The following is a 70,103-nucleotide window of genomic DNA, read 5'->3' on the forward strand; positions in this document are numbered from 1 at the left end:
CAAAAGGATTACGATGAGGAATAATTTTATTTATTGTCTCAGAAATTTTTTTTTTTGTTTCATTTTTCTGAGCTTTTTTTCATTCTAGATTAGCACCTAATATTGAATTAGGTACTATATGACCTCCTATAAGAATTACCCCATTTAATCCATTCCAGATTCCATTATTAAATACAATTATTTTAATTACATCTGGATTAACTATTACATGAGCACATCATGCTTTAATAAATAATAATTTTACACAAACTTCCCAAAGTATAATTATTACTATTATTTTAGGGTTTTATTTTTCTATTCTTCAAATATATGAATACTATGAAGCTCCATTTACTATCTCTGATAGAGTATATGGATCAACATTCTTTATAGCAACAGGTTTCCACGGATTACATGTAATTATTGGAACAATTTTTATTTTAACATGTTTTATACGATTTAATAATAACCATTTCTCTAGATCTCACCATTTTGGATTTGAAGCAGCAGCATGATATTGACACTTCGTAGATGTCGTATGATTATTTTTATATATTTCTATTTACTGATGAGGTAATTAATTTATATAATATATTTAGTATATTTGACTTCCAATCAAAAAGTTTAAAAATTTTAATATAAATAATTAAAATTATATTTTTTATATCAACTATTTTTTTTTTAATTTCAAATGCATTCATTTTAATTTCTTCAGTAATATCAAAAAAAACAAATCTAGATCGAGAAAAATGTTCCCCATTTGAATGTGGATTTGACCCTAAATCTTTACCTCGAATTCCTTTCTCTTTACATTTTTTTTTAATTACTGTAATTTTTTTAATCTTTGATGTTGAAATTGCTTTAATTTTCCCAATCATTCCATCATTTACTATAACAAATATTTATATTTGATTTAAAACAAGAATTTTTTTTATAATTATACTTTTATTAGGTCTTTATCATGAATGAAATCAAAAAATATTAAATTGAACATATTAGGAAAATAGTTTAAAAAAAACATTTGATTTGCATTCAAAAAATATTAAAAATTAATTTTTCTTAAATAAGAAGCAATTCCCATGCATTTAATTTCGACTTAAAAGATAGAGTAAAATAATACTCCTTATTTACTTAATTGAAACCAAATAGAGGTATATCACTGTTAATGATATTATTGAATACAAGATTCCAATTAAAGAAATATTTTATATTAAGCTGCTAACTTAATTTTAGTGGTTAATTACCATTAATATTTCTAATTTAATTATTTAAATTTATATAGTTTAATAAAAACTTTACATTTTCAATGTAAAAATAAAATTTCAATTTTTATAAATTATACCTAAAGATAAATTATCACCTTGATATCTTCAATATCATACTCTACAATTGAGCTATTTAAGTAATTAAAATCATTTTAATATAAATATAGATATAAATAACATTCATAAAACAAATCTATATAAATAAATTTTAAAATTATTTATTAAAAATATATTAAAAATAATAGAATAATTTTTTAAAATATTATAAAAACCTTGTCCTCTATATAATTCTCTTCAACCAAAATCAATATTTTTAGATAAACTATTCCCTAACTTTAAAACAGAATAATTAACCCCATAAGTAAATAAATTAGGTATAAATCATATTCCCCCTAAAAAACTTCTTAGATTAAAAAATTTTAAAAATTTATTTAAAGAATATAAATTTATAGAACTAATTAATCATCCTATAATAATCCCAGAAACTCTTACATAAATCACTATAATCTTTAAATTAATTGGTAAAAAAATCATATAAGGATAACTAAAAATAAATCAACTTAAAAAACTCCCTGAAACTACTCTTATAAATAATAATAAAATCATTCTTTTTAACATTGTATAATCTTCATCGTATAAATTATAAACTCTAAATAAATTAAACTCATTTACTATTAAATATAAAGATAAACGAATAGAATAAAAAACAGTTAATCCAGTAGAAAAATAATAAAATTTAAATTACTTATTCTCACTATTTCTAAAATTAAATCTTTAGAATAAAATCCAGATAAAAATGGAATTCCACATAAAGATAAATTAGAAATATTAAAACAAAGGGAAGTTATAGGAATATAAATTCTTAAACCCCCTATATAACGAATATCTTGATTATCATTTAATATATGAATAATTATCCCAGCACATATAAATAATAAAGCTTTAAATATAGCATGAGTTAAAAGATGAAAAAACGCTAAATCTCTAAATCCTATTCTTAAAATTCTTATTATTAACCCCAATTGGCTTAAAGTTGATAAAGCAATAATTTTTTTTAAATCAAATTCATAAACAGCTGAAATCCCAGCTATAAATATTGTTAAACCAGAAACTAATAATAACATTTTTAAAAATTCTGTCCCAATTAACAAAGAATTAAAACGAATTAATAAATAAACCCCAGCTGTAACTAAAGTTGACGAATGAACTAAAGCTGAAACAGGGGTAGGAGCAGCTATAGCAGCTGGAAGTCAAGCTCTAAAAGGAATTTGAGCACTTTTAGTTATAGCCCCTAAAATAATTAAAAATCTAATTACTCATGAACAAAAATCTATCTTTATTAACTCTAAATAAAAAATAAAATTTCAACTCCCAAAATTAACTATTCATGCAATAACCATTAATAATATTACATCTCCAACTCGATTAGATAAAACAGTCAATATACCGGCATTATAAGATTTAATATTTTGATAAAAAATTACTAAACCATAAGAAACTAAGCCTAAACCATCTCACCCTAAAAAAATTCTAATAATATTTGGTCTTAAAATTAATAATATTATAGAAAGAACAAATATTAAAACTAAAATAATAAAACGATTTAAATTTAATTCAGAACTTATATAACTTTTTCTATAAAAAATTACAGAAGAAGAAATTAAAGAAACAAATATTATGAATAATAAAGATATTCAATCCAATAAGATAGAAAAAACAATATTTATAGAATTAAAAGATAAAATTTCCCATTCTAAAAAAACAACAGTATTTCTTATTAAAAAATATAATATAAATACTATATTTATTAATATAAATATAAATAAAAAAAAAAATCTAATAAAACAAATAGAATTATTATTTTTAATAACTTAAAATGGAAACCCATATATTTGACTCCACAAATCAATATTTTATTTAAATTATTTAAGTTAAATCCAAATTCTAAAATCAAATTTAAAAATAAAAATATTTAAAGGAAATCAATGTAAAAATAATAATAAATATTCTCGAGAAACCCCAGAATAAAATCTGTATAAACCTAAATTATAAACTCCATGTTGTGAATAAGAAAATAAATATAAACTATATCCTGCTCTAAAAAAAGAAATTAATATTAATATAATTATTGTTACTCATGATCATCTAACTAAACTATTGATTAATTTTAATTCCCCAAAAAAATTTATTGTGGGAGGTGCCGCCATATTCCCAATTATAAATAAAAATCATCATAATCTTATTGAAGGTATAAAATCAATAAGATTATGATGATTTACAATAATACAATAAGATATCGATAGAGAAGAGATCGATAAGATCAATAACAGAACTGTCGCAGTCATCAAATATGCGTTTTATGCAATTCCGAGCTCATGATAAATATGCATTGCATCTTTCCAAGATGGAAAAGGTAATATCAATGACCTCTTTTAACATATAATATTTTTATGTAACAGTAAGGTACTTATAAACTAGTCAATCTTACAAGACGCCGTTACCAACGCCACAGAGAATATTATATACTATTTAATTGAGTAATGAGTTTTTACTGAGTATTAACTCCTTAAAAATATTATACTGCAATTATAATTATTTAAGATTAAAATGCTTGGAAATATGCTGGTGTTATAGGACAATCAAACTAGACAAAATCAACTGGTTGCTAATCATATAGGTTTATACTTGCTTTCATTTTAAAAGAAATCACATTTGACGTAACTTGTGTGAGTTGTTTGACTGTATGTTAATGTTTTTATAAAGAATAATGTAAAATCTATAGTTGCTATATTGTGAATATGTGATTACCACGTACATGTCTACATAATAAAAATCAGATCAATGTATTCAAAATATTGTAAAAACTATATTAAAAGAGTATGTATGGAGTTTCTTTCCCATTCGTCTCCATATAAAAGTACATTTTGGAAGTGCCTTTTAAATACACATTCAGTTAATCTTTAAGTTTAAGTGAATGTGTATGTGCATGGCTCTCCACGGTCAAACCTCTTTTTGGTGTCTGTAGCTACAGTTTATATATATTATAAGCAGAAATTGCAGTAGGTAGTTTCGATACCCAGCCGCCTTTTATAAAAGAAAGGCCTCAATGTGCGGGGGGCTCATTTGTTGCTCGGACGTAAACGAGTAAGGTGGTTGATATCGAGGCCGCATACTGTGAGTTCGTTCTATGTTATTTTTATTCGGTGGTTTCTGTGTAATAGTTTTAAGGTTAACGGTTGTTTTTAAAATACCCAAAGTCGTGTTGTTTTGATTGTATAAGATAAATTTTAAGATAGATTTAGTGTGATTTCGAATATACCGTGTTTTGTTCTTTGATAAAGTTATTTTTGGTTAAATCACTTCTTACGTTATTTCGAATTGTTTTCCTTTATTTGATTATTACTCCTGATTGCTAAAATCAGAAGTGGGATAGGATTTCGCTCACAAATAAGCCTTGTAAACAACCGTTAATTTTAGAATAAGTTGCCACGTGCTTCCCGTGAACGGTCAATTAGGACGAAGCCGCCTCGCTCTGATATTAAGCGTAGCCGTCGAAAGCGGTCTGTGCGAGACAATAGGCAGTGTTCAAGTCATGATGGAGTGTGTTCATATTCGCGTCACAATAGTGTCGTGACGGGACGCATTCACGTCGCGTTATGTTACGTTCGCGTCGCGTTAGGTCGCATTCGCATTCGCGCCATGGTAGGGTAACCATTGGGACGACTATGATTGCTTCTCTCGTGTGGCTAATTGCCTAAGAAGTGACGCAAAAGCCTGGTTAAACGAGTGGAAACTAACGAGCGTTCATGGCCAAATTTCGTTAAAGAGTTTAGGTTCTTGTGTCCGCAAAAGGTGAACTATGCGCAAATTCTCCACGAAGTTATTAACTCGACGTCAGAAAAGTTTCTGTCATACGCAGAATACGCGCGTTGTTCGTTGTTGCGTTTACGCCTTGTAAAATGATTAAGTGAAGAGCTTATGGTCCAAATCGTGATTTTTGGTATTAGCGAGCAACTAAGGCCGACTTAACGACAGAAAATCTGGTCTCATTTTTAGCCACGTATGTTAAGTCTATCCGCAAATTCGATAATCGTTACCCTGATAGCCTGAAATTGTTCAATTCTAGCTAAGCACTTAATGTTTTTATTTTTTTAATATCATCTGCGGTAGTAAACTACTTTCCTGGTCCACGCAGACCGATTAACTGTTCTTTGAAGGGAATAGGTGACAAAGAGTTTGTCGCTCGACAAATATATGACTTTGACTATCCAACTACGTAATATCTCGCTTGAAGTTGATTTTCTCATTGTACCCGAGTTGTATATGAATACGCCGTTCATAATAGGGACAGACGTTCTCAATCGTGATGGCGTCACGTTTATTCGCACGAAACGTGAACAGTACCTAACTCACACACCAGATAGGGTACTAGTAGTGAATGCTGTGAATGCTAACCAATTTGACAGCATAAATACGCCTCTCGAAGGTGCAGACTTTGCTAAGTTGATGGCTGTCATTAAGGAATTGTCTCCGTTTTTAATATCCGGTACAGCAACTACAGCGGTGACTACGGAGGCTGGTAGTGTACTTATGTACATTGACGACGTTCTTATTGTAAGTATGTCTAATGACGACGGTATTTCTCTATTACGGATGTTTTGAAGACTGACAGAAGCTGGATTCTCTGTCAATTTGCGAAAGTGTTCTTTCCTCACAACTAAAATAGAGAACTTAGGTCGTGTTATCAGTTATGGTCAGGTTAGGCCGAGTCTGCATAAAATTGAAGCGTTGGTTAGTTCACCTACTCTAACTAACTTTAAGCAGGTACATCAATTTTAAGGTTTAGCTGGATACTTCCGGCGTTAAATTGAAGGGTACGGGACAAAAACCGCATGTATATCGCGTCTCACTAAGAAAGACGTCAAATTTGAATGGGAACCCGAACAAGATCAAGTCAAACAAGAGCTCTTAAAGCAATTAACCAGCGAGCCTTTACTTGCGATTTTTGACCCGAGCCTTCCCACTGAACTAAACACCTAGCGCCTAGCAGTGCAGGATATGGTGCCGTGCTTATGCAGGCCCACACGGATAATAATAAAGGAGTGGTAGCCTATTTTAGTAGGGTTACCCAGGGTTTGGAGCCCAAGTGTCATTCATATGAATTAGAAACGTTGGCGGTCGTCGAGGCTCTGCAACATTTTCGGCATTACCTGGTTGGTATAAGTTTTAAGATAATCACCGATTGCAATGCCTTGAAGGCCACCGAACGTAAGAAGGATCTTCTTCCACGAGTTGCCCGCTGGTGGGTATATTTACCAGATTGTAATTTTACTTTTGATCATAGAAAAGGGGCTTTAATGCAACAAGCTACGTGTTGAAGTAGGCAACAAAGGTTCCCAGTGGTCCGACGTGCTGTGGAGGATACCTACAGCTCACTTTGGAGGAACATCTCCAAGCAAAGTACCATGCAGACTTCACCACTGCAGTTACTGGTCGGTATCGATATGTGATCTGTGGAGTTACTGGTCATCAGATCGTTAGTGTGAGATGTGGCAATTACTAACTCTAATCCCAATCGGGAGGCTCTCTTAACTCTTCGCAGGTGGCGAGCTTCCGAACTGCTTGCAACCGGGCGATGGTGCCGGGATGCCTGCGTTAGCGGGAGTCGACGGTGGCCGCACGCCTTTGCTGTCGGAGACTTTGTGTTTGTGAGCAAGCCTGCACAAATCACCGGTGAACTGGACCCCGGCATGCGTGGGCCTTACAAGGTTATTCGCGCGCTACCGTGCCACCGCTACGAGTTAGAGCTACTAGCTGGTTCCTGATATTGTGGCAAGGCGAGTTGACGCCGGATGCGTGCACAGTTTCCGTCGCGACTTGACTTTGTGGTGCTAATGTGTTTAGACCACTTTGAGAACATACAAGCGTATGGGTCTCTGTTTTAAACTTTTGTGGTCCTAATGTGTTTAGACCACTTGGAGAACATGCAAAGGTATGGGTCTCTGTTTAATATTTTTGTGGTGCTAATGTGTTTAGGCCACATAGAGAACATGCAAAATGTATGGGTCTCTGTTTTAACAAATTGTCACTTAGGAGAGCACTAGGAGCCACTGTAGTTGTGACAGTGTATTGCAAATATACTGAGTTTTATCTTTATTCGTGTTAAGTCTGAAGCTATCTAATTCTGTAATATTTGCTTTTTGATATACCTTATCTATGTGCGCTTGAGTGCACGCTTGCGCACATGGTTCTGGTAATGGAGAAATAGAGATAAATGTCATTTTTCGTCCCTACAATTCAAAATACGCTTCAGGCTATGACACGAAGCTAGGTAGATTACTACAAGTTCCCTTACAGAGACTGCGCTAGACAATTATGAGCAGGTTGCAAGTGATGCTGCGGTCGAGGACGCTGCACTGTCAGAAACGGCCATCTTAGAAAAAAATCCCAACCAGCAAACCGGACGGAGTATCAGGTTATAAAAGAGGAGTGGAACAGCGGATTGGGGGTATTCTACGTTTGGCTCAGATGTGACGGCCGTTTCGGTTGTGTTTAGCGGTTATTCTCTGTATTAGTTTCGGTCTTTAGTTGTGTTAATTATTATTTTTGGTCAATTATTATTTTAGTGTTGTAGTTAGTTAAATCATTTTGTAAGGAATGGAACTTCAATCAAATCAATAACATAGAATGGCCCTTGAACTGGGCGCAGATGGCTAAATCAGCTGACTCCGAGACCGCCGATCTCATACGTAAGCTCGGAGAAGGTAATTTAGACCCTAGACGATACGTATGTCAAAACGATGTGCTCTATTATCGTTGTTCACCCGTTGGTGAGGAGCCGCGTTTGCCTTGTTATATATGTAATAGTCACAGGCTTAGCTTACTGAGGGTATTCCATGACGAGCATGAACATATCGGGGTTGACAACACATATGACCTAATTTTAAAACACTTCTGGTTTCCCGATTTAATGCAATTTGTTCGTAAATATACGACCCACTGGGTCTGGGTGTATTTCTAAGAAACGTATCCCAAGAGCCCCACGTCAACCCATTACATCATGGTAAAAGTATGGTGCCCTGAGAGTTGTGCCGCATTTTTCGAAAGTAAGTTTCAACCCTGTTACTAATATGTTATTTCCTTATGTTAAAGATGCGCGCGTGATATGTTGCCTTGCGTGCGAGTGTGAGGCAACTGTGTGGCTTGCTGGTTGAAACGGACTGCCAATGTGGTGCGGTTATGGTTTGTTCCTGAGGCCAGCAACCTTGAGAAGCGGGCCTCGGCAGATGTGCATCCTGTGCGCGTGGCGGGCGCTGTCCCGGAAGATGTGTTCTTTGAAAACATATCAGGCGCAGTCCTGGCAGCCTTAGTGCTGGTGCTCTTTTGAGAGTGTTACGGGCGCTGTCCCGGTTGGTGTGTTCTTTGAACGCACTTCAGGCGCAGTCCTGGCAGCCTTAGTGCTGGTGCTCTTTTGAGAGTGTTACGGGTGCTGTCCCGGGTGGTGTGTTCTTTGAACTCACTTCAGGCGCAGTCCTGGTTTACGTTGCTAACGGGGGAACTTGTACAAGTTCAAGTATGAGAATGTGTGAGATGTTTTGTGAGATGATGTATGCATACTTTTGAAAGCGAAGTGTTTTAGCTAAAGTTGTGGAAGTGTGCTTTTGTATCAGGGCCTTGGATGAGTGATGAATGACAGACTAGGCACTAACGTAATGTCGTCGTGATTAACTAACAGAATAATTGTTGCACAGATTGCGATGACGAATACCCCGATGACGTTAGTGAGCCTTCAGCTGCGTGTGCTAGTCCTGCTGCTTCCTCAAGAACACTCGAACCATATATGGGTGAACATGGTGACCAAGATACCGTCATGCCTTCCACCAGTTCTTCCAAAGAAGAGATCAACAGTGCATCCGAGGACGGTGCACAGTCAGGAGAGGCCGTATAAGCAGAAATTGCAGTAGGTAGTTTCGATACCCAGCCGCCTTTTATAAAAGAAAGGCCTCAATGTGCGGGGGGCTCATTTGTTGCTCGGACGTAAACGAGTAAGGTGGTTGATATCGAGGCCGCATACTGTGAGTTCGTTCTATGTTATTTTTATTCGGTGGTTTCTGTGTAATAGTTTTAAGGTTAACGGTTGTTTTTAAAATACCCAAAGTCGTGTTGTTTTGATTGTATAAGATAAATTTTAAGATAGATTTAGTGTGATTTCGAATATACCGTGTTTTGTTCTTTGATAAAGTTATTTTTGGTTAAATCACTTCTTACGTTATTTCGAATTGTTTTCCTTTATTTGATTATTACTCCTGATTGCTAAAAATATCGTTAAATTTATAAAACAAATTAAGAACGCTGTATTTGGGGTAGACAATTGTATACACGATTGAGCAACTCATTTGACGGAAATATAGGGCATTAATATATCATTTTTATCTACCTATTATATGAGGAGTGTCTACCCAAAAGGTTATATCTACATGTTAAGTAAAATTTCAGGAAACAATAGAATAGTGAAAGAAAGAACCAAGCTATAAATGTAATCGTTTTTTTTTTCTCTATGTTTGAAGGTTACCCGTAGTACAATTTTTTACCCTCTACACACAGAATTTTAAGAGATAAAAAAAAAAGTATCTTGTATTTATTGTATTTTGGTCAGACACCTAATAAAATATAACCTTATGGTTGGACTCAATTGTAAATATAACCTTATGATTGGACTCATTTGTAAATATAACTTTATGATTGGACTCATTTGTAAATATAGCTTAATAAGTATTTATTTCTCTTATCAAACGAAATTTACTTAAACATATTATAAACTAAGCCTAATTACTACTAAGTTGGTTACTTAATAAAGCCTTCTAAATTATTTGAATAGGTACAATGTATTCTTCTACAAATGAAAAAAAGCGAATCTGTGCAGGCAGCATACTTAAATCTATACCCTCAATTGACCTATATCTTGTTCCAAACACTGACAAGATTCATTATCGTCATCCCTATGTTCACTATTTTCATTAACTTCTCTGACATTGCTTCTACTATCATTGATTAAACGATTATACCATTCTAATTCTGGTACAGTCATCCAATCATCACCAAACTGTTTAGTTAAAATATTATAGACATCTTTTTTTTTATTAGAATTAAGTATAGAATCACTGACATTTAGTTTTTCTAGTGCGGTAGAATGTCTTTTAGCTTTCTTACACAATGACAAAAAGTTTTCATTACTCTCAAACCTATAGTGTTCATAAGGTTTTATTTTACAATCAAGAGTTCTACCCTGGGATCTCTTAATTTTTTTTAATTGTATGCGTTTAAGAGACTGTATACCAGTTAGTTTTATTATAATAACTCTCTAAACCTTTGACATCATAGAGGAACCAGTTTTCTCCCCAGATCATGTGCTTTCCATGTTTTGCTAATATTTTATAGTATTCTTCTTTGTTTATGATGATGGGTATTTCTCTGATTTCTTTTTCTAACCTTCCAAAGACCCTATAAGCTGGAAGAAAACTGTGTCCCCTAACTGGAAAAACAATGACAATATCCTTTATGTTGTTATTACTATTCATGAGCCAGTACATTAAAAGATGAATTAAATGACTATTTTTGTTCTGGCCCCCACAGCCATCACAAAATAATCTGAGTGTTCTTACATGGTCAGGTATGTCTAGCTCAATCAGAAATGAGTACAAAAAACTCAAAAAAACGACCAAGAATCGTTATATAAATATTGTGTGAATGTGTTTTAGCAATACGTTTTTTAGACAAATGTAACCTTTTGTACGGTTTTATTTGCGAGTTTATGAATTTGTATGTAAATTAAAAGCTTTTTGGTCAAAATTTAAATCTTCTGCAAAAAAGTTAAAAAGTTACAGCGTTTTGGTCAGTCATGCTGTCTTTAAGTCACATTTTATATAAAAAAGAAAGCGTTTTAGATAATTTTATTTAGTCGGGATTGTACTTTTTAATGTACTGACCCAGAATCAAGAAAAAAAAAACATATTTCTATTTTTGTAGATATAACCTTTTGCGTGGACACTCCTCATATGTAATTTAAACTTACTATATTAGGAGCAGTGTTGGCCTAGTAGTAGTAAACTTCAGCGGTTGAGGTCGTAGGTTCGATCCCAGGCTGTACACCAATTAACATTTTTTCTCTGTGCGCATTTAACATTCGCTCGAATGGTGAAGGAAAATATCTTGTGGAATTCGGCTTGCCTTAGACCCAAAAAGTCGACGGCGTATGTAAAGCACAGGTGGCTGACCTACTCGCCTATTAGATTGACAAATGATCATGAAACAGATACAGAAATATGAGGCCCGGATAAGAAAGGTTGTAGCGCCACAGATTTTTTTAAACTCACCAAATTGCTTCTAAAAACTCCTAACGTTATGATAATTAGCCCTAGATCCTTAGTTAGATTATGATTATGATTAATGTTCCAAAGCCAGGCGAGTATGTATGCATAGGCATACATAAGTGACTTCTTTCACGCGATTCTCTCCAGTTTTTAAATAAAAAACTACTTTAGTCACGTAAGGTAAACGAAGTAAGTGGTGAACTATACCTTTGACATACAAATGTTTAGTACTCCATCACACTAGAAAAAAACATACATATATGGAATTAGCGTCTATTTTGACTCAGTTGTGAAACACATGAACATAGCAGCTGGAACTCGTACAACAATAATTGTTCATTAAGATCATTTGGCGAACAAAAATTATTATCGGAATGATTTTTGTCCCATGTCCCATTGAAACTTACAGAGTTCTTTCTAAGTCTTTACTCCAAATGTTAGGATTAGCGACTTGGCCTTATCCTTAGGCAAGGAATTAGATTAGAAAATAATAATAATAAAGCCCGTTTAATTTCCAAATCATGACAAAAAATAATATATACAGCTTAGATTTTTTACATTTTATAGATTATTCTAATCTTGTTATCCTACATATATCCTATTTCCTAGCTACCTTCACTGCCATCGAACGGAACCCCTTCACGGGTAAAGGCCTCCTACAGCTTTTTCCAACTGACTCTGTCCATGGCTTTCCTTCTCCATTCGCTTCCTGCTACCGCTTCTATTTCGGGTTGGGTTTTAAATGTCGTCGCACGAATTTGATGATACTGATTATGCAGGAGTCTCGGGGGACCTTCGTCTTCGATAATCTCTTATACCCAATAGAAAAGTAGACGATGGCGGATTGTTTACAAATTTCAATACATCGCACAAAACTTTGATTTTTTTTTAAATACTTAGACGCGTTTCCGGCAGCAAAAATCACTTGGAGGTGTTCCAATGACGGTCCGTGCGTAAATATAAAATTCGTGCGACGAAATTCGAAACTATTACCTCTATTTCTTCTATCCACCTTTTTTTATGCTTTGTATACGATTTCAAATTTCGAGTCTGAGACAGTCATTTTTCGTACCTTACGAGCAAGTCCTAATCATGCGAACGCTTTTATAAAAAACCCTTAATTATATGGATACGAAGATATTTTAACCTTACCGACGATTTGCAGAATGGACCAAAACACTGAAAATAGAACAGAGTTTCATATCTTTATATATGTAAACTGTGATACTATTTTTACGTGCGTACCGGCAGATCTATTATGAATGTACATTAGAATTTTTATTATTTAAATATCTATTTGTTTTTATTGAACATAAACCGTCACATAATTTTTAATATGTAAATTAATAAATAAGTACCAATAATAATGTTATTTACCTCGACTGATGAAAGGTCGCCTTTCACCTACAAAATATAAAATATTAAGTGAGGGTTCCTACAAAAATTACACTAAGTTTAACTTTGTAATTTATTCGTTTGTATATTTTGATTAAGTATCTACAATAATTTTAACTGAGAAGGATTTTTAAAAAAATCAACTTAAAATAAGTATATTTAGTTTATATAAAGATACAATGGCATAGGTAGGATAAGTTTCAACATATTTTTTTAGTATTATTACACTTTATATAAAGCAAATTATACACACTACAACGGCGTATAAAATAGGCAGCGGCCCTCCATACCACTGCTAGTTTGGAATAAAACGTACGACGAAATTATTGATTTAAATTTAACACCAGGTTTGAAGTAGTTAGTTGTAAAAAAAAATGTTCAAAGGTTGATGGAACGTGAAAATATTTCTTGGTTTTATAACGCGTTAAAAAAATATATTCTACCTTCGCCGTGGAATTGAATCCAACTGCCTGCAAATATTATTCATATTATATGTAAAGTATTGACATAATTGAATGGATCATTTTAGCTGTTTGCAGGTTTGACAACCCAACTACAATACTTCAGTAGCGGATATATTTCTGTGTCCGTTTTCAATAAACACTTAGTCCATTGCTGAATCATTTATTTTAAAGGCAAGGGGGAAACGGACAGGATGCTCAGCTGACGTTAAGTGATACCGCCCGCCGCCCATGGACTAATGGCAGAGGGCTTGCGAATGCGTTGCCGGCCTTTTGAAATGGGTACACTCTTTACTTGAAGGACTCTAAGTTGAATTGGTTCGGAAATACTTCAGAAATAGTTATTTAGTTATCTTTTAAAAATATCAATCAAGTTAAGACTTAAAACAAAAATCTTGGTGATTAAAAAGAGTGGCGGAGAGTTTTTTGCCAGTTCTTCTCTTCCGTTCCACGCCCTTGATTTGAGAACGCTAGTAAATGTAAAATTAGAAGCATTTAATGTATATTTCTTTCTTTTGACGTTCATAAGTGTACATTGTGTTACCTACATGAATAAATAATTTTTGACTTTTGACCACATAAAAATACGTTACTTTAATCCATGGCATTAAACGTGGGATTTCTGCACTAGTGGGCATATTTCTACACGTTTATGAAGCTAATACAGAAATCGCAATACTTCTTCGAAACATGCGTTTCAGAGTAAAATACCTTAATATTTGAAAAATACTTACTGCTTTCAATTTCATATTTTTGCATATCTATTTAAATGAGATAAAATTTTCAATTAAAATAATTATCATTTTAAAAGTAATTATACTGCTCTCGCGCTCATACTCATAGTTGAGTAATTTTTGTGTTTAGGGGATGTTTGGTCATTACAATTTGTCTGACTGATCAAATATAACTTTTTATATTTATTTGAATAACATATATAAAAATCAGACATTTAAAAATAAATTAAGTTCATTTATTTTTTGTAGAGCTTTAAAGAGTCTGACAAAAGTTCTGGCCCATGGAAAGCGTCTGACTTTTTTGATATTACTTCAGAGTAATATTCTACAAATCTATATATATAAAAATGAAACCCGTTTTCCGTTGTCACGACATAACATGAAAACGGCTTGACCGATTTGTCCGATTCTTTTTTTATAATATTCATTGAAGTACGAGGATGGTTCTTACGGAGAGAAAAAATTAAAAAAATGAGTGAAAAAGTCTAAAAACAATACTTTTCTATATTCCCATACAAAATATTCGTAATAATACTTAAAAGTCAATTTGAACTTTAATACCATATTATATAGTTCAAACGTTAGTGGAGGGGTTCCGGGAAGGTAAGTTTTAATTTTTTGACATAATGTATTTGTTGTCTTATCAACTTTCTTTTTTTTATCTTACTAGCTAGACCGGTGTCCCGAATAGCAGAATGAGTATTAAAAAAAATAAAGAATCGACTGTTAGGCGGTACGATGTTCGCCAGGCCAGCTAGTTATATATAAAAATCAGTCATTAAAATTTAACTTAAGTACCTAACTCTGATTTTTAGTTACCTTTCTCACCTGGTACCTGATTAGGTGTCACCGAGCTAACTCCACAAGCGTACAGGTATTAAAAAGTACACGAGAGACTACTTAGAATCGAAGGTTCTATGCTTTAGAAAATAAGTTGTGTCTTATCGCTCTGGGATCTTACTCTAAATAGTAACATCATAATTTCTGATGCTATTTCGAACATGGAACGGTTATTTGACAATTCTACTTCTAGAGAATAGTCTATCGTGGCGTATATCTTGATGAAAACGTTTATAAATGATTAAACAGAATTGTAAGCCGAATCCGAATTACTTAAAGGTATTATTTATTATATTAATATTAAAAATACTTACATAAGAACGGCAGTCGTTTCCTTTACACTGCAATTTTTTGAATTAAATCGTAACAATAAAATTATCAAATTTTAAACTTTATATTAATACTACTATATAGCGTAGATCTAAAGACAATCGGTGGAGTGAGCACGAGAGAGCAAGGAAGGGAAGGGAACTTTGGAAAGAGTTGGTAGAGGCCTATGCCCTATCATTGCCATACTTAAAAACAAGAGTAAGGAATTTGTATTATAATTATTATATTTTACTGTAACATTTATGGAAATAAAAGGCTTAAAGGAAACAGTGGCACTGTATAAGAAAGTACGATGAAAATTATTAATGATATAAATAAAACAAACCTTTGATGCGCAGCTTTTCTTCATCTTCAACAAAAGTAAAATGCAACTATTAATATTTACTTTTACTTTGGTATGAGTGTCACAAGCTTAAGCCACTAATCCAACACTTCTAATGGTTACCAGCACACACTTTTTTTATGTAATAGGAGGCAAACGGGCTCACCTAATGTTGCGTGATACCGCCGCCCATGGACACTAACATTGTTAGAAGGCTCGCCAGTGCGTTGCCGGCCTTTTAAGAATGGATTGATACATATTTCATGGTCTATTTTCTAACTTTTATTCATACGTGGTGTTTGTAGAACCTATGGCCTGTTGTAGATGGGGGACTTCTGCCCCGAGTTAGAGCGCATATGATGCGACACGCTATTAGTTAGCATTCTGGTTCAACTAACGCCGGAACCTTTCCGAAATCAGTCAGGTTGAGACAAACAATAGATAGATCTTTTCACTATTCTACTAATTTAATGCATGGTTGTCAAAAAATCACCCATAATAATACATGAACGTATTATTATGGGTGATTTTTGTACACACAAAAGGAACTACTACTACTACTAGATATATGATGAAACTGAAATAATTTGCGTAATTAAACTTACGTGCCCAGAGTCTTCCGTTGAAATATTTTGAGAGAACAATGAAACCTAAGAAATAAACTTCCTTTAAAACTGGAATTGAATTAAAAAAATAAAGAAAATATTACCATAATTAAAAACGCAGCAGAAGTGACCGTATATAACGACATCTTATCTTTTATTGTGTATAATTGATTTCTTGGTTGGTCAAGTAATCAGTATTTACTACGACTAGAAATTAAATCATTGACGAAGGATTCTCTTGGATTCGTTAAAAATAATACATTTAACGTTTCGTTTATTTTTGTTAACAGCTTCGATGTTGTTAGTTTATTAGCTCTGTGGCAAAATATTAATAGCAGCTGACAGTAACGCTATTGTTCCGATATAACAAATTACTTTCAATAATAACAATTACCAATATCTTTGGAATCACCACACAGCGGTTTTCACAGCGGCGGTAGCGCTCATATCAGTCGTAAAGCTGTCATTTAACGATTTGTTTACGATTTGCGAAAACCCATGTGAGAGTTCGAAAAGTGAGTTACAGAATCGCAAGGCTGCCATTGAATTAATATTCGTTAATTTATAAATCAAGTATATTAGCTAATCGAATAAACCACAATAGTCTAGTCGACAAGTTGAAAATGGAACAAAATAGAGATACTGCTCTTAAAATTATGTGCGATAGCTCATTGGATCCGGAATGACGTCTAGAAAAATGTGCTAAAAGCGTGTATTAGCACATACAAAATTGCAAAAGTTATAGACAATTAAAGATGAAAAAAAAACGGCATTTAGTTTTTTGCCAATATTTAATAAACTATTAATATTTAAGAAATTTCAAATAAAGATTCTGAAAGAGGAGGAAATTTACAATAAAAAACTCCCGGAACTGTATCTCCATTATTTATAATTTTAATTTAACGCTGAAAATAGGTCTGCGGGTGACATTTTTAGGATTCGCGCGTGGCGTCAAAACCGACTACGGCACATTAATTAATTTATTTAAGGTATTGAATATTTTTTTTTAAATTTGAAAAAATTATGGTGTGTTCTGAACACTATAATTAATTTATTCCCGTTGAAAATTTTACTTAAAGTTAATAATAGTTTAATTTCAACAAGTTAAATAATTGTTAACTAACAATTATTTAACAAGTAAACAGTTAAATAATTGTTAACTAACAATTATTTAACTTGATTATTTGTTCGAACACGTGTTGGTGTTGGCACATTTTGTACCGAGCCTGTCGACTCAAATTTCGCGACCAAATTCTTAACAGCGGTCTCAGAAGGACGATTATGCTGGCCGAAAATATCACGAATTTTACGAAATGTAACTTTAACAGAACCACCATTTTTATAGAGGATTTGAATTATTTTAATGCAATTTTCGAGCGAAATTGAATTCATTGTAATAATTGCCAAAGCACCTGCTACGAATACCGCCAAAAACTAAATGTCAAAACTATCACGTTCTCGGTGTTGCCACAATTGAAAAACATACTTCTTGTTGAAATACCCTATATAACAAAGTATAGATTTTTTTTTTTTAATTTTAAATAAAAGTAATATTTATTTATTTATTTATTAACACTTCGTTGCAAAAAACAATAAATCAAACACAATACAAAAAAAAATATATAAGGGATGCAACGGGCGGCCTTATCGCTAATAAGCGATCTCTTCCAGGCAACCCTAGTTAAAGAAAAAACTAAAAAAAGAAACATGATTCGTGCGAGAAGTGCAGAAACAAATGTTATATAAAAAAAAAATATATATATATATACATAGTACCTTAATCTAAAGTACCTAATACAAAAAAAAAAAAATATTAACAACAGACTAAAACTTAAAAGCTAATCTTACAAATACATGGACAGCAAATAGTGATGTAAAAGGAAACATAAGATTTATACAAGTCACGATTGATCAGGATAGGATAAGGTTAAGAAATGTTTATGCAGAAGAGTTTTAAAAGATGATAGAGAGGTAGCCAATCGTACGGAGTCGGGCAGCGTATTCCACAACTTAATGGCGGAGATCGTGAATGAATTGCCTAAGAAGGATGAAGTGTGAGAAGGAATTTCCAATAAACATCTATTAGAAGAGCGTAACATATAGTTAGAAGGACCTAAGAATTTGAAGTGATTTTTGAGATAAGAAGGGGTTTTCGGATTGAAAAGAATTAAGTATAGAAGTTGAAGAAGATGAGCGTGACGTCTGAATCGAATAGGTAGCCACCCCAGCTGCCTGCGGAATTTAGACACATGGTCATATTTCCTAAGACCAAATATGAACCGTATGCAGAAATTCTGCTGGCGTTTGATCTTGTCAAGTAGCTCTTCGTTCAAATCAGAGGAGCATGAGTCCGCATAATCGAGAATAGGAAGCAGAAGAGACTGCGCTAACATAGTTTTACTGCGGATAGGAAGGAAATTAGAAAGACGTTTCAGAGTAAAAGAAGCGGCGTAAAGTTTACGGCTGATCTCATTTACGTGATGACCCCAGGAAAATGTTTGGTCGAAGAAGACTCCAAGGTTTTTAACAGTCTTATTGAGGGCCAAGGCCACACCGTCAAGGTAAACACCAGGGAGCTGAGCCCATTTGACTCTTGAAATAAAGAAAGGGCTTCCGATGATGATGACTTGACTCTTGGCAGGATTAATTTGAAGACCAAAGTCTTTACTCCAGTTGGCTATGTTTTCAAGATCATCATTCATCGCCTGTATTGCAAGAGGAAGCTCATCCAGTGTAGACTGAACGTAGATTTGGAGGTCATCAGCGTAAAGGTGATAACTAGCGGATAGATGTGCAGTCAGGGTATTGATAAAGATAGAAAAAAGAAGAGGTGAAAGAACGCCACCCTGCGGAACACCAGCACTTATACTATTCCACTGAGAGTAGGCATCATTCATTTTAATACGCTACCGACGACCGTTAAGATAACTATGAAACCAGTCAATAGCGGATGGACAGATATTCATAGAGCGAAACAACCCAAGCAGAATTTCAAAGTTCACAGTATTGAAAGCATTGCTAAAGTCAAGCAGAGTGAGAACAGTGAGCTGCCCACCATCCATCCCTCGGCGAATATCGTCACAAACTTTAACCAATGCAGTAGTCGTGCTATGCCCCGGGCGGAAACCCGATTGGAGAGGGTCTAGAATTGAGTTTTTATTCAGAAATCCGCTAAGCTGCGAGTGTATAAGGCGCTCTAGAGCTTTAGATAGGAATGGTAGAATAGAAATGGGCCGGAAGTCAGAAAAGTTAATGGGATTGGGCCGTTTGGGAATAGGAATAACTAGACTATCCTTCCAAGAAGTAGGGAATTTACCACTAGTAACTGAATAATTAAAAATATGAGTAATAACTTGAAGAATAGCTGGCAAGATAGGTAAGATCATAGCACGACTAACTTGATCACATCCGACAGCATCCGACGAGATAGACAGGATGCAACCCTCCACTTCGCGCTTGGTGAATTCAGTGAAATTAAAAGGCATGAAGTTTGGAGTTGGAAGAGAAGCTAGTTTATTGATTGTCTTCCTAAGAGAAGACTTATCGTGGGCAGGAGAACAGGTGAAGTGAGAGTTAAGGTTGTTTATATCTATTGCTGAAGAAATAACATTCTGTGCAGATCTGCCAATCCCCAAGGTTTTGAGGAACTTCCAGATTTTTGAGGTGTCACCATTGGATACTGAGTCGTGGATATGTTGCCTTTGAGCATCACGACAGCGAGTATTACAACGATTGCGAACTACTTTATATTTTTCGCGCTCCGCATCAGATTTGGCAGTTCTCATTTTAGCTATGGCTCTGTTTTTTTTGTGAATCAATCTTTTTATCTCATCAGAGAGCCAGGGAGCAGGTAAATGTTTAAGTTTAACACGTCTCAATGGGGCGTGCTTATCATAGAGGTTTGTGATGGAAGAAGTGAACAACTCAACTTCGTCGAAGTAAGCTAAGTCGTACAGACCACTCCAGTCAATTTTGGATGCATCACTGAGCAGGCTATCATGGTCGATTCCACCAAAGCTGCGACGCATAACTACCGTGGGCTTCTGTTTGGGTGGCTTCGCTTTAAAGGAGAGATAGAGAAGGTCATGGTGAGAGAAGGCGACAGCAGGAAGTTGCCCATGCTTAGTGACAAGGAGAGGAGAGGAAACAAAAATAAGATCCAAAAGTGACGGAGTAAAACCGGGGACTTTATGCGTAGCGTTAAGATATAAGTTTTGTAGGTTGTAAGAGTGAGTTAAAGAAAGGAGCCGTCTGGAGCGAGAATCATTTTTCAGCAGACATGTGTTAAAGTCACCCATGACTATTGTGTTTTTATATAAGGGAGCAAATTGGTCAATGGTGTCTTCAAAGGAATCAAAGTAGTCCACCGATGATGAAGGGGAATAGAAGACTCCCAGGAGAAGTTTAGAGTTGGATAGAAGAACTTCGATAAGGAGATGCTCGGCTGCATTGCTAGGTGGAGGCTGTGGCGATGAGTTAATGCTGGAGAAGGGGATGTGAGAACGTAAGTAAATTGCCACACCACCTCCACGCATGCCGAGTCGGTCATTTCTAATTAAATTGTAACCAGGAAGAGAGTAAGTTCCAGAGGAAAGGGAAGGATTGAACCAAGTTTCAGAAATAAGTATGGCATGGATGTCTTTAGAGGCCAACGTAAGCAGATCTGTGTGATGAGCTGGAACGCTCTGAGCGTTAATGTGTACAACATTGAAGTGCTTAGGCAAGTTTTGAAAAATAGAGGATAAGGTATCGTTTAGGGTAGGCGTGGAGGAGTCAATGCTATGGAAGGAGTCACAATCGGACGATTCCAGAGATAAAAAATCAGAGTTATCACCACTGCAATCCATGATTAACAAAAGTATGATAATAAAAAAAAAAAATAAAAAAATAAAACAAATCTAAAAGTTAAATAAAATCTACACGAAATATATAAACGCTTAAACTTTAAAAATAAAAAATAAAAAGAAATAAAAAAGATGTTCTTACGATCGCACTCAACCGCTGATATGTAAGGATTAGTACAACAATAGGTATTAGCAATGATATAGAATTAGTGAACGGATAATATAGATAAACACTGTAAGAATATCTTCTGTAAATCTTAAGGAGCTAAAGAGATTAATTATTATAACTATTTCTAAAAACTGTTTAACAAGGAAATATGTATATCTAGAGGGTTAAATCTACAATATTAAGAATAATAATATTCAACTCCAGTACAACCACTCAACTAAGAGATATCAGCTGAGGCCACACTCTGTGGCATTTTATAGGAAGGCTTCACAGACTACATTCATGAGTAAATATGTATATACAATAATTTTCTAGTTAGTGGAAGTGACAGTTGACATACAGTGTGACAGACGACAGTGTCAATGAATCAAACAGCGTCTAAATTAAATAAACATTAAACACAATTATTAAACATAGAAATATAAGATAAATCACTTACAAATATTACCCACACAAGTTATTAAAACTAAATTAAACATCAAAAGTTGGTAATTGCATAATATTACAGAAAATTCAAAGTTATGCTAAGTGTGCAGTTCAGCAAGTAACAAAACATAATATGAAGTTGAAGTAACCCACTCGAAATCAGTTCTTTACAATCTTCCTGGTTCGAGATTTTAACTTGGGTGATGTTACCTTAGAATCGTTAGTAGATGGGGGAATGCTTGCAGGAGCCGTACCAACATCATTCATTGAATTGACACGGCGACGCTCACCGTTAGCCCCAATAGCATATATGTGGCCATTCCTCGTCCAACACTTGCTGATTCCGAAATGCCTTCTTGCAGCCATAAACAAATTATGCCTGGTTTTGGTCAGGAACTCAGATATGGTGATGCCGGTCCCCTTTAAGCCAGACTTAGCCAACCAAATTTTGTCCTTGTCACAGTGTTCCCTTAGCTTAATTAGTACAGGGCGAGGCTTATCATCACGTTTTATGCCCACTCTGTGACACCGACTAAAACTAGCTTCACTTACATTAGGGCATTTGAGCAGAACGGATAACATGTTAGCAATTGTCCCTGGGTTCTCATCCTTAGACTCATTTATGCCATGCAACAACAAACACTTACGCCTGCTGCGCATTTCCTGCTCCTCTTGCACTTTAAAAAGAATTTCCATTTGAGCCTGGAGATTCTTGAGACAGAACAGTTCTGAGCTTTTGAATGCCTCAAACTCCCTAGTTAGTGGTGTTTGCTCGAGAGATGGAGACCTTTCCTGAGCTGCCGAGAGCCGCTGCTGGAACTCATCCATTTTGGAGGACACCATTACAGACACATCCATCAATGACTTTTTTAGTTCTTCCATAATAATTGAATAGGTTGTTGAGAAATAAAAGTTGAAGGTAGTTTACAACAAGAAAATTCTACTTTGGGATAATTATTGTTATCAGAAGGATATAATTAAGGAAAAATTAGCGATTCATATGCAATATAACACTAGTACATCACTAACAGTGTAAGAAATATAATTTGAGTTAAAAAACTATTTTTAATTAGCACAAAACACAGAGATACACCAATACGTGTTTACACTACCCACACAATTTTTCGTATCTCTACTTCTACATAATATTCATGATAATCAATATGAAAAAAAATATTTTTTTCTAAATCATCATATAATCGTTTTTTTATTAATACAAGATATTTATTGATTTGCAAAAAAAAAATTCCCGCCATTTGTTGATAATTTTTTTTTAACATTACATGGATTTTTAAGTTTTTGTCTAAGTAAAAAAATTGTTATAAACAAAGTATAAATATTTTTTTTAACTTTTATGGCACGATCTTGTTAAGTATGTATGTAAGAAAGGCTCTACGAAGCGAAATATTTTTACGACCATTATTTAAACATTTTTTTTCACTTACAATTAAGACGGTTGTTCGAGAAAATTTCGTTAGTTAACAATTATTTAACTTGTTGAAAAATTAACTTTAAGTAAAATTTTCAACGGGAATAAATTAATTATAGTGTTCAGAACACACCATAATTTTTTCAAATTTAAAAAAAAATATTCAATACCTTAAATAAATTAATTAATGTGCCGTAGTCGCTTTTGACGCCACGCGCGAATCCTAAAAATGTCACCCGCAGACCTATTTTCAGCGTTAAATTAAAATTATAAATAATGGAAAAAGAGTTCCGGGGCTATGAGTTTTTTATTGAAAATTTCCTCTTCTTTCAGAATCTTTATTTGAAATTTCTTAAATATTAATAGTTTATTAAATATTGGCAAAAAACTAAATGCCATTTTTTTTTCATCTTTAATTGTCTATAACTTTTGCAATTTTTTATGTGCTAATACACGCTTTTAGCACATTTTTCTAGGCGTCATTCCGGTTCCAATGAGCTATCGCACATAATTTTAAGAGCAGTATCTCTATTTTGTTCCATTTTCAACTTGTCGACTAGACTACAAGCATACTTATCGTAAGTAAAACATCAAATCATTTTTTGAAGCGGCCAAGACTCAATGGCAATTTTAAAGTAAGTGCAGACACTACACACACGAATATATTGTTAAAACATTAACGATTTCGCGTTAACCGTCGCAGTAAACTGACGACATAATTGCTCTAAACTTGAATAACTTAGTGAATGTTAATACTCGTACTTTTTATTTCGTCGAAACAAATATTGTGTTAGACATAGAAGAAAATAACCTTCCTAACATTGCAGCTGCGTAATACATTAGATATTTACAGACAAGGCCATAAGGTTATGGAGGGAGTAGTGAAGGGTTAACTGGTTTGTGAGGGGGAGTGGGGATGAAGCGAATATGTACAGCCTTACGCCGACGTGTTCCCCTTATCACTAACTACCTAGTTGATCCCGCTAACATACACTGCCGCTCGCGCTACTTCAGGCTACTAACGCGACGCTAAGCCGTTTACTCTAACCAGTTACACAATACATCAGCCCCAACTCTAAAACATGTCATTTACTTTGCAATCATTACTTAACCAATTGGGACTTTGAAGAATTTCAAAAGACAGCCAGATTGAAGACTTCGTGCAAACCTCACAAAATAACTTTTAAGTGAATTAAGTTTATAAAGGGGACAGACACTAAACTCTTTGGAGCTGTAGTACTGTATAAATATTCATTAACAATTGTTTAGAGGACCCAAAGTGGGACCGAATTAGACGATGGTTCCCTGCAGGTGTTGGGGCTCAGGCGAAGACGGACGCAACTCTGTCTTCCAGTGGTGTCACCTCTAGTCTAGCACTTCCTTGCAAAGCCATTTTAATCGCTTCAGTGTCCTGCTCTTGTTGTTGCTGCTGATGTTGTAACAGAGAATTGAAATGCGTAATTCCAATTTCCTCGAGACTGCTTTTTCTCCTCCGTGGGCTTGTGCCAAGCCCCTGACGGAGCGATGCTGATCGGCACAACATTGCATCATCCACAACTCGCAGAGAGTTTGAGCGACCACGAAAATCTGTGAGGACAGTTGGACTATCTGGTAATGATAGTGAATTAGCTTTTGTGGTACAGAGTGGCGGTGCCCGCACAGCTGAAAGTGTAGAGCCATGTCGTCCGCTCCCAGCACTTGCTGCTGCGCATATACTTGAACAAAAACTAATGTTCGATTTTCGTCTGCTATTGTGTCTTTCGAATGTTTTTTGAGCTGCGAATGGAGATGGCCGAACCAAATATCTGAAATGCACCAAAGAATCCGTGATCAAATTTTATTTTACTCTTAAAGTCATAAGGTTACAGGTACATATATTGTATACTTACATGACGTTACATTACGTCTCCCTCACACAGGTTAAGGTCGCAGCTTGGGTTAATAATAACGTAGGAGAGACTGTTCCTCTTCTCACTCACGTCGTCATAGTCAATGACGTTCAGGTTGAGCGACTCCATGCGGGAGCGAACCAGATTTGCAATCTCAGCCCGGTCTATCTGTTGCGCGTGGTTGTCTCTTGCCTCGTCGGCTAGACTCGCTGAATACTGGGAAATAATACTCTTCTATTTTATATTAATGTTCAATTCATGTTAGTTATAAGCAAATCTACGACAGTGTGTTCACTCGTCTCTGAGTACACACATTGTTGTAGAACGCTTCAAGCACATACGTGCCATGATATTATGTGAATATTTTTTCAATCTATAGCCTATCTTCTATAGGGGAATTCTAAATTCTTACAATAAAAAGGTTCAACCTGGAGTCACTGCAAGTATGCCATCTTTCTAAATGAAGATTTATTATCACGCAAAAATATTGCCGATTAAGCATGCTTGCAGTTACACCAGTCACCGAGGGGCCTCGGCATAAGTGTGTGGGTTAAACACACACAGTCTAACACTAAACTATGCGGATCTAAAGCCTGCAAAGTGATCGTTTTGGAACCAGTGAGTTTTATACATAACATGATCTAGTACCTGCAATACGACTCCGAGTGACTATGGAAGTTATAATTGAAGAGATATATTTAGGGTATGCGTGGAGCCGACCAAGGGGCTGCTATGAGGCAGGGTGTAAAGGTGAGCGTGCGCGGAGTCCCTAAGCCGGCTCGAGCGTCCAGTTGCGGGGAACTTACCACCGGCGTGCGGTCGCCGTAGCAGCCCGTGAGGCAGCCCGTGGGGGAGCTGGAACTCGTGTCTCGCGCCCCCCTCGAATCCCCAGACCGCGCCTTGCTCTGCCCACCCTGCTGCAACTAGCTGTTCACACTTCTGCCATATACACACACCTACACCTGCTCTCAGCAGGAACTCATACACACACACTCACACTGTGATATAACATGGTGATTCATGGAAGCATAATAAGATTTAAATTACAAAATTATTTTTGTTGGAAATGAGAGTGACGGTTACGCTCATGCTGTATCTATCCCATCTAGGCCCATCTACAAAATGTTATTTTTTCCAATTCAATATCTATTTAAGCAACTATTTATGTTTTAATGCTCCATCTAAGTTCGCTTTGAGTCCGTGAAACATGCAAACACTGTTCTCGGTATCTTATGAGTTTAAACGTTTTGTTTAATATATTCATAATGACCAATCAATGTACAGTTGAAGTATAATCATACAGAGAAGAAAGATGTAAATGTATTATTCGCTACACGATTACACATGTTATCGTAAGTAGAGAACGTTATGAAAGCTAGGTTTAGAGAACATCTACGCTAGGTGCATGCGAAGGAGCGGGACTGCGACAATCGGTCTGATAACGCAAACAAGACGCGCGCGACGCTGACCACACGATCATGACGTGACGCTTCCCAGAGTATATCCCAATAAGTTATTATAGTGATAAACGCAAAAGCAATAGTAGTCACTCAGCTTGCTTGCTAGCAATGATATATGTAAATACAGGTATCAAGATTAAGCACGTGGATTACACAAAATAAGTTAGATATTGTGAAAAAAGGTAAATTTGAATCAATGCTAAACTAATTATAAGAACGCCACAAGTGTAGGCTTGGTTGTACAAAAGTTGACGTGTGTGCCTATGTTTCGAGGAAAAGATAAAAAAGATTTATAAAGCCTGAAATACAGTCCAAGGAGAGGAAGATAAAAAGAGATCAGAAATGAAGGGAAGATAGCGGATAGGAAACGGACTGTATTTGAGGAGATTCCAGTAAATAACCGACTCACCGATGGCCGCGATGGTCGCATTCCCGTCAGTCGTGACCACAACCAACTTGGCGAGCCGCGTGGCGACATACTCACGTGGTGTGAGGGGTCGGCCAGGCTTGTATCCTGCGTTCTATAGATCCCAATAGGGATTTCGCAAGAAGTCGAGCACAACTTTTGGTATAGTCGGCCATACGTGCGAATCCACATGTCTCCCTTTCCTATTCTCATCTGACAATTTAAAAGATTACAATATATTAAGGATCGTTTATTAAAATATGTCAGAGCATTCGCAAAAATATCGCGTAGCCTGATGGGGATGAATGAAATGGTGGTGTAAATGAAAATGCAGTCGCGTATCGCTAGCGTGAAAGCTTACAGATGTTAGGAAGCCTGAGCCGGGAGCCTGGTCGACCCCCAGCAGCAGCCGCACGAAGGTGATGACGTAATCTTTGACGAAGGCCTGGTAGAGTAGTGTGTCCAACATGGATGCTGAAAATACGGAACCCGCCGCAAAGGGGAGACGGAACATATACGAGATATGAGAACCTCGCTCTTTCTCTCTCAGAAAGGAATTAAATACCTATATATTTTGTGATACAATCTACTTATTTATAATACTCAGTAAAAACTCATTATTCAATTAAATAGTATATAATATTCTCTGTGGCGTTGGTAACGGCGTCTTGTAAGATTGACTAGTTTATAAGTACCTTACTGTTACATAAAAATATTATATGTTAAAAGAGGTCATTGATATTACCTTTTCCATCTTGGAAAGATGCAATGCATATTTATCATGAGCTCGGAATTGCATAAAACGCATATTTGATGACTGCGACAGTTCTGTTATTGATCTTATCGATGGGAAAAATCTGCAAGAATATTATATTAGATTTAACCGTGGCAAAGGAAAATTCTTGACAATATTATTTAATATTTCCAGATCATGATTTTACTTGAACATGGTCTGCACGGCGACGATGGTATTGCAGTCAGACAAACTGTCTTCCTCAGCCGAGTTGGATAATTCTTTGTTTACAACCACTACGTTTTCCGCAAGTGTTATTCCAGCTCTCAGTAGGTCATCCAGCCTGCAGAAGACGAACTTATCTTAATCATGTAATGTAATGGTTAGTCCGTGAAAACTCTACTATCATATAAAAAACTTACGAGTCAATAGATCCCATCATCCAGTAGACAAGTGGAAAGTAAGATATCGCATCGAGGAACGCGATATCAGGTCTTCGTTCCAGGAGAAGTATGATAGGATTCAACGATGTTTTGGTTCTGAAGTGAGCCTATAGCATTATGTTTTGATTACTCCAAAGGTTAGGTTTCAAGCCAGCAAAGTAAATGAATCAAAAGCAAAGCTAGTTTTAAAAATACTCAAAAGGGTGAAATACTTAATTTAAAAAGTGATATTTAACTAAAGTGCATCTTTACATTTGTTAAAGCATGCTCAGCATCACAGTAAAATCTAATGATGGAGTTACGTATCAGCGATCCCAGCGGACATTTTTAGGTGGACGTAGAAGGTGGGATGGTAGGATGGGGCGTAGGGCAGGCATTCTTACCTGGTAAAGTCATTGCGCCAGGCGGGTGCCGCGTCGCCGAGTGCCAGCGATGAGAGACTGGATGACGTGGCGTCGTCACTGCAGCCGCCGGGACATTGGGACAGACGTGGGGCTTAGGGCTTACAGTACACAGTATACACACAATGCACGCATTACTATTGGGGCTGCTACACACTTGCGGACTGACACGCGTTGCGTACTATATCCTATTGTATATCTAATATGTACATTCACTGCGCAGGCAGTGGCATTTTGTAGGTTTAAAAACAATATCGTCATATTAAATCATTGTAACTTAATGCATGCTTATTGACGAAGGTTTGATCTTTATGAAAAACGTTTGTTAATAAAATCATTCGTTAATATTGATATATAATTTTATGGAAAGCTTAATTTAAGAACATAATTTAATTCAATAAATAAATAATAAATGCGTCCATCCAAATGCAAACTGTATTATTATAGTGAATGTGCTTGCTATAACGACAGAGAGTTACCAAAAAGTAGTATTTATTAAAACCCAATTTCCGATAATCTCAAATAAATGTTGAGTATGAACTCTATATGAGGTAAAGTATGTTAGATATTTTTATAAATATCAGAAATTGGGTACCTCTACTGGTTAGCATTGCCAGTTTTAGGCATTTTTAACATCTTGCTGTATTATTCGATTAGTTTAAGATTAACGCGTAGAGAATAGTCAATTAAATAATCCAACAAATGTGCTATTAGACAAATATAACACAGTCAATGCCAACTCAATAGTTATTTTTAGTCTTTAAGTAGAAAAATAACTTTTTTTAAACGGTTTTATTTCTATAGTAAAACGACGTTACACGAAAATAGAGAAGAAAAATAGAATAAAGAGGATGTTACATGCTTGCGGGTGGCATATGTGGTGGAAGGCGGATGAACAATTGCCTGGTTGCACTTACGCAATCTTCTCTGAAGGGGTACGCCAGGGCACATTATCCTCTAACTCTTCCTCGCTCATGTCTAGTTCCCTCTCCCTTTCCCGTTCTTCTTCTGCGATGTTAAAGCTACTGGTCACCATGTCCGGTACTGGTAGAATCGATGGTCGCCTACTCGACGACTACCTAAAATATCGACTAAACTTGTAAAGATCACTGACAGATATGTTTTTTTAATCTTTTTTATGTAATAGGAGGCAAACGGGCAGGAGGCTCATCTGATGTTAAGTGATACCGCCGCCCATGGACAAAACTGCCTTCAGAAACGCTCAGTTGTGGTACGACCATGGCCACTATCAAGACATAAACACGATAAAAACTATTCATGCATATTCCAATGTCAATTTGGTTTATTAAAATAGGATCTTAAGTTGTTATAGAACTACGAAAAGAAGGAGTGGGTATGAATGCTATGAAAGGCACGCAATACAAATAAAATAAAGTATCATGATAACTGGCGTCATTAAAAATATTTGCCAATAGCCACGAACGTACCTCGCCGATGATGAAGAGTGTCCGGACTTAAATAATGATTATCTGTTCTTGGTAGAAGCAAATGACTGTCCGTGGCGCTATCTGCGGCTGGTGAATCTTTGAGACCCCCCCTGTGGTCCGACCCGTCACCTTTATCTGATACAAACACGGTAATGATAAATAGCCATATCATTTAACTAGTAAAGACAAATTTACAGATACTTAACACAAAATCTATATTGTATTGTTTGCTATGCGGCTGTACGGTACCGAAGTTCAAACCCGTTTATAATAAGCAACTATCATGAGGGGCTAGGTCATAAAGTTTCATCTTGAATAATGGGACAGTCCTGGCAATGGTTACGTGATATAAAAATATTTTCTGATCGCGACAGCAAATTAAACGTGAGAAGCCGCACGAACGCAGCCGATTAATGAAAACTGTAGCACGTTCCAAAAAAATATATAGCAGAACATGCCAATGAGAAAAATTCATTACAATTAACGTTGAAACGTATTAAATTGAATCATTAACCAAGGGGTTATAAATTAGTGCTGCGAGCATATTTTACTTCAGAATGAAAGCGAATATAGGTCATAACTTTATTAAAATACGATACATACTGGTTTAAAATTTACGTTTTAATTTTGTCAAACTTTCTACGCATACCTAGGGAAGCCATTAAAACCTCTAAATGGCATGCATCTCAATTAATACGACAAATGGACGAACTCCAAAACTTCACGATGAGAATGAAACATGTACATTCCTCGGATATCTTACCAGCCAGCTTTAGTAATTTTAAAAATTATTAAATTATAAATTTTAGTGCAAACATCCATAGCATTGCGGACGAAACGAACTACCACAGACTGCTTAGGTACTGTAGCAGATCCAGTGATGCCAACTCAGGGATTTTTTCCCAAATTTTGTGGGAATCAAAATGTCTTGAGGGGTTTTCAGGAGGTACATTTATTTAGGGGGCACTTTATACATTTTTTTTTCTTAAAATACGATCTATACAATTTATATTAAGCCTAGAACCAAACCAAGATACTAAACTAAAAATAACCTCCCACCATAAAAATATCAAAAAGCTATAAAACTTCAAAATCGAAATTTTATATGCTTGAATGGTTTTTTTTTGCATATTTGACATTATCTCTCAAACCGAGTGTACAATTAAAATTTTGAAGGGTTTTAATCAACATTTAGGGTTATTTGAAGTTGGTTCTAGGAACATTCTGTTGAAGTTAGCATCACTGAGCCGGTCTGGTAACTTGGTATTAATTCCTTGCATCCGCAATTTGCAACATATACGGTGAGTGAGCTGCTCTTTGTCTGCTGTGCCAATTATGTTTTTATTAGTTTCTAGTGCGCAGTAGCCGCAATTTTGATGACATCGAGCAACCTGAGTAAAATAAAGTCTAGTAAGTAGGTCGAATGCCAGCCGTATTGCATTCCGGCATCCGTATCCGGCCTACTTGCACAGTATCCGACCGTGGCACTCACAGCTAGCAACAGTTAAATTAGCGGATGATACAGTATTGATGCGTGATGGCGATGCATTTGGTGGGGAGGTCGCGGGAGCTTGTAGAACCACTTGTGGAAGGGCTGATTGAGCCATGTTACTACCGTCTGCTGTTCTGGGCTGGGCCGCGGCCTCCTCGCCGTCTCCGCCCTTTCTTCTTCCTTCGCTAGAGAGGAGGCTACATGCAGTTTGATCTTTTGTTATCAACGGTTTGCTTTCGGTTTGTTGATCGGAAACTACGAAAGCGGAATTCTCTTCTTTTGTTATGCTCATGTAATAGCACGTGTCGCTCGCTTTCATTATGTGTCTCGGTCCCGGGTTCAAAAGTATTGTTTCTTCATAGAATTCTGGTAATTCGGCTGGACGAACTCCTACCAAAGCCACCCCGTACCTTAAAGAAACAAGGCTTGTAATATCTGATCTAATGCTACTTAAGAAGTAATAATCACAAAATGTAAGTACTTGCGGTGTGAGTGGAAACTAGCGTAAGTTAAACTTTTTCCTTCATATTCACCGAAGAAACGTTATCCTTACTGCACTTTGAACAATTTCATACTCCTTTTGAGGTTTATGACATATGCTTTGCTCGATATATACATCGCCATTATAATTCGGCATGGATGCTTTCATTTTTACTTCCGAGAGTCCGTTGATGGTGACTAGTTCAGAATTACAAAGAAAAATGTGGTCTTTAGCCAAAGTAGTAGTTATTTTTAAGTTATCGTTAGTCTTATAAACCAAAATATGGTTTTGTTCGGTGAAACTTTGTCCTAACAATAATGGGACCTTTAATAAATAATCAGGAACGATAAGGACATCTACATTAGCCTTAGCTGAATCTACCTCAATTTGAACGTTACATTTTCCCAAACTGTTAACCAAAGAATCACCAAAACCCCTCAACACAGGCAGGTCCTGTGTTGACCAACTAATAGCTAGTTCTTTCGCCACAGACTCCGTTAATATAGTGCATTGACTACCAAAGTCAACAAAACAATCTAGTTCACGGCCATTAACATTGGCCTTTTTAAAATATTTTAGATCTGTATCTCGTTCCTGGGATATCCGTAAAACAGTCTTAGCATCGCTAGATTCCTTCTTAAGAGGACAATTTGCTTCAAGATGTCCAATTTTATGGCATTGACTGCATCGCTTAATGGGTTGCTTACACTTGTAATATGGATGACCAATTTCACTACAGATATAACATTTTGAATTGTTTGTAGATTCTGATCTCATTTGAATGAACTTATTTGTTCTCTGTCGCTTATTGTCAGTAGCACCTGATTTCAAGGCGTTATTATTCTTCTCAGTTCTTTTTAAAATTTTAACATTTCTTAGATAAACTAATAATTTATCTGGTTCAGAAAATTGTGCCGCTTCAGCACTGGTTCTAATGGATCGATCCTCTATCCCAAACAAAATACAATCAATTGCATTTTTGTTAGTTATTTTGCATCTATTTAAAAGAACAGTTTTTTCAAAAAAATATTCCTCTAAAGGTTCGCCAAAACGCGCTCTGCAAGCGAGCATTTCCGTCAGTAGTTGTGCATAATTGTCTTCACTAGGAAAAGCTAATCTTAACTTATCTTGCCATTCAGGCCATGAAAACATGAGACTTGGCAACCCCTGATACCACTTTTGAGCCAATCCAGATAATTTGGGCAACGCATAATGTATAACTTGTCGCTCAGACCAGTTATAAATCGTCGCACATTCATTGACTTTTAAAAGCCACATTTCAATGGTTTGATTGCGTTTGACCGGATCGAATTCTGGTACAACGTTCATACTTGGAAATTGTTCACTCACTCGCGCTGTGTGCTTCATGGTTTGCATAAACTCTTTAAATATAGTAGCTAATTCAGTAGGTTTTGACAGGGCCTGATGGTCAGTTTGTGATGTATATGACTCATGGACATGTTGCTGTGGTTCACCATTACGTGTTCGTTGTTCTTGTTGCATCTCGTCACGTCGCGAGTGTAGACTGGGGCTGCGTTGAGGCGTAGTCCTGCTGCGTCTGCGCCGTGACACATCGCCTTGGCCACGGCAGTTTGATCTGCCGCGAGAATAATATCTTGAGCTTGACTTACGGCTGTAACACGAGTCTCGACTGCTACATCGCCTTGGAGACCGGCTGTAATATCGCCTTGGAGACCGGCTGTAATATCGCCTTGGAGACCGGCTGCAATATCGCCTTGCAGTCCGGCTACGGCTTCGCCACACCGCTTTACTCCTGCGGCCTCGTCGAATCTCGTTGTTTTGTCGATTCATACTGAAAAGAGAAACGTAATAGACAAAATATGCTATATACCTTACTTGATTCACGGTTAACTACTAATCGAAATATGGGGCACTGCAGTGCCTACAAATCGTTAAAAAAAAAATGCAAATTATGCACAGACATTATTCTATTACAATTCATTGACTCTAACTATACAGAGGCACCAAATTTATGAGTATAAACCAGACATACGTTTACCATACCTCAGTTTTTATGTACAAAATTATTAACAAATTAATCTATCCTTTACACAAAAATTAGATACAAAATAGTCATTAAGAAATATTGATAAATTATGTTTAATACAACCAAGGACTAATTACGGTAAACTTAATATTATGTATTTACACGACATTAAAAGGCATAGCATTTTTAATTATGTCTGTGAACGAGCGTCTAAGAAATTATTAGTCACATAATGCCTGTTGCAACATCGATGCGACCCACTTGCACTTTGTAATAATAAAAATAAAAAATAAAAAATATGTTGTTAGAAAGTTAAAAAGAAAAGATAGTTTATTTTCAAATTATTTCATAACATGATGTACATAACTAACTTACTCTAAATTTTCTCGCCAAGTGAACGTAATTCTTTGAGAAACAAAGGCATCTTTGAACCGAACCCTTTGTATTATTATACTAGCCACCCATCCAAATTTTACATGAATTCGCATGGATACACATAGTAACAGATGTGTATGTATGAGCATTGAGCATAAGAAAAGACTATACAGGAAATATTATAGCAGTGAACATTTAACGGTTTTAATAAAGATAGAAAACAAATTTGTAGGTACATAAAAATAAAAAATAATACCTTCAAAAATATTTAGATACGAGAAAGGAAAACAAAACTGCTTAGATTAAAATCAACCAATATTGATTGTCACTAATAAAAAGAAAATACTTTAAACAACACAACAAACAGTGTATCGAATTACTGCATTGACGTTAAATTATAACGAGAGAAAAAAAAAAATACTTATTCAGCCTTCTTACAATAGCAAAATTTAAATTAAATCTCATACCTTGTAAGCGCTTAATCCTTTACACCAGGGATATGATATAATACCTTATCAGTTTCCCCTGGAGCTATCCCACTTCTGATCTGAAAGCTTGATCTTTGATAGTAACTATTTGATTCCGTTCCGAAGGGAAACAAATCTTTTTTGAGAGGAGACCAATTGGTGACTAAAAAGCTGCAGGATAACCAGCGCGAAAAAAGGAAGAGAGATAAAACTGTATCTCCCAACTTGTCTACACAGAAAAAACAGAACACATCTAACAAGTTTGAAAACACATCGACTAAAACAAATAATGTAGGACAAAAAGAAAAATTACAACCAAACATACCACAATATATAGGAAGAGATAGATCGTTTTCGACCTCCGACATTTCAAAAAACTAACAAACATACGCGAGCAACCTATCAAAACAAATACAACAACAAGTAAAACCGGAAAAGCAAAACAAATATGGAAGAAACACATTCTAAAACAACCTAATCAAGAAGCCTTCCCACCACGGTTGGTCGCCGCGGGAAGATCAGACCACCACCCTCTAACAAAAAAACATAATATATATATAGCAACGCTTAATACTAGGACTTTAAGAACTCCCGAATCACTATCTGAGCTTGAAGTTGCGCTGAAAGACCTTAAATGGGACGTATTGGGACTAAGTGAAGTGCGCAGACCAGGAAATTCAATCGAAGAACATGAAGATTATATAATGTTCCATAAAGGCGAAATCGGAGGCGAAAGAGGAGTTGGTTTTTTAGTTAAAACCCACTTAAAAAACTCCATAGAAGATTTCATCGGTATGACGGAAAGAATAGCCATACTGCATTTAAAAATACCCAGCTTCAAAAAAATATGGTCAATCATCCAAGTCTACGCACCAACTGAACAAGCTGATGAACTAGAACATACATCCTTTTATAATTCACTATCTCAAATCATATATGACTACTCTAACAATATTATCATCCTGATGGGGGATTTCAATGCGCAAATAGGCGCTAGACAAAACGATGACGAATACATATTGGGAGAATTCGGCTACGGAAAAAGAAGCATCAATGGCCAAAGATTAATAGATCTCCTTCTAGAACATAATCTTACAATTATGAACAGCATCTTTAAGAAGAATAAAAACAACAAGTGGACATGGGTCTCCCCTGATGGAAAGTACAGAAATGAAATAGATTATATTATAAGTAGCCACCCAAAGCTATTTACAGACACCACAGTCATTTCTAGGTTAAATTTCAATACTAACCATCGCATGGTTAGAGCATCGCTCAAAATGACGCCTCCTAAGATCCGTAGAAAGCACATTAACTTGCATAGCAGAACCGATATCGCGGAAACTAACGAAACAACATCATACCCACTAGCAACTCAGACCAGAGAAATCGAAGAAACAGAAGGACTTGACATAAGAAACAAATACACCAGATTTCAAAATCAACTTCGCTATGCTAATACTAGAAAAGAGAAGAAACAAAAATATATTTTGAGTGATTCTACCATGCAGCTTATAAATAAAAGAAAAAGTCTAATTGCGAACAAAAACGGCAAACGGAATCTGAGAGAAATAGCCGAAATAAGCAAGGGAATAAGGAAGGGCATACGCAAGGACAGGAAAACAAGGAGAATACAAACACTCGAAAAACACATAATTGAATCAGGCGGAACCAAAAAAGCTCTTAAAGAACTTCGTGAAGCGACTCCTTGGGTACCTAATCTCAAAAGAAATCAAATTAACATCACGAACCGCAAAAGTATAGTAAAGACAGCATCAGATTTTTACAGAAATCTATACTCCAACCCAGCTATCGCAGGAAACGAACAATGCAACAACTACAAAACGACCATACACCCTCCAAACTTAGAACCAGATATATTACAAAGTGAAGTCAGGAAAGCTATATTAAGCCAAAAGTCAGATAAGGCATCAGGTCCAGACAAGATCACGAACGGATTACTGAAAGGAACCCTAAAAGAACTGGTGCCCATTATGACAAAAATCTTTAACGACATCCTAACATCAGAACAGATTCCTGAACAATGGCAAACCTCGCACATAATTCTTATATACAAAAAAGGCTCAAAGGAAGACTTATCCAACTATAGACCAATAAGCCTGATGTCAAACATATATAAGGTTTTCTCCAAGATATTACTAGATCGATTAAGCGCCACATTAGACGAGAGCCAACCAATGGAACAGGCTGGATTTAGGAAAAACTTCGCAACGATAGATCATATACACACAGTCAAACAAATCATAGAAAAATACAGTGAATATAACAAAACAGTGTATATGGCTTTTATAGATTACACCAAAGCTTTTGACAGCATCAAACATGAAGTGATATGGGAAAGCTTAGAAAACCAAGGAGTATCCGGGGCCTATATAAACATCATAAAACAAATATATGCTAACTGCAATGCAAGAATACAAATGGAAACACTCGGAAAGACATTTAAAATCGAAAGAGGTGTCAGACAAGGGGACCCATTATCTCCAAAGCTATTTTCTGCTGTGCTCGAAAACATATTCCGAAAACTAGAATGGAATGAATTTGGACTAAATATAGATGGGAGAAAACTACATCATCTTCGATTTGCAGACGACATTGTATTGTTCGAAGAGAACCCTCATAAACTTGAAGAAATGATACAAGACTTAAACAAAGAAAGTGAGAAAGTAGGCCTGGAAATGAACACAAGCAAAACAAAGCTACTATCAAATTCAATCCCATACGAAATAAAACTTAATAATCAACCTCTAGAATATGTTGAAGAGTACATTTATCTGGGGCAAATTATCTCTATAACTGATATAACCACCAAAGAGATCAAAAGAAGAATAGCAAATGGATGGAAAAGATATTGGTCACTGAGGGAGATCATGAAAACAACAGATTTCAGCAAGAAAATAAAGAGAAAAGTCTTTAACACATGTATCCTACCCTGCCTTACCTATGGCTGCGAAACTTGGGCACTATCTAACCAGCACAGGGATATGCTATCACACTGCCAAAGAGCCATGGAAAGAAGCATGCTGAGCATAAGAAAATTAGATAAACAAATAAACGCAGACATAAGAGCTAGAACAGGTGTGACAGACATTCTCACTAAGATTGACCAAATGAAATGGAGATGGACGGGTCATATGCTACGGAGCTCTCATGAAAAATGGAGCAAAATAGTGACGGAATGGTACCCTAGAGACGGAAAACGAAAAAGAGGTCGACCACGCAAGAGATGGGAGGACGAACTGAAACTAACAGCAGGCTACAACTGGAGAAGAGTCGCAAAAGATAGAGAACAGTGGAAAGGGTTAGAGGAGGCCTTTGCCAAGAGGCAAACCGAACTCCGAGATATACTGGAGTGAAAATATATTAAAGTTTAGATATATAAAGTGACAGAGTTTCGGAATTTAAAGGCTATATTATTATTATTATTATTTGATTCCGTTGAACTTCTTTTTCACTTTTTCACTTTTAAAACTTTTGGCTGTCGATTCCTTGTGCGCAGCTTGTTTTATATTCTTTTCCCCACTTCGACACGATCCCTCTCCTGTTTGGTTTTGACGTCAGTTCCGTAAAACCACAGAGTAAGTAAACTAAGCAACTGTGCCATAGCATGATTATATTTCTTTAACTAAAATTGAACAGGATATAAATAAAAAGCTAACAATTGTTTATTGATACGTTTAAGCATTTATTATGTCACAACTAGTTCAGGATAATTATAGAGTTCTATAAATCACAAATAATTGCTTACGGACTTCCTCGGAGTGGAGTTCAAATAATGTCCCGTAATTGTCTTTAAAAATTCAAAGCCCATTACGTAGTTCAGTGAATACATAAACTTACTGAAATGGCTTTTGCAGTAGACGAAAAAATGGGCCTATACCGAAAATTATTAGCGTAAGAGTGAGAGACTCAAACTTTGGCATTTTGGAATTTACAACACGTAAATTAAGGTTGTCTGTGCAATTCAAAAATCAGTTAATCACACTTATGATCGTCAAAAAAAGGGTAAATATTCCGTATCGCGGCACCAGCGATTTCGAGGCTGATTTTGTTTTGAAGTCGCGTTATGATCTGTAAACATCATAACTAGTATTGTTATGTTGGCGCATAAAAAAAAATGTGTGCGTAAGAAGTGAAACCTCTTTATGACCTTAGTTCCTGATAGTTTTTAGAATGACGTCTGCACTCTGCACATTTAAATCCAGAAAGTTAGATTTTACAAAGCGTTAAACGCTCTGACAGTATCCTGATGTCAGCACGGTGTTTCTTCTAAATTTCGAAAAATATGCGCTCAATTAAACAACACACACAAATGAAATAGTTCTGTTTAATTAAAAAATATATTTATATTTTTAGCAATAAGGAAAGGTGTGATAAAACAAAATAATGAGCATTTTTCTAACATTTTACAAAATTTATAAAAGTACATTTGCAAATCCAGAAGAAATGCTTCGACTTAAATATTCAGAACAGAACTATACCACTATTGTGTACCAGTACTTCAATTTTTTTATGCTTTGTTGGTAAGTGCTCTGCTAACTTCACAGACTACACCAACCCTCATATTGTGCCTTCAAACGCAACCCCACCAATGGAATATGTTATGTGAGAACCGTTCCTGGAAACCGGCATGACTAACATTCAAGCTGTGTGTGGCAATACAAGAAAAATTGTCTAAGAGACAGATCCAATACGAGCCTAAAACCCATAAAGCATTGTGGCGTTATTACTATTACTCTTAATGTACTTTTGGACTACTTAATTACTTAATAAAAAATCTACATTCATATTTTTACACAATAGCCTTGTAATAAGAACAAATATTTCTTTTATTGTGACAATCAAATTGGAGTTTCACTCCTGCATCTGGTAGACAATACTCGTAGAAACAGTGACTTAGTAATGTAAAGTATTTTGAGTTTATCCAGTTGAATGAACTGTATATTTAACGAAATTAACACGTTTCTTGAATAATGGAATACCTTAATAAATGACTAATTGTTAAAGGGAAGGTGCGAAAGTTTTCCGGAAGTCTCTTTTGTTATTTCAATTCGTATTTTAAATTTTACCACTTTGAAAAAATTCCGTCTTATCGCATTTTTATCATATAAAAGGGGGCAAACGGGCAAGAGGCTCATCTGATGTTAAGTGAGACCGCCGCCCACACACATTGCCAGAAAGCTCGCAAATATGTTGCCGGCCTTTTAAGAACTGGTACACCCTAAGTCGAATTGGATCGGAAATACTTCAGTGGGCAGCTGGTTCCATAATGGTGCTCCCACATTGCCGTTAGAAAATGTTAAGTAACTTTAGTAAACATTTGTTAGCAAAAATTGAATCACAAATGTTAAAAAATGTTTTTCATCTGTTCGTCGGGTGTACAATTAATATTTGCTTGTGTAGTGGCATCGTAAGGAAAACGATCAAAGCCCCAAATCAACGGTGTATGTCACGAACAGAAGGCTGATCAGTGATCATATTGAACTGAAAAAACAAATGACCATGAAACATTTGCAGCGACGCCAGGTTTTTTTCAGCTTCAATCCCGTTTTCTTGCCTATGCCTATCTAAAGGCAACACTGCCAATATTACGTAGCGCCTACTAGTAGCTTCCGCTTCCGGTCTTTAATTTATACTCCCAAAGGTGAAATCGCCCTAAACTTACAATAATGTATGTCCTGAACTGAAATCATTTCACAAGTTTGAATATTCCAAAGTTAAAAGCTCCTTTAAAAGCACTATTGCTCCCCAATTAGATTAAACTATCCGTCTGTTTCACAAGCGCTTAGTTCTCACAATATGATTCCCCTTTCATACATATTTTATGGGGCAGTCAGTGTTAAATCCCTGAAATCTGTTAGCGAAAAAAAAGCCTTTAATTCGTTGCATTAATTGGATTAACGTCAATTCACTATCGGTTTATTTATTCTACACTTAATTTGAGTTTGATAAAATGAAAGCATGAATGACACAGGCTTCAGACATCGTATAATCCAATGTATAAATTATTCTAGTTAAACGTATAAGGCCGTTTCTCCACTGCTTCGGTCCGGCAAACATTAATTACCGATCCGATTTAGAAACTCACAACAGTACCTACTTACGTGCTTCTCCACAACTCCGGCATCCGGTTTTTAACGATCCGATAACTTGCTAGATCGGAACGCGGTGTTTTATCGGTCCAAGTATATCCAAGAGGTTATAAATTATTATTCACAGGTTTATTTTTAGTTTTATACCATAGTATTAGTGAACTATTTATTAAGAATATTATAATATTTTAAGATAGACAATATAAAAAAAGTAATAAACTTGCCAGGGCAATAAAATATTCAGAATTTAGAACGTTTTATTAATAAAATTAAGTATATGAGTTTTAGTTAATATAAGTGTTGCATGATAAATATACAAGTATCGATTATTGTCGGATCGGATATAGTGGAGAAGCGCAATCCGGCCTTCCGATATTTTTCTCATGACTCATTCCGGTATCCGACGCCGGACCGGAGCAGTGGAGAAAGGGCCTTAGGGTATGAATCCGGATATTTCGAAGCAAAAAGTTACAAGTTCATAAAAGCTATTTTTGAACTATACATTAATTAGCTTCATACATTAACAAAAGTGCTGGCAGTTGTGGGATGCGTGCCCAAAATACTTATGTAAATTATCGTCTCACTAGTTGGCTGAAAAACGCGGTGTATTGCGATCCCAGATGCCCGTCAACCAAGTGCAGTATTCACGACACGTAATAAAGTATTTGAAAGTTTGGTGACCTAGAATCTACATGAGAATCCTATATTTTACGATCCCACCTTACGTTAGATTAATATGCCTTAAATGATAACGTTACATGACGATGTGGATTGTGGTTCGTGAGACCAGATTTGGGATAATTTCGAAAAATATTAGGTCAAATGTCGACAAGGTAATGGAGAACCTTAGTTTCTTTATTTTAGTAGGAATATTGTATTAGTCAGGTAGAAACTGATTAAAAATTAATAACCAACATATTTTTTTACGGAATAAAAAAATAAATATATGAGTTTAAGTCCATAAGTAACAGCTAATTTGTTAGTACAACAATATCTTATTTTATGTCACTATGAGACAAGATGAAGGCCTCCCCCAATAAGGACCAATTTTCTCTTGATTTATTGAGAACCCCCTTTCGAGGTATACACCTCACCCAATAATGCCCGCCTTCCACTGCGAGCGGAACGGACCCATTACGGACTCCGCTATACTCATAACGATGATTTTCATCGTTCAGTGGAAGGCGGGCATTAGGACCAGTTTTCCATTGATTGGGCCTCCCGAAATTAGTTGTTGCCCGATATCTTTTTGATTTTTTAGACCTACGTAGCAAAAAGCCTTCCTACTATTACATTCGCTTCAGTCCATATATTACCATATTTGAACTAACCTGGTAAAGACGAGACATAGAAGAGTAACGCATAGAATCATCAGTTGCTGCGACAGGGCTGATTGTGACTTCTGCATAGCTCGGTGCAGGTCATTCTGAAAGTAAAATTTGATTTAAATTTTATTGGAATTTTATACAACTGTTTGATTTATATACAACAAAAAACAGCAGCCCTTAGTAAAAGCTCCAGATTTAGAGGTACTGGTGTTCTCTTATGTCTGACGCGATATTAAATAATCAATTTTACGCTATCCTCATCATATTCTCTGACTTCTAAATAAATAAGTTTCAAAATATGTAAGTTATGAGGTCAAACACATTTGAATCTATTTAATTGGTTTGAAATAGTAAAAGTAGGTTAAAACAGACACAGCTGGCGTATTAGGATATTTTTAATTAAATATCAAATACTTACAAATATATTCTCAAGGGATCGTTTCGCTAGCCAGCAGTTCAGAAAAACTGGTATGAACAGGTTTCTCAAAGGAGGATAGAGGATCTGTAAGTATAAAAAATACGTATTAATTTGTGAATTTTTATAATAGAAAAACAAACAATTTAATTGCGTAGCGTCAGGGCAAATGGGACCGTGTTCACCATCTCCAGTATGAAATGGAAGGATAGAATCTGTTGCCAAATGTTGCCCTGGAAAAAAAGTATTAATTAGTTTGCAAGAGACGATGGCAAGCGGCCGGATGGCATGTTATTGATCCCTTGGAAGATGGGACGGGCTTTGGTATGGGAGGCTACTTGTGTGGACGAGCAGAAAATATAAGAGTCTTTCCTCCAACTTCGATTTTGTTCCCTTCGGAGTAGAGACTTTTGGGCCGTGGGGTTCAAGGGCGTAGGCCCTAATGAAAGATTTAAGTTGGTGCCTGGTAGATAGTACCGGTGCCCCAGAGCTGGTGGTTTCCTCGCTCAACGAATAAGTATCACACTACAGCGAGGTAATGCTGCCAGCGTAATAGGTACACTGCCACAGGGACCAAACTTTTTAAATTTGTTTTAATTTTAAATTACTATGTAGGTTAAGAAAATTGTAAATACTGTATATTTGGTTGTTATGATTACTAATAAAATGTATTTAAATATTATACTACTGTTAATTTAATTGTTTGTATGTTATATAATGTTTGTATGTGTTATGTCTTCCAATAGCGGTACTGATTCCAATATGTTTTTGAATGCGATGTAATGTTTTCAATATCCGTAGCGCTGATTCGATCGCGCGGTACAAAAATTTAATATTGAAGATGCAATCGCTATTGGGAGTTACAGATATCTGAGCTCTTGAGATGTGGCTGTCTCTCGTTGGCCACGTTTTCAGAAAAGCACTGAAAACTTTGAGTTGTGACTTGTGAAAATCAAGTAATAAAGTCGTCCGTTGAGCAAGTTTTATTCAATTTCGAGTATATACTTTTCCAAACATATGTTTGGAAAACTATTTAACTTTATTTGCAAAATTTTGTCAACGCGGCACACTGATACAGACAGAAAAAAGTACAAGTTATAATGTGATATGCACTTCTAGGGATAAAAAAATACGAAGAAAAAAACATCGATTCAAAAATTGGTTTCGAAGTGTGGTTGTTTCTTGGAAGATTATAAAGAAATGAACGATAAGGGAACAACCCATCTTTGTTTGTCTTAGATATCTGTTTCTTGGTCTTTCGCAAAGCAAGGAGTATATTTTCCTTTGCGAAAATTAAATAAAAATTAGTGGAGATGCGCTCATTCATAAATGTATTAGTCACAGCTGGGATCTGAACTTTGCTTTTACATATTAATTAAGTTAATTAATTATCGCTTTATTGATTTGACTTAACTGTATTTACATATGTAAATTCTATTAATAGCCGATTGGATACAATATCAGTAGAGCTTTGAGACTAATAAAGTTACTCTGCAATTCAGCCTTAGGTATGATATCTACGACATTGCATCTTATGCATTCAAATGAAGCAACGTCCAAGGAATGATGAACTGAATCGCTTATCATTGTATTTATTTTTAAATATATGGAATGCGTGGACTAGGCGTTTAATAAATGTTCAGATGACTGTGAACCAATAGATTTTTATCCAGTTAACACTCATTTAGTAAATAAATTAGTAGTGAGATACCAATTTCAACTACAATAAACCTTGCCGGACACTCGGCCAACCTGGTGGGGTTTCCCAAAACTATTACTATTAATTGAAGGCCAATACCCTTTCCCTAGAGACCGACACCATTCATTGGTGAACTACACCCTGGTAGTAGGAATTCCAGAAGTTATGATTATAATTTTAAACGTAAAATTATTTATTTAGTTAACAATTATTAGCTATTATAGAAAAAATCCCACATATAAAAAAATAAGATTATGATTTTTATCAAACAATACTTGGAACCTCTCTAGTTTCAATAGTTTACAAAGTTATGTTGCGTAAGCTCACCTTGTACCCGAGGTAGGCTAACAGAATAGCCTCGGAGAGCGATATCATCGCGAGGATGACCTGCAGCACCCACAAGAACAGTGGGCGGTTAACCCACACGATACCATCCCAGTTGATGATAGGACGTTCCTGGAACTCCTCTTCTGTCAGCTTAGCGGAGTACTCGAACACACTCTTGTTACCCGGCATACAGCCGTAGCTATAACGTTTTCCGATTTGATTAGATTCACATTAAAATTACATTTTTGAAAAATAAAATCGTATTCATACCTCCCTAACCTGCTCTTTTCAAGAGGAACTTGACAAGTGGAGATAGATCGACGCCAATACGTTTGGCTTATAAATTAAAAAATATATCTTTTCAATTTATATTGACCTTTTCAAAACAAAGTGCGTTCTGATAAACAATAAACTACAAGCTCCCACTTTATCAGAATGCCAAATCATAAAATGACTGCTTCACGACTGATTTGAGAGCGACCGCCGAGGCGAAAACCGCTGTGTGAATTCGAAAAGTGAGTTACGGAATCGCAATGCTGATATAAGAAATTAGTGCAGCAAGAAGGTTTTTAAAGGGAATGACCACTCAGTTACTTATATTATCATCACTACAATAGGCTTAAGAGTGCTGATAATTTTTATAATTTCTCGCTCGTCACAATGAAGGAATATAAATCATTCGATTTAGCTGTAATTGATACTTTATAGCAAAGTACTTGTTCCGTCTGATTTGTCTTGGCCAATAAAACGGAAGCCAATTTACCCACTGAACTGAAATAACCGTTTAGAATATCGAGATACTTTTGAAGGATTTCCTGGATATCAAGAGTTGGATTTAGCTGGGTTTATGTTGCATATATTTTTAACATATGTCCACAATTGTTTACTATTATCTTCATTTTATATTATTATAATTTAAATTTTTGTGGTTTTGAAGTATATGACAATTATGGTAAACATAAATGTTACAAAAAATACAATCAAAATTCTAGAAAAAAGAAAAGAAAAAAAAACTACTACTAAATACTTTTTTGCTTAACAAGAAGCAAAAAAGCATTAGCATAACAACGGATTAGGTTTCAGATAGGTACTTCAAAATGTTTATTTTTAAAATTGATCAGTCCACTACCTAATATGTCAAGCTCTGGATGAAGTGTTTATTCCGTTATATTCGCGAAGAATTCGAATGAGAGGTAACTCGACTCCTAGAACTTTAATGATGATTACAAAACAGATACAGAAAGACTCGAGGTTGTAGCGGCACTGGTTTTTTATATCATCATGAATTTTTATAAAATAAAATCCTATTGAAATCACAATAGAATTAAAACGACGTAAATAAATTTATATGTATTTTGATGTCAACATGTAAATGTATTATTTTAAAGCAGCTATCCACACGGACTCATCACTCAAGTAGGAGAGAGATAGAATATGTCGAACGCTGCCCAACGCGGAGGCCGATTGTGCCTCTTTGTCGCTCGTTCCGCGCTCTCGCTTGCACTTAAAGCCTTAAATGGAAGACCTCAGAGCGAGTTAACGCCGCATGCGTCAGGTTTTTTCGTGCGTGCAGCCGGCTCCATTGAATTATAAGACGTTGTCACGTCAAAAAAAACAGTCTTAATATAGAGCTAGAGTAGTCAATGTCTGAAATCCCTCTAGAAATATCCAAAAAATCGCAACAAGATATGCTACATAATGCCTTTGTAAAGATTTTAGTTTTAATTTTTTTATTTATATAAAAACAATTTCTACCATTAAGAATTTCATTGGGAACGCACGATGATGCTTGTCTTAGCTAGAAAATATGTAATCAGCTGCCAAGTTTATTGTAGATATACTTAAATTAGTATAGATAGTAGCATACCTTGTAAATGAATGCATGTTTTGAATTGAGGAATTTCTGTACAATGCAACAGAATGTGTACGGCGTCTTTAGTGGGCATTTTAGATTCATTCTACAGCCAAGCATAAGATAGTAAATTTACTATAGAGATGAATTTTCTAAGAAAACATACCAAAATTTATCTTCATAAGTATATGTTCATAAATTTGTGATAATAACGAAAATAAATTTCTTAATTTATTTTTAAGTTTTAATTGGTATTACGTGTATCACTAATTGTATAACCGAGTTTATGTATAAATAATTTAAAATTTCCACTCGATAAATTACACTAAAGGAATGGACGTAGAAAAAATATTTCTTTTTATATTAGTTCTGTACAGTCGTAACCAACAAATTAACTTCATCGATTCTAAACCTGCTTATTTCTTTTACTCTAGCGTAGTTTTTTTTTTATAAAAAACATAGTATATTTTTTACAAGCACTTAACATTACTTTATACAAGCACTTTACATTAACGCAAAATATACCCGAAGCTTAAGAAATTACATTAATTAAATTCCTTTTATGTTTTGCCGTATTATAGAAGCCAGCCAGTTTATTAAGAACTCCTGACACTTCAGGTATCTTCATAAATATTATGGGTGTGCTCGAGTTCAACTGAAAGTCGGAGGTCATTTTAAATTGGTCTTGTTGGCTTTTTCTGGAAATTTACGAGATAGGTATAGCTTTTTATTAATTTTACAATTTAAAGGTCATTATTGCTATTAAAACATTCCTTTTGAAAAAAGGCGTGAGTAAGCCAAGCTGCTTAAAAAATTTGTTCTAAATAAAGATGCATATTTTGAAAATATCTGAATGAGATTTATTGAATATGGTGTGCTACAAAAAACGGCGTAGAACACCCCGTAGGCCCTCTACGAAACGTTACCGTCTTGTGATAGCGAACTTCAAATTTTTTGTCTATTGTTATATGTAATATAATATTTATTAATCCATTTATGTTTCTACAAGGTTTCATGTGTTTGGAACGATAGCTATTATGTATGATAGTAAGGATCAAAGTCTACATCTACTTGGATGCTTTTTGATCCGGCAGCTAATGTAATAGATTATATTAAATGATTATTATGAACACAGTAAAACGATAAACAAAAATTTGGAGGTAGTAATAGCAAATAATGGAAGCCGTCATAAAAGACAATGGAAATGCACATGTACCTAATAATTTATTATAACATGAGTAATAATAGTACATTAATTATATTATAAAAGAACGGTCCAAGTTGGCTCAATGACAGTCTGCATGGGTATTCCGAATGTTAGAACAAAATTGTTTTGTATCTTAAATATATTGTGTAAGATCTGTGCCGAAGCTAACTAAAAGAGCTGTTGGCATCTACACCAGAACAGATCATAATACATTTTATCATCTGTTATGGTATGATGCCAGCGAACTAAAACCACATCATAAGCAGTCTATCAATGATGTAGTGAATATGATTCCACAGACACAAAATCTCATAAGACACGTCTTATACAACCACTCATTCACCGTCGTTGCTTCAAAAAATTTAAAACGTTGACAGTGACAACATACATGACAGTTATGAACCACGGCCATCACTACACATGGATTAAAGAAGATAACATAATTACAGTGTCTATAGTTACTGAGGTAACATACCTTATACATTATTATTCTGAAAACATATAATTCAAACGTGCAAAGAGGTATTCTATACACAAAGGAGATTCCCAGCGCCGTGTTATTCAAGTCTTAAAAGTTTTCATGTAGCTGCAACTATGACTGGATGATACAAATATTTTAATTTCGGCAAATTGTGGATTTGAAATGCATAATAATTACAATATAACCAATATATAAATTTATGAAAATTAATTAAATTTTAATTTAACCTTCATATACGTATAAAATCGTTCCATAACACTGTATATTAATCTGTGGAGGTCTAGCATCTGGTAGTCTGTGCTTTAATACGACGAAACTTTCAAGCGAGCAATGACCGCTATTCTATGCTTTCTGGGGTTGATATTTCTAAAATTCACAACCTAGTTAACAATACATCTAAGATAAAGTCAAGTAAAATATATGTAATACGATTCGACAACTAATAATGTTCTATAAAATTATTCTTTTTCTAATATTTTATATCCTTGACATACGCCTTCACTTCAATCTCGTATGAAATTCTGACTTAATATAAAACACTGTAAACTCATGATCACAGCAAACAGCGAAGCGGAAAGTAAACATTGTATGTCCAGTAAGATAATAACGATATGCTTTTTTATCTATATATAATTTACGTGTTATTAAACACATAATTTTGTTCCTAGCCAACTTTTTCCACTTTGTTTTATTACCCATTAGCCCATTACTCTTTTGGTCTGCCCTTGTTTCTCTGTCCTTTTGGGCTAACCAATTACTCTTTCAGATCATATTCCACCAGGGGTTATGTGACCAGATTCCAGGACACGGTAAGATAAAATTATATTTCAAGTTAAGAGTCGCCTACTCTGAGAGTGAGAATTGCTGTCTTTTTAATAAGAAATAAAACAGAATATGTATAGTTTCACACCCAATCGAAATTAACTCCAAATATATATATATCTCCTGTGTCTTTCAACATTTATGTTCGGAAGGCACAGAAGTGAAGATGAAGTGAAACATAAAAAAATATGAATCTTATAAGCCGCTGACGCCGTTTCATCATCTAGATCCTTAAAACCAATAAGATGATGGAAAACTCTTTTGTTGTGTTTAATATTTCTTCTTGAGTTAATAATAAATGTAGAAACACAATTCATATTAATTGTGTTTCTACATTTATTATTAACACACACAGGATTAGAGTAGAATAACAGGGTAGGACAGACAAAGTGTACGGAGAAAGTGAACTAGGCACAATAACGAGAAAGCACGACCTAAATTTTAACCAAAACAGGACCTGCTGATAAATTTTTGAAGATAATGACGTCAGCATCGACAGAGATATAGAGATACAGCATGAAATTTTGGTCTTAGTTACTAAGCGCACCATTGTCATCTATCGTGTATTATTAGTCGCAAGCAAACTTTGAAAATGTCAAGATGGCCAGTAATAGAAAGTTATGTGTTAACGTAATTGGTTTTTTCACTTCTCGCCGTATAACGAAAAGTCTCTATAACGAAAAGAATGCTCGGTCCCTTGAAATTTGTTATAAAGAATTTATACTGTAAATACAACTAAATTCAAAATAGATCATTGAGTGGGCTTAGTTACCATTTTCACTATCGTAGAAATCCTTATAATATAAAATCACGTCGATTGAAGGTAACCTCAATTAGAATATTTAAATCATCCGAGAGCATCGTAAATTGCCGCAAAAGCCTTAGATAACGCTCCAATATTTATGGTCTTGTAAAACCTTTTACTTGTAACTTATGTAAATAAAAATCCAAATCTCCTTCATCATGAAACTTAATAGTTTACGAACCAAATGTAAATTTTGAGTTCAAGTACTTGATGTATGAAATATGAATTTTTGTGGTCAATATATACGTATATGGTATATCGGTGTTGTCTGAATTATTAAATACCTCAATCATCTAGATCGGACCGATTTATGCTTTTTTATGTAACAGGGGGTAAAACGGGCGGGAGGCTCATCTGATGTTAAGTGATACCGTCCATGGACAGTAGACACTCACATTGCCAGAAGGCCAGATGTGCGTTGTCGGCCTTTTAAGAACTGGAACGTTCTTTTCTTGAAGAACCCTAAGTCGAATTTGTTCAGAATTACTTCAGTGGGCAGCTGATTCCACATAGTGGTGTAAGCCTCCGATTTCTGTATCTGTGTCCTGAATATTTATTCTTTTTAGGAAAATTTGTGCCTAATAATATTTTCCTTAACAATTAGAGCAATAAATTGCGACGAATAAACAATGATAGTTTTATTCTAACCTTATTTTTTTTAACAACACTATTAAACTTAAAACTACATAATTAATAATTAAACAATTAAATGAAATAATAAGTTTGTTATTTCATAATCTAACTCCTAATTAAAGTTGAAAAACTCTAACAATAAACTTCTTGCAAAAAATTATGTAACAAGCCAAAACTCGCGTCTTTTTCCACAGAATAACAAACTCTCAATGTTACAATTAAATTTAACGTCAGTTTTGACACATGACAGATAATTAACAATGTAAAAGAATTATAATTATTTATTTACATGTAAAATATTTAAATAATTATATAATGTAGACATTGCTGTCAGATGCTATTGTCGTTATGTCACAGAGTACCTACATAAATCAACATCATCAAAGCCAAATGAAACCGTTAATACTTGTGATTTATTTTGTTCGCCAAGACTATTGGTCCGGGATCCACCGCCCATTTTTGCACTTGATTACTATCAAGCTAATTTTCCGTGAGTAGCTTTATTTTGATGAGACGCCCAATAATTTCCTGTACGAAACTCTCGATTGTGGTAGCTAACAGAAGTAGCAAGGATAAAATATGTTGATTTGATGATTCTCAAATATTTATTACTAACTGAATTTTTTTTTTGTTATATCTCAAGACATTTTTCTAAATTATTCGAAAAATATTTCTCCTACAAAATCTATGGTTTGATCAAAGAGTCCCCTCTTTCCGACATGTATCGATAACGAGGTCATCATAAATGATTACTAACCAGCTGATTATTTTTTTTTTACTTAATTTATATTTATGTAATTTAACAGACATATTGTCCTACAAATTGCGCGGTACGTTATCCTGGTATTCTTGTATGTTGAACTTCACGCGTTTCAATATACAAGATTATAAGTAGGTATACAGAATATGTCAGATAATTCTATTTAATTTAATTAACATCTATTTTTTTGCAAATAAGTTTATATAGTATTAAACATTTCCCATTGATCCTGTATTCATTGTTTCCTATATTTGGCGGCCAATTGTGTGCCTTTTTTCGTGAGATTAAGTCAAGAATATATCAAGGTGTTGCTATATTGATTGTTAATAGAAATTGTCTATCAATGGCCACTGCGCCGTTTTGTGTGTTACATAATTTTTAGTACTAGATCGTATTTAAGTTCTAATTAAAGCATGGTGTCATCATAGATAACTAGAGGATATAACGCCATAATAAGCACTAACTTTTAGTGCAGGGCCCATTCAGGTTACTTATCTTAAATCTAACTGCTTATAAATTTTAAATTATGCAGTGTACAACTACCGTATCTATTCTTTACTGGTAGATTACGTTTTATACATGTTACAGAAACAAATAATAATAATAATTTCTTTATTTTTCTCCCATATAAAATTTGAAAAAAAAAATACAATAAGATTACAGTTAAGAACTTGGGAGACTGGTTTCCAAGCTAGGTAACAATCTGTGATATGGATAATCAGGCTTCCATTCTACATCAAAGCATGAGTAGGCAAACAAATTACAAGTTAAAAAAAAAGGGTGCGTTTACTTATGTACGCGCGTAAGAAGTTATACTTCTTTGGCTTTCTTTATTTTTTTTAAATATTAAATAATTAATAACAAATATTTAACGTTAATAATTTAATAATATTTAATATTTAGAATATTATTCAATTATTAATTAATATTAATAATAATAATTATTATTATTTATTATTTTATTATATTATTCATTCAATTAAAATATAACTACGTATGTTTTATAACCTTTTAACTAAGTAACAATAGGTCTTTGTGAAAAAGCATTGCTAAATTTCTTTGAAAAAATAATTAAAACTCCTTTATTTGTTTAAAAGTTAAATGTCAATGTCAATGTCAACTTCACGCATATTCTATTTCTTTTTACGTGTAGATTGTCTTATTCCCATCTCGCTCGCGCACGCTATAATCACACTGACAACTTTGTGTCTCAGGTGCGCGCGCATCGTAAAATTTCACTCTCATCAATTTTTCATAACGCGCCTAAAGAAGTATAACTTCAAAAAAGAACAAAACAAAACAGTTAACTAGATTACTACAGAAATATAGTAACTGAAAAAAAACCATAATAACATGGATATCAAAAGCAGGTAAGTGAAGTTACAATTAAATTTTGTGCATGTATATCTGTGTGTGCGTGTATGATCTTTTAAAATCTGCCCTTTGTTTTTTGTTCCGTGGTTTTCTTATTTATATATTTTATAAGTAAATAAAACTTTTTCTACTTCTTCGAATCGCTGACTAAAAATACTGAAGAGCACTTTTCGAGTAAAGTTCTTTTTTATACAGAACTGGACGTTTGGCCGCAATCCGCCTGATGTTAAGTGAGATCTAGCCAATTGGTGCCTGTCCAACAGATGCCTGTATAACCGTCGCTAAATAATTTAATAAATTCGAGTTTACATACAGATATTTTAATGTTTCACTCGCATAAACCAAAGACTAATAAAGTTTACCCAAGTTTATAAACCTAGTACTAAATCCTGAAATAGCCTGAGGCTGGGACATAATGAATCAAATTGATATTGAAATAACCGATATTACATGCGACTAAGCTGATTTCTCAGTATTTTAAAATATTGACCATAAATAAAAATCTATTTTTTAATATTGGTAATTATGTATATTTATGAACGTATCCGAACTAATGTGTATTTAAAATAGGGAATGTTATTGGGAATAGGTGTCGCAATACAGCGTAGAAATGCAGCCAGCATTAAAGGAACACTGCTGTTTGAGAACCCAAACCTTTTAAAATTAATTTGGATTTTCTTCTTATCCATGTTTAATTAATGTCATCAGCAATATTATGTAGTTTAACAATATTGTAAATGTTGTTTATTTAAGTGAATTAGTTTAAAATATTTATTAAATGCAGAAAACATTAGACGTAATCACTCAAATAAAATCTAGACGGTTGAAAAACAATAAAATAGCAAGCCTAAATTCAAATTTACTCACCGGTCTAAAATATGTCAAAAAAGGCTTTCACCTATGAGCACAAATATGGTAATTTCTTCACAAAATGAAATTAAAATTGTTCCCAAGCACGTTTTATACACTTAAACCTAAATGTGCTTCTTTTTTCTTATTAAGTGATTTCATATAATAATTTTTGGAAAAATGAATGTCAAGTGGTCGGGACCAGGGGGTCCTTATTTTAAATAAGCAGTGATCATATAATTTTTTACATAGTTGTAGTATGTAATGTTACTTGATATAAAATTTCAGAACCATCGTAACTTTTTTAGTTATATTTAATTACACTTCTGTTCAGCAATCCTATTTTATATAAAACAAATATCGGATCAAAGATACGTTATTTCTCAAAGACATTCACTTATAGACCACAAGCCCATGAACAAAAAATACCTGTGAAATGACCCAACCTGAATTACGCTTAGAAGGCTGTTACTATATCTGAAAATAGCTCTGAGCACTATGCCGTCATTTCTGAGCGGTACATGTGAGTACGTAAGTGAATGGACTTTCTCAGGTACAATGGGGGAATTTCGACTAATTATTAATGTACGGCTTTGTTATAAGTGTATAGATGATTAAAAATAAATGTCGAAAAACCTAGTGCCGTACAAAAGTGATGGTGCCGGAAGTCGGTGCAAATTTTTAATTCGACGACAGTTGCAGAAGCAATATAGGTCATTTATTACTTACTGTACGGCATTTGTGTGATTCCTTTTGGACACATATACAGATACTTTACCCGTAAACGCCGTACATATTTCCAGCGGAGCGGTCGAAAGCCAAGGGTCGGAACCCTACCCCTACACCCATATACCCTAAGGTCATTGTAAAATGTACGGCAACATGTTCAAAATATTATTTAACACGGACAATAATGTTTTATAATTATGCCGTCCAAATATTATAGTTAATATTTGTGTAATTAAATATTTATCGAAATTTCAGGATTTACCAAGTTCTTACTGCTGTAAGATCAGAGAATAATGTACGGCAACTTGTTTTTTTACATAATGTTACTAAATATTACCGTTGTACCTTATAGCCGTTCATTATAAATGGTAACAAATAAAAATATTATGATAAAAAATATATGAAATTTCCGAAATTTAGATGACTTTTCAAATGCTCCTAGAGTAATATGGGGAGTTATATTTTCAAAGATTATTGTTATTTTATATGTATAACAAATATAAATAAACAAAAAAAACCAGATGCCGTACATTTTACTCCAGATTATTCTTTACAGCTGATAAAAACTTCGACGACGTTTGAGGTGTCCCTTAAGGTCATTAATAACTGTACATATCTGAGTATACTACCATAAGGCTGTAAAGTATATTTAGAGCCTTATCGTACCAGCAGAGAGAGGTAAAGGAAAAATATTTTTAACAAAAATAAAAATATAATACAGGGCGTCCCAACAAAAAAAACAAAAACAACATTCACTCTGCGCCCGACTGCCGACCTGTGCGGACGTCTGCTCCTGCCATCGTGCCATCCTGCTGCCATCTCGCTCACTCGCTGTGAGTCATCGCCGCCTGCCGCTGTACAGTGCGCACGCGCTGTCCGACCGCTGCCCTTGCTGCCCGCTGCCCTCTCATTGGTCGCTTCGCGTCTCGGTGATTGGACATCGTGTTGAAGGCTGCATTTTATGAGCGCGGGATTACCTGCGGCCGTCCGATAGCCACATAACGGTGCCAAACGGTTATCCAACGGTTAACGCCTTGTGCGGGTGTTTTGTCCAGGGTGCATACACCGTGCCTTTTTCAAGGCGCGAATCAGCCCCTCCGCTTCCTCCAAGTCCTGTGCGCAGCCGGGCCTCTTAGTAGGCACTTATTAGGGAGTAGGCACGCCAACTACTCTCTTGAAACCGGCTTCAATCAGGTCCACTGTTGGACGGGTCCTGTCACATCCGCGGGGGCTCTATTTACCCAAACCCCTGCGGGCTGGTTAGGTCGGTGACAAACCTCACCTCCGCTATCACCAGCGGAGACACATACATATTAGGGCAAACCACAGCTTAGGTACTCACACGTTAGACGTAGGTACACACTCGCCGCCAAACTGTCTTGCTTCCCGCATACAGGATGGCGTCCGAGGCTCAACCCCCCGACGATGTAAGATTATTTTTAACTTTTTTAAGAAATAGATATCCGGATATCATTACGGAATTTTACGAGTCGCAATGTGCGGACTCACCACGCTCGCCGTCCCCGTCGCCGTTTAGGACGATGAAAAATACCTCCGCGAAGGCACCGCGAAATAATAATGAAGCCTCACCCGACCAAACCGCCCTCGCTCGCGCTCGCGCTCACCACTCTCCGAAGTGGAAAGCGTAAGCGATGAGGAGGCGGAAAATCTAGCGCGTCCATTGTCGGCAATGTCGGCCCAATCCGCTCCGGCGGAAACGGTTGACGAAGCCGTTCTTTCATCATCCTCGGAATCCGACGGATTCCAAACCGTCGGACGTAAGAAAAAGCGCTCGGCTAACGGCGGCCCACCCGCGAAAAGGCCTAATCAGCCGACAAACCCTCCGAAGAGGGATTTAAGTTCGTTGTTATCGGACAAATCGGACAAACCTGCGCCCTCCGCCCCTGCGGACCGCATCAAAACCCCTCCGCCCGTTTATGTTAGGGACAAGGGCGTATGGCCCACCCTTTCCAAGCTTCTCGACTCAAAGTCGATCAGTTATAAACTTGAGGGACTTCAGTTAGAAACCCGAACTTTGAGGGATAACATTTGCATACAGGTGTCCACAGCTGAGCACCACCGGTTCCTTACCTCTTACCTTCGTTCCGAAGGTATCGGAGGTCACACTTTCCCCTTGCCCGAGGAGCGCGTCCTTAGGGTAGTTATCAAGGGCATCCCGAAGGAAATAATAATAATCCCCGTAAGGGATGTATTCCGTATGCTAAACCGCACCACCAAAGAAGAGTACGATATGGTACTTGTAGTCTTAGACCCTACTCAGAGTGGGAAAAAGATTTTTAACCTTCGGGAGTGCTGTAAGCTCTCGGAGTTGAGGGTTGAAACTCCCCTCAAACACTCTTTTACACGGCAGTGTCATCGCTGCCAACTCTACGGGCACGCAGCCCGAAACTGCTTTGCGAGGGCGCGGTGCGTCAAGTGTTTAGGCGACCATGGCACCTCGGACTGTAAGCGGACACTCCCGTGCGCTGAGCCGCCGGCGTGTGTGCTTTGCGGGCAACATGGGCACCCTGCGAATTATCGCGGTTGTCCTAGAGCCCCCAAGGCGCATAAGCCGCCGTCTTGGCGCATGGTGGGTCGCGACGCGGCCCGTCGTGGCACGGGAGCAAAGCCCTCATACGTGCCGGCCCCGCCTCCCGGTATTAGTCCATGGGCCAAGCCCTCCGTTAAGGAGGGCCCTCCCCAACTCACGGCAGAAGCCTTCCCGCCTCTGCCATCAAAATCGGCAACCGCAGCGCCTTTGTCCGCGCCCAGGTCCCTGCGCCAACCCCTATCTTAAAAGAGAGGCCCACATTAAATGCGAGCCCTCCTACTAAAGCCTTCAGCCCTCCCATGAAGGCAACTGAGGAGTCAGGCAGCGTCCGCGACGCTTTTAATCTCGCGTTCAACGTTATAGGCGCTATAGACTTAGACGCACTCGTCGCATTCGCGGAGGCCTTTAAGTCCGCTAAAACCGCGTCCACTAAGGTGGAGGTAATAACCGAGCACGCCCTGCTCCTTAAGTCCGTGCGGCAATTCGTAGAATCCGACACACCGCAATAGTTATGACCATATTATCCCTTCCCGACATAAAAGGCTATTAGGAGGCCCAGGTACACATACACATTAAAGGATTCGGTTGATCCAATTATCGTAGCTAACACATTAAATTAAAAGCCGCCCGCGCGGCCAATAATAACAATCAAGTATTCAGACACAGATTAGGGTTAAAAACCGCCTTCACCGGGGAAGGCGAGGACCTCTTCTTAGCACTTCGCTCCTGCCCTTCAGGCGATTGACCACCCCGCGACGGCCAAAGCCGAGGTTCGAGTCTCACAGGAGACGCCCTTGCGCTAGTCGCGGGAAAAACGCCATTCTGGCCGAGCTACGCTCGCCAACCAGCCCGAGCTGAGCTGTAAAGGCCTAAAGGCCAACAGCGAGATTCCTTTCAAAAAAAAAAAAAAAAAAGGCCGTCCCAAAGTTATGAGACATGAAGGGAAAGTACCTTAAATATCGCAAATAGGGTATTTTACTAAAAGAAGACTTTATGTTATTTTTAAAAGTTAGTAATTCTGCATTCAAAGATTTTTTAAAAACTACTTGACTCATCTAGAAATAGAACCGGCTTAAATTAAAAAAAAAACACCCCTACTTTTATGATGCCAATCGAAAGAATGGCCAAAACCTAATAACTTTTCTAAAGTAACAGACTCGTAGGGGATTTTTTTAGTCCGAATACGATAGATAATGTTTTTAATTTGATTAAAAAGATATATTCACGCTGTTCCTTTCTTTTAAAATACTATTTTACTTAAGAAGAGTTATTAGTTTTTGGCCATTCTTTCGATTGGCATCATAAAAGTAGGGGTGTTTTTTTTACATTTAAGTCGGTTCGATTCCCAGACGAGGCAAGTAATATTTAAAAATCTTTGAATGCAGAATTAATAACTTTTAAAAATAACATAAAGTCTTCTTTTAGTAAAATACCCTATCTACGATATTTAAAGTACTTTCCCTTCATTTCCCATAACTTTGGGACGCCCTGTATTGGTAGGCGGTGGTAGCGGACTATCGAAAGTGTACGGCATTTATCTTTTATTGAAGATTGTCTAAAGTATTAATAACCTGTGTTATTGCCGTACAGATAAAAATCACCGGAAAATGACTCTTTTCTGAGGAAAGTAATTTACCCCATACACCTATGTGTTCCACAAAAAATGTACGGCATGCTGGAAAATGTTATCTATTTGTGAAGTACTCTCAAGATCATTTAATTTTATGTTGTTTCATATCATCATCACCTATATGCTAATCAGACATATGTTGCGACTCTTGGCTTTCGACCGCTCCGCTGGGAATAAGTACGGCGTTTACGGGTAAAGTATCTGTATATGTGTCCAAAAGGAATCACACAAATGCCGTACAGTAAGTAATAAATGACCTATATTGCTTCTGCAACTGTCGTCGAATTAAAAATTTGCACCGACTTCCGGCACCATCACTTTTGTACGGCACTAGGTTTTTCGACATTTATTTTTAATCATCTATACACTTATAACAAAGCCGTACATTAATAATTAGTCGAAATTCCTCCATTGTACCTGAGAAAGTCCATTCACTCACGTACTCACATGTACCGCTCAGAAATGACGGCATAGTGCTCAGAGCTATTTTCAGATATAGTAACAGCCTTCTAAGCGTAATTCACGATGGGTCATTTCACAGGTATTTTTTGTTCATGGGCTTGTGGTCTATTAGTAAGAAATTTTAGAGTAAGTTATTAATGTACATCGTGTTATTAAATTATTAAAAATAAGCTAAATAAAATGAAAATATTTGTTGGTAACAATAATAATATGTACAATATTTTTTACAAAAGTGCGGGTAGGTCGCATCGATGTTACAACACGCATTGTGTGACTAATGAGAAGTAGCAATTTCTTAGACGCTCGTTCACAAATATAAAAAGAAGTAACTTTTTTGATGTTTTGTAAATACATATTTATTATATCGAGTTGCATTAAACTTTTACGATTTTTATAGACATATAGATATGTGTTTGTTACAAACTATTTTAGAGTAGGAATTTAGTAAAGAGAAATAAATAAAACAGCTGAGTTAGACAATGGTGCGAACCGCTCAATTTCTTGGAAAAGACAGGGGTGATACAATTATTATAACAGACTACATTGACAGATACAGATTACATTGACAGATACAGACTACATAATATTAAGTGGTTGCGTTCAGTTTAACATCCTCCCTTGAACGCAAACCCATAGCGATGAGGAAGTGCTGGTGTTTGGGCTTCGGTAGGGCTTTGGTGAGGCAGTCAGCAACCATCGAATCAGTGCCCACATATTCAATCTTGACATCACCACATTCAACTTTGTTCCTCAGATAGTGGTGACGAACATCAATGTGTTTACTCCTAGCATGATAACTGTAAGTACCTGTAAGTTTAATAGCACTTTGATTATCACAGTACAAAGTAATAGGTGTAACCTTTAAAGAAGGCCACAGTTCACAGTGCAACTGTCTCAGCCACATAGCTTCTTGAGTAGCAGCTGAGAGCGCCATATACTCTGCCTCAGTAGTAGACAAGGCAACAGTTTGCTGCCTTTTTGAATTCCAAGATATCGCTGCACCCTGGAAATTAAAAATGTACCCAGTACATGATTTTCTGTCTTCAGTACAGGAAGCCCAATCAGAGTCTGAGTATCCAGTGATTTCTTCATCAACATTACTTTTGTATACAAGCTGTAGATACTTTGTACCTTGTAAGTATCGAAATAACCTCTTAACAGCATTCCAATGCTCTTCTGTATGAGAACTATTATATCGACATAATGTATGCACTGCATAGCATATATCTGGCCTAGTTCCTTGTGAGATGTATAATAAGCAGCCAGTGGCTTCCTGGTAAGGTATACTTTCAAATTTTTCAGAACTTGAAAACTTTATATTCGGTTCCATTGGAGTTCCTACTGAGTTACATTGTTCCATACCAAAACGTCTTAATGTATTTTCTATGTACCTAGTTTGATCAATGGCTATTCCTTCTGAACTGTATGAAATACAAAGTCCAATATAACAATAAGCAATTCCAAGCTCATTCATTTTGAAATTATTCTTCATTTTTATTTTTATATTATTGTTTGCTGACTCCTGACAGTTGTGAAACAACAAAATGTCATCAACATATATAGTTATAAACATAACATGTTCATTTTCATATTTATAGTAGACACAAGGATCTACATTCGATTTTGAAAATCCAATACTATTCAAAAAAATTTCAAGCTTTTTGTTCCAAGTTCTACTGGCTTGCTTCAAACCATATATTGATTTATTCAATTTGCAAACTTCTTTTGTCCCATTATCATATCTGGATGGTTGTGACATGTATAGCTCCACATCTATGTCACCCTGTAAAAATGCTGTGACAGCATCCAGCTGTTCTATCTTGAGCTGATATTTAGCTGCTATTGCAAGCAGGTATCTAATGGAACTTAATCTCACAACAGGTGCGTAGACTTCATTGTAATCTATATATTGTTTCTGCTGATAACCTTTTATAACCAATCTCGCCTTATATCTTGTGACGTTTCCATCACCATCTATTTTGGTTTTAAATACCCATCTGCAGGGAATAGCAACCCTTCCATAAGGGAGTTTTGACAGAGTCCATGTATTATTTTCCAATAATGAATTGTATTCATCATCCATGGCGCTTATCCATTTTTGTGAGTTTTCACATTGCAAGGCTTGCTCCAATGTTTCAGGATCTGGCTCAATAGATTTCTCAATTTCATTCTGACAGAGGAAGGTAGGCATAGCTCTGTGTTTTCTAGGCCTTAAATTAATTCTGTTTATAGGTGATTCACTCCTGGATATAGAATGCTCCGGGACATAATCATCATCACTTGCACAGACTGCACTATCAATTTCCTTTAAAGTCATGTCAGTAGTATCATCTAAATTATCTTCATTTATAACTACTTGCGATTCAGTAAGTGGTAGAAAAGCAAAATCTTTATTTACACTCTCTTCTAGGAAGATTACATCTCTGTTTCTCATTACTTTTCCTTCAGTTTTGTCAAACAATCTATAACCCTTGGACTCTAAACAATAACCTACAAATATAACCTCTTTTGACTTACAGTCCCATTTTAACCTCTTCTCCTTTGGCACATGCATCATAGCTCTGCAACCAAACACTTTAATGTTACTGATATTAGGTTTAATGCCGGACCATAATTCCTCAGGAGTTTTATATTGTAAAGACTTTGTTGGTGAGCGATTGATAACATATGCAGCGGTGGCTACTGCCTCAGCCCAAAACTTCTTAGGTAGGCCAGAATTAATAAGCATACATTTAGCACGTTCTGTTAAAGTTCGGTTCATCCTCTCACTCATGCCGTTCTGTTCGGGGGTATAGGGTATAGTGAGTTGACGTTTGATACCAGAATCCCTACAAACCTTATCAAATGCTTCATTGACATACTCCTTTCCATTGTCAGATCTTAGTGTTTTAATTTTAGCATTTAATTGATTCTCTACTAGTTGCTTAAAATCTTTAAACTTTTCAAGTACTTGTGATTTAGAGCTGATAAAGTAAACAAATACCTTTCTAGACCAATCGTCGACAAAAGTGACATAATATCTGGCACCACCGAGAGACTTTTCCTCCATTGGCCCACATTCGTCTGAATGCACCAACTCCAGGAGGGCGGAAGCCCTTGTGCCAGCATGTTTGAATGGTTGCCTTGTTTGCTTACCTTTTAAGCAAGTATTACATACCACATGCTCCTCTCTACTTGATTCTATATCTGCTCCTTCTGTAGACTCATTAAGTTTCTGAAGATCATTATAATTTAGATGACCCATCCTTTGATGCCATAGATGTACAGATGACATCAAAGCATAAGTTTCATTATGAACAACATATAAATTGTTCTTTATATATCCAGTGACAATTAATTTAGACTCTTTATAAACATTACATGTATTCTTACTAAATTTTACTTGACAGTTATTCTGTGTCATTTGGCGGACTGACAGAAGATTAACAGCCAAATCTGGCACATATAAAACATTTTTTACTTGTATTGTACCAATTTTTAATTCACTTTCACTATCATATGTTTCTATATTTACTTTACCACAGCCTTTTACTGTTAATATTTTGTTGTCTGCAACTTTAATGTTTGTTACTAAAGCAGGTCCGTAGTCATAAAGCCAATCTCTCTTGTTTGTCATGTGCATTGCAGCTCCTGAATCAATGTACCAGCATCCACTCTCTAGGCCTGGTGAGGCTGGAAACGCTGCAACATAGCTAGAAGAAGTATTAATAGTTTCAGACTTATTCTTTTGATTTGAGCTGTTTGAGGCACAAAATTTGGCTAAATGACCATGCCTATTGCACCTAAAGCACCTGGGACCTTTACTATTTGCTTTAGAACCTGAACATTTACTATTCTTTGCCTTGCCTTTGTGGAAATTTGAAAAAAAAAACAGATGAGTTGTCCGGAGACTTTACATCCTGTAAAATCTTTGTTTTAACTAAATCAGCAGTGATGGACACACCTGAGCTTTCCATAGCCATAATCATAGGCCTATATGACTCTGGTAACCCGGCTAATAATAATGTGCCGAGCCACTCATCATCTACAATGAATTTTATATTACGAAGCTTGTGTGCACATGTGATGATTTTGTTGACATAGTTCTCAACACTACCACAACTTTCCAGATCTGTTGTAATTAGTTCTCGCAGAAGACCTACCTTCCTCAACAAGCCGGAGTCATCAAAAGCCTTTCTCAGGTTATCCCATACCTCCTTAGCCGTGGTGGCATCCTGGATATGAACATAGTTCATAGGGTCAACTAGAAGGACTATTTTTGACCTTACCTTCGTATCTTCGGTCTTCGTAAAAGCCATGCCCGATGTCTCGACACATTTCCACAAATCTTCATGCTCTAAAAAGGTTTTCACCGCGAAACTCCATGTAGGATAATTATCACGGCCCGCCAAACGATCAATTTGAGCAAAACGGGGGTCCGCCATTGTAAGCTGAAAAGTTAATGACGTCGCGACGTATCACGAAATCAATTTGCATCAACGTGATGCCTTTCACTTTATTAATCCTACTTCCCTATTTCTATCCGGGCGTCTGGGCCCATAACCTGTAACAAACTATTTTAGAGTAGGAATTTAGTAAAGAGAAATAAATAAAACAGCTGAGTTAGACAATGGTGCGAACCGCTCAATTTCTTGGAAAAGACAGGGGTGATACAATTATTATAACAGACTACATTGACAGATACAGATTACATTGACAGATACAGACTACATAATATTAAGTGGTTGCGTTCAGTTTAACAGTGTTAATTATAATTTTAGGTATGTTGTCAATTATATGTTCTTTTAAATGTTTTAAAAAAAAGTCCATAAAATATTTCGTTCGTTAATGACTTTAATTATATTTTTATTTACCCAATTAGTTTGAGGTGGATTTATAATTTTATTTTTTTTCATATTGCAGTCGTTAATGGTTTTAATTTTATTTTTTTCTATCATATCTAAAATACATTTAGAACATCGTGCTCAACTAGCTTAAAAAGTTTTTCTAAATATTAAAAAGCTTTTGGTATTCATTCTATCAGGGCATATATTATGCGTAGGTACTTAAAAGGAACAAAAGCCAGGTGAATGATCCCTAAGGGTGCTTTGATAACTACTTAGATCAAAGTAGAGATCAAGTAGTTATCAAATTTCACTTTGACGTAACCATGGCAACCTACACGTGCAAAATCGCCCTTAAACCGATACACTAAATAGTGTAGAAAAATGTATTGTGTAGAATAAAGCTAAAATATTAAACAGAACAGAGAAGTAAGCAAGGGGATGACAGGTCTGGGCGTTACTGCATACGATTTTTTGCGTTTTCTGAGAAGATATACTATGGCAATATATATATATATATTTTTTTTTACCATAGGAAAGTAGAGATTTCAACGAACTGAAAGCACACCAACTTTTTGAAAAAAGCTGAAATTTTGACGTCAGAATTTTCGATTGAAAATTAGGGTGTTTTTTCGCTATTCATTCAAAATAAGGTGAACAAATAAATATTTTTAATCAAATAAATTACAGCGTATTTGGGACATAGAAAGGTAAGGTTTCACCAAATTTCGTTAGAAAATAAAAAATGTGCGTAGTGTACACACGTTAGAAGTGAAACTTCTTTATGACCTTATTTTTTGAAAAATTATCTATATGCAACTAACTTTACAGAAATTGGTTAAATAAAGTTAAATAAGATAAAGTTTAACAAAAGGCTTTTAATATCACAGACTTGAAATTTCATTTTACCTTATTACCACTAAGATTATTACAGAATTTCATAAATTGTAATATAATTTTTAGTATCATTGTTATAGTTATTATAAATTTTTGTTATAAATGGTTTAGAATCTCTTCGAATCAACCGTGGTAGGGACGAGAAAAAGACGCGCGTAACGGTCAAATGTGACGCGTAACCGAAACATGTGACGCGTAACCGAAAAATGTTACACTAAATTTATTTCCAACCCCGATAAAGAAGTTTCACTTCAAAAAATATTTTTGTAAAAGATAAAAACCAAAAACTTGGTTTTTTGAATTTTTCACATAAATTTTGAGGTTATGTGAAAAATGTGTGAATACAAAAGTTTTAGATCTTTTTATTACCTACAACTTTGCCATTTAACTTTCTTCGATAGGACTTGTAGTTTTGCCGGAAATCGAGATAAACCGTTTTTTACCCTTAAAACTCCCCCCCCCCCCTACACCTTCCCGACCTCAGATCGACCGTAATTTATTTTTCCTTTCATTTTGATCATATTCCCCTGCTTTTCTAATGGGTTTCATCCTACTGTAATTTTTTTCACTTTTTATTTATTTTAAAGGCTATCTGCACTGGTCTAAATGCCGTGATACTTTGTTTTTAAACAATTTTAAAACTGCATTTTTTAATATATAAACAATAATTATAAAAAGTACGGATTGTTGATTATTGCAGAATATTTAATGATAACATTAGCGAACATGTCATATAGTACTTACGTCACATTTAATAAAAACATTTAATAGGATCGGGGGCTGCTAGTAACTTAAAATGAAGTGTTTACTTGTTTTCAGAAACAAGATATTAAACACGTTATTAGGTTCCAGAATTAGCATAAATATTAGTCTATTTTAGGCACAAATAGTTCACACGTAATTCGTTGTCCCATTGCGATAGAATTACAGGAAATATCAAAATTAAAGTTCGTTTAAGACTATTTTGGATATCGCACCTTCAGAATAGTAGTGACTTAACTCAAAAATCTAAGAAATTGAGTTACGGTCATAGAGGGTCACTAAAAGGTACGCACTTTTAGGTGAATAATAAAGAAGCGGCGTTTTTATGTTAGAATAAAGATTACGATACTTCGGTCTCTTTCGCACTGCCTACCTCTACCCGCGCCGCTCGGATCGGTAGCGACGCAATCAGTGATGCATCAAACAAGTCGTCGCAAGTTTATTAGTGAACTGACCTAAAACGTAATAAGTCACTTGTGTACTGAACAAACGGGTAAGTAAACTTCTCAATCTTCAGTATAAGAGAGACTCTTTTTTATATTAGGTCTTTTTATTACCGATTTTGATTTTTACATATAGGACTAATTGTAATTAGGTCCCTTTAATACTTAAAACTAAGAATAGTGACAAGGACTAAACAGAATTGAGCCCCTTTTAAAATAAAACCAAGGACTTCAATACATTTTACATCAAAATGTGTCATTACTACACTAATTTGCCGACAAATAAATAAGCTATTTTATTAAATGAGTCCTTATAATTATATAATATGGGTGTTTTTATGTTCCTTAATAAGATTTAGGACTCTGTATTTCCTAAATACCGAATACTTCAACTATGTATATTAGTAGACCTGTTTGTTTCAGATAAGAATAAAAATGAAGAGAAGAGCAGACTTAATATTTGAGAAATTACAAATAAATGAGCAACAAGAGGTTATTTCTTTATGTTTACATTACACTAATTGAATTTAGTGGTTTTTCGAACAGTTATCGTAATTATCTTAGACGTTTTCAGGTGGACGTAGTACCATGCAATTACAAAAATGTAAGTTGGCCCTTGGACCAAATGCGGAAATCTAGTGACGCGGCTTGTAATTTTATATACCTATTCCTTGTTTCTATTTATTAGATATTGTTTTTACGGAAATGCATCACAGTAAGTAGGATATGAAATGTTTATGTTTTTGTGCTTTATCGTTACAGGATAAAATTAATAAAGAGAACATTCCTCATTCTATTGAGCAAAGAAAACGAAAGTTGACTTAGGTAACTAAATGTTAATGTGTTTTCCTAATTTTTTATTTTTCCCATAACTTTCTTTTTAGTTTTATAACTAAGTAGGTACGGTAAGTAGGTACACCCAGCTTTAAGAAGGTTAATAGTGGTTATGATGTTTACAGAATGAGTATGAAAGCGATACCTCTCGGCCATCTAGTCCATCAATAATAGAAGGCACACCTGAAAAAAGAGTGCTGTTATCAAATCATGCACACGAACTTTGCGATGGCAAAAGAAACATACCTAGGGTTGGTCTCTCATTACGTAAATCATTATTTAATGCCATGAAATAAATTGCATACTCAATTATTTGATAATCTACGAAAACGTCTACGAAATCCCAACAATTGGAAACAAATTGTTGCAAAAACTTTGTGAAATACTGGGAAAGAATATGTTTCTAACACTAAATCTATAAAAATTGTTCCTGCTCGTTCAATAAAAGATCCATGTACCAGCAAATGTAGAGTCAAATGTGTCGATAACATAAATGAGATCGATAGAAATCTATTATTTAAAAAATATTGGGCACTAGGAAACGTAGAATAACAGAGATCTTTTGTTAGAAATTCATGATAGAAGTAAAACCAAAATATAAATACACAAATGCAGCTAGACCAAGACAGTCTAATAATGCATTTTATTTTACAGTTAATGATACTAAAATTAGAGTTTGCAAAACTTTTTTTATAAACACGTTAGGTATATGTGACAGGCAAATAAGAACTGTTAAAAAGAAGACAGATGCGCAAGGTTTCATAGAGAAAGATAACCGAGGTAAAAACCAGAATAGAAAAAGGACAGAACCAGCAATCCTACAAGATATTATAAAGAACCACATTAATTGGATACCAAGGATTCAATCGCATTATTTAAGGTCTTCAACTTCTCGCGAATATATAGGTGGAGAGAAAACAATAATGGATCTTTGGAGAGATTTTGATAAAGATCAACGCGACGCAGGAAAAGCTACATTTGAATATTGGTTATAATATTAGGACATTTTCACAAAAGAGTTTAATATTGAATTTTTCCAACCCAAGAAAGACAGATGCGACCTATATTTTGAATATGAACTAGTTTCTCCAGAAAAAAAACTACAACTAAAAGAAAAATATGATCGTCATTTAAAAGAAAAAGATTTATCCCGAAAAGAGAAACATAATTATCGACTCAACATTGATGAAACCCATATTTGTGCAGTGTTCGACCTGCAAGCAGTAATGCAATGTCCTAGCGGTATTACAAAACAAAACTGAATTGCCTCAACTTTACAATCGTGGAATTACTAAAGAAAAGAGACAACAATTTGGAGGAATATACAGAAAGTGTACACAAACGTGATATTGGAGCTTATGGAGACGTCTACAGTTTTTTCTGGAACGAAACTCAGGGGAAACGCGGATCTAGCGAGATCGGATCGTGTGTTCTTAATTATTTGGAGATTTTAAATGCAAGACATCAGGGTCAGGCCATCACGTTACGTTTTATTCCGACAATTGCTGCGGACAAATAAAAATAAATATGTAGCTTGCTTATATTCCTACGCAGTATCACATTTTGAGAACATCCAGTCTATAACCCAAAAGTACCTAATAAAGGGTCATACCTAAAATGAAGGGGTCAACGTCCACAGCCTCACTGAAATGGAAATCCAACGGAATAAAAAGGCTGGACCCATATACGCACCTTGTCAATACGTCACTTTAATAAAAAAATCGCGAAAAAAACGAAAAACCGTTGATTGTTCAAGAATTAACGTATGATTTTTTTTGGGACTTAAAGATGTTTCAAGAGAAATGCTTAGAAAGGCTTATAACTTTAGTGAAAATGAAAATAAAGCCAATGTGACTTGGAATGATGTAAAAATTCTTAAATTTACTAAAGATGATACGTTTACGTTTTACTATAAGACATCTTATAGTCAAAATGAGTTCAACAAGGTAAATATGAGAAACAAAAGGAAGAAGATGAGTGATATAAGAGAAATTGCTATGAACAAAGCATACTCCCAAAGATTGGTGTTATCTGAGAGGAAAAAAAACTGTCTTACGTTCCTTGATTGAACATAATCTGATAGAAAAAATATAGAAATTATGCTGATTTTTATAATAACATTATTTAATAATTATTTTTATAAGTATAACAGGCTCTTCTGCTATAGGTTTTAGTTTTTAGTTTTAAATAGCACTGTATTAAAAAAGTATTGATTTATTTAAAATGTTAACATGTTAAGGAGTTTTTTTTTTGTTGTTATGATTCAATTTATTTACATAGGTATAAGTACATTCTATGCACCTATGCATAACATTGCCGTACTGCACACTCTTATTATATTAATTAAAGTTTTTTGATATTTTAGGTTTATTGTCTGTACCAAAGTGACTTAATATAAGTCTTTTGAAAATAAAAAAGTGTATAATTTCACAGATTTTTTTAAATATAAAATGACTTATTTCCTTATGTGACACGACAGCATATTTTCAGTTTATACTTGTAGTGCACTTTTCATAAATAGGACAAAAACAGTACAATGATTTCAGAATAAAAGAGTCGACCTAAGACGAAAACGGTCTTTTAAAAAAATACAGTTTCAGTATAATACTGACTTAAATTGGGAACCTTTTTAAAAAACCTTAATTTTAATTAAAAATAATGCATCATACTAATTTTTTTTGCTCATATTTCACAAAAGATATACTTAAGTTAATACAAAAATCAAATAATTGATATGTTTTCATACAAAATTAATTAATTAAATCAGTTCAAAGTTGAAAGTTTGCAGATTCTAAACTTTATTTTTGTTTTCCCAAAATAATGATTTTTTGAGATATAATTTATTATAATATTCTGAAGGTGCGATATTTGTCCTTTGTGGGCCTCGCGTTTACTAGACTTTGCCTGACGAAATATTTTTTTCAAATAGTCACTTTAATGTTTTGTTACTGATTATTCTTTATGAGATCAAGCAAGTCCTATTCAGTTCCGTAACCCAGGAACAATGCATCATACTTTGATTGAGTTTGAAATCGTTCATTTTAAATTAACATTATAGTTATATTTGTGATAGTCTGTAGAGATACCTAGATAAAAAAACTTGTGTTAATTAATTAAAACACGCAAGGTGTCTATCGTTAAAAATGCTTTAATCATCGTTTAGAGGCTAACAGTGGTTAGTTGAGATGTGGTTAAATAAGTTAAAATAATAAAATTAATGTCTGGTATGTTTATTGTATTTTTATCGATATATTGTATATTATATTTAATTGTATTTTTAAAAAAAATTTCGTAACATTTATGTTTACCTAAATTGTCATACATTTTAGACAAAAGAGTTTGTAACATATAACTGAGATAACAATGTATGATGTGGTAAACTTTAATAAAGTAATAAATAAAAATAGTTACTGTTAGGGCTAGTTGATCTGGTTCTTAGGGTAGGAAATTAAACACTCCAATGATGACTTTATTTACTATATTTCACACACTGACCCTACGTAAAATGTACAAACACCAACTTGAACAAAGGAAT

General features: G+C 35.3%; 1 protein-coding gene, 2 long non-coding RNA genes and 1 pseudogene across 3 annotated transcripts; 2 read left to right on the top strand and 2 right to left on the bottom strand.

The window, feature by feature from the left end:
• Positions 1-4,959, bottom strand: part of LOC125062960 — a 7,779-nt pseudogene extending 2,820 nt beyond the window's left edge.
• A 296-nt stretch (positions 4,960-5,255) lies between these two features.
• Positions 5,256-9,523, top strand: LOC125062964. The gene is made up of 2 exons (XR_007119438.1): positions 5,256-7,812; positions 8,397-9,523. It is a non-coding gene; the product is annotated as an uncharacterized LOC125062964 (long non-coding RNA).
• A 14,839-nt stretch (positions 9,524-24,362) lies between these two features.
• On the bottom strand, positions 24,363-55,478 carry LOC125062962. The gene is made up of 20 exons (XM_047669145.1): positions 55,408-55,478; positions 54,942-55,118; positions 44,655-44,853; positions 42,783-42,861; positions 42,690-42,715; positions 42,217-42,311; positions 32,975-33,735; positions 32,058-32,869; positions 31,923-31,984; positions 31,418-31,851; positions 29,950-30,084; positions 29,451-29,545; positions 28,080-28,207; positions 27,866-28,000; positions 27,670-27,781; positions 27,286-27,471; positions 26,928-27,137; positions 25,865-25,975; positions 25,069-25,274; positions 24,363-24,974 (listed from the first exon to the last, which is right to left on the bottom strand). Exons 1-20 carry the CDS (start codon positions 55,476-55,478, stop codon positions 24,491-24,493), a joined length of 4,518 nt encoding a protein of 1,505 aa, XP_047525101.1. The 3' UTR covers positions 24,363-24,490.
• A 10,028-nt stretch (positions 55,479-65,506) lies between these two features.
• Positions 65,507-68,736, top strand: LOC125062969. The gene is made up of 3 exons (XR_007119439.1): positions 65,507-65,784; positions 66,158-66,226; positions 66,309-68,736. It is a non-coding gene; the product is annotated as an uncharacterized LOC125062969 (long non-coding RNA).
• The last annotated feature ends 1,367 nt before the right edge of the window (positions 68,737-70,103 follow it).

The sequence above is a fragment of the Pieris napi genome (assembly GCF_905475465.1).
Source record: "Pieris napi chromosome W unlocalized genomic scaffold, ilPieNapi1.2 SUPER_W_unloc_3, whole genome shotgun sequence".
Classification (NCBI taxonomy): Eukaryota; Metazoa; Arthropoda; class Insecta; order Lepidoptera; family Pieridae; genus Pieris; species Pieris napi.

What these genes read in the sequence shown, in the direction of transcription:
- LOC125062962 (XM_047669145.1), bottom strand. Translation starts at nt 55,478, where the DNA reads ATGTATGTGTCTCCGCTGGTGATAGCGGAGGTGAGGTTTGTCACCGAC. An exon ending in AGGAGCAGACGTCCGCACAG is followed by an intron (nt 44,854 to 54,941) that starts GTCGGCAGTCGG and finishes AAAACGTTATAG; the next exon opens with CTACGGCTGTATGCCGGGTA. An exon ending in ACGGCGACCGCACGCCGGTG is followed by an intron (nt 25,275 to 25,864) that starts GTAAGTTCCCCG and finishes ATTATTTCCCAG; the next exon opens with TATTCAGCGAGTCTAGCCGA.